General features: G+C 34.5%; 2 protein-coding genes across 2 annotated transcripts; one reads left to right on the plus strand and one right to left on the minus strand.

Moving 5' to 3' along the window:
• The first annotated feature begins 6,816 nt into the window (after positions 1–6,816).
• LOC149956128 (uncharacterized) lies at positions 6,817–41,215 on the plus strand. Its single transcript, XM_090165392.1, has 22 exons — positions 6,817–6,977; positions 7,633–8,003; positions 10,223–10,462; positions 15,199–15,522; positions 16,177–16,528; positions 17,071–17,342; positions 17,573–17,906; positions 19,760–19,985; positions 20,660–20,939; positions 24,419–24,679; positions 25,097–25,574; positions 26,242–26,515; positions 26,577–26,786; positions 27,225–27,637; positions 28,778–28,885; positions 29,327–32,832; positions 33,536–33,749; positions 34,090–34,350; positions 35,524–35,626; positions 37,246–37,319; positions 37,665–37,779; positions 38,327–41,215. The coding sequence occupies exons 2-22, from the start codon at positions 7,686–7,688 to the stop codon at positions 38,397–38,399; spliced, it is 8,436 nt and encodes a 2,811-aa protein (XP_090021518.1). The 5' UTR covers positions 6,817–6,977; positions 7,633–7,685; the 3' UTR covers positions 38,400–41,215.
• Positions 41,216–45,658: 4,443 nt separating this feature from the next.
• Positions 45,659–48,221, minus strand: kud (oligosaccharyltransferase subunit 5 kud). The gene is made up of 3 exons (XM_090164630.1): positions 48,090–48,221; positions 46,371–46,483; positions 45,659–45,811 (listed from the first exon to the last, which is right to left on the minus strand). Exons 1-3 carry the CDS (start codon positions 48,105–48,107, stop codon positions 45,685–45,687), a joined length of 258 nt encoding a protein of 85 aa, XP_090020756.1. The 5' UTR covers positions 48,108–48,221; the 3' UTR covers positions 45,659–45,684.
• Between the last annotated feature and the right edge of the window lie 23,868 nt (positions 48,222–72,089).

A 72,089-nucleotide genomic window follows, 5' to 3' on the forward strand; every position in this document is an offset into this window, starting at 1 on the left:
CTATAGCCATTAACATGATAAAGCTTTGCTGTGGATACCTAAGGTTTCCTCTGTCGGACAATTTTATCAATCCAACTAATTGTGAGTCAGAATTAGACTGTGATACATTTTCAAGGCACAATTCGCAAAAATGTTTTTCCTCTAGGATTTGTACTACATAACCAGCCAAGTATGCGATACTTGCTAGCCGTAAGGTGCATCTCTGTGTATCTGGGTACTCATAACTTCAGATGGTAACGTAACTTAATTGCCGTTAAAAATAGTTGAAAATCCATCGAGTCTAGTATCAATCATGGCTGATAGATCTGTGAAGCTGTCTTGGGGAACGTTAGATGTTTTAGGTTTTGTTAATGATATATAGTGCCTCTCTTAAGGTAGGATTCTAAACTGAATATAGTTTCTCTTGCATCAAGCATGTCATTCCCTCCAGCCATTTTCCTGAGAATGCTGAAAAACATTTCAATAGCATCGCTCGTTAAATTTCTTGTCAAGACAAACTGGAAACCAGATTTAAGGAGGTATGACACGCAAGATATTGTAGACAATGAAGTTATTCTAATAGATATTATAGATTCATATGTTTCCTTTGTCAATATTTTCTTTAATTTGCGGATCTTTAGACCTTGATAGTAATCACTTTCCTTAAAATGTCCCACTACAAACAAATCTTGCGTGATGCGTAAGCTTCATTGACCCCAAAATCTTTTCTAGATATGTTCTTAGTCCATAATTTGCATAAACTTTCATCAACTGGAAACTGATGAAATTATACATTGATATTCTTCTTAGATTCACAAAATGGAACACAACAAATTTTTGTGGTGGGCATTTTTGCAAATTAAAAATAGGCAATATTTTAAAACTTAAGTTTGAGAAATGTGAACTTAATTTAAAGAATAATAAAGGTATTTATTAAATAATATGAATAATATTGTGGTTATTTATTTAAAATTCTGATAAAAAATGCGAATACTGGTGTGAAAATTGTGAAAAACAAAAGAAACTTTGGTTAGGCTTAGCAATTAACTAATAAAACGCAATATAAGCATATTACTTTAATTAAATAAATGTTTTAAATGAAAACTTATTAGATAAAGATCAAATCATAAGATGTATATCCCAAACTTTCCAGAAGTTTTTGAAAAACAATGCCAAAAGGATTAACTAGTTGAATTTACCGCCATAGAAAACTATTAAATATCCCGCTAATTTTTTACATTTAAGGGGGGGCTCAGACAGCGCTCCTAGTGTTAAAAGAAGGTATTCGCGGAAATACATAGGAGAGGAAATCTTTGCCTGGGCCGCTATGAGCGCGAAGCAGATCTCGAGACGGCCGTGACTGACTAAAACGACTTTTTAAAGAGTTGGTTGCACGAAATTTTAGCTATGGCTAATTAATGGTTCATTAGAAAGAGCAAACATTTTATAGCAAGTACAGAAAATTTCATCAAAATCGGTTAAGTGGTCTTTGAATTATTATAAAAAGAAGTCGAAATGGTGGAAGTCGAGTTTTTCGGCGAATTTCCAGACTTCTCGGCACCCATGAAAATGCGAAGCGTATCATTGGCTAATTGTCTGTAATACATTTCTTTACATCTGGGATTAAAAGCAGGTTGATTTAACACCCAGGAAAAAGTCCTACGCAGTAGTAATTGAAATAGGCATACACAAGCCTACGTAGTAGAAAAACGATATGAAACCGAAGGCTCCTTGTAAATTCTTCTTAAAACGTCGGGACGCGCGCGCAGCGTAGCGCGCGCGTAAAGAAATTTATTTCGATAATAAGCCTAATATTATGATTAAAAACCTCTGGTTTGAAAACTTCTACAAGTAAACAGAATCCCTCCACTTCAGTTTCTTCTATTTTAGGAATAAAACTACAGCTTTGATTTGCCCCAAATTGCTCGTGCTACGGAGGAGAAAATTCGCCGAAAATTTCAGGATTTTGGGAAGCGAAGAAGGTCAGTTTCGGACTCAAAGGCTTGGAAATTTGTTTCGACAATGACATTTTTGGAAAGAGAACGTCCTGGGCTTCAAAACAAGCCCGCATTCATTCGTTTTTATTACTATCGATTTTTCGTGCAACCAACACTTTAAATATTACTACCAATAGCCTTTAAAAAGCTGTTTAGTAGGCAACTGAATAATAGACTTTAAGGGTTGTCTAAAAGTTGTTACTACTAAAAGCCTTGAAAAAGGCTTTTTCAAAACAGTAACTACAAATAGCTGATTAGCATTGAAAAGGCTATTTTGGAAGAAAACTCCTAGTAGTGAATTAACATTTTTTTACGTCGCACGGTCGCAGGTGTCCTTCTAACAATGTACACAAATCCACTTTATAAATAAATCTTTGAAGGAAGGTACTTGGGTCCGTGAGGGATCATTTTGATCAAAATAATGTATTTTCTAAAAAATAATTGAAAGATTTATCATCTTTAAAATACCAAAACCAGCGAATAAATTAGTTTGCAAGTAGTTGGTTCAAAAATTAGAAACCCATATAGGCACATTTCAAATTTGGAGGCCCCCGAAGTAGACCATAAATATTTCAACGTAGGCACGTGCCTACTTGTGCCTACCGCGGGCGGGCGCCGGGGCCAACGGGGTCTCGATCGAGAAACGGTTTGAAAGAATTTTTGGATTGCCTCCAAAATTCGTATGCTGCTGACGTCACCCAGATGAGATCCCATTGATTTTCAATAGGATCTCATCTCAGTGGCGTCACGATGTTCGTTAGCAACGAAGTTACCAGCCTTAGCCCTTAGCAACCACAGCGTATCGAGGCAGCTTTTTATAGCCTAAAATTTACTAACCTTGGGGCGGTGCCACTGATCCTAAAATTATACGAAACAGGCGTTCAATAGTATGAAAAGTTACCACTAGCGACATCGCGTATAGAGTGTTGTCGTCTGATACGATTTTGAAAACTTGTAACGTCACAGCTGTAGTGTTAATAGGGTAGTCGGTCATTTTGTACAAAGGTAAAAATGTACAAGTGAACATGTACATCAAAAGGGTAAAAATGTACAAATTTTTATTAAAAACAATTACAAAATCGTTTACAGTAACCGTTTTTATCAATAGGCAAACTACAATGGTGACGTCGCAGGGTTTCAGACGACAACACTCTATAGGGATCCTGAACTTATCTTCAATTCCCATATGGTCCAAAAACCGTGTACGAAATTTTAACATTACGGGAATAAGAAGAGACGTCTCTCTATACTATACACTCTCTGATTTTGTATTTTTATTTTGAGCTGCTGTTTGCAGAAAAACCAATATTCAAAATGCATTTTATATTTTTCATTTTGAGTAATGGATAAAGTATTTTTCATTTTGAATTTGGAAAAAAAAATAATTTTTAACAACCCTGATAATAGGACCTAAGAATTAAGGTCTGAAAAGACGGCCAATTAGATTTGGGCCTAAGGCCTACTGAAGGGTTAAAACGGTTTTAGTTAAATTGTTTTATTTAGAATTTCTAACACTAACCTGTTTAAAGCTGTATTTTTGTTTGATTTATAACTCTTACAAGATATAATAACACAGTTTTGAATCATTGGTCAACTTTAAAAAAAACGCGTTTCAAAATATCATAAAAACCGTGTTCTCGGCAGCCTTGGAAATAAGGATTTTTTTAAACTGGTCCTTATGACCAGTGACCCCCTAGCTTATGAATTATTAAACTGGTCTTATATAAAATGTTCCAATGTCATTTATAAGCCTAAAAAAACCTATACTACATGTTTAGAAGTTAGATTATGTTGGTAACATTAACTTTACACGTATTCAAAATACTTAAACTTTATTTTATGAGTACCACAAGAATAGTACAATATAGTACTATCTCACCTAAGACTACTACCAGAGCCTAGAAGACCCTCGTAATTTACCGTATTATCTCTCATTCTCTAGGCCCCGTAACTCCAAAGTCCCCAGTCCGTTACCGCGTAGCCAGGACTGGTAGCCTACCCAAGGATCCTATATGCTAGAAGGATAGGTAGCCCTCCGACCAGCCCATGTTTTCAAAACGCCGGCAGCGCCGTCGACATTAAGAGAGCCTCTAAGCGTGGGACGTCTTGTTTCTATTCCCTCAAGGACAAATTTTGGCGGTGCTTCCTCCATGTTTTGTCCTTGACGGAGTCTAAAGACGGATTCTCAATCGCGCATGACCCACTGACGGCGCTGCCATTTTTCGTCCCTCGCCTCATATCCTTCTAACATATAGGATCCTTGACTCTACATAAAACCTCGACGTGTGGCCGCGGCGGTAGTAAGCGGAGTCGCTATACATAGAAATCCAGTCAATAGGGAAATCAAAATTGATATAAACCTTGGATTAATAGGTCATCTCCCATTATTTGGAATAATTAAACTGGTCACCTTTTGTTTTTTTGTTTTTATTTCGAATTAATAAACTGGACACGGTGACCAGTGACCCCCCAAATTTTGAATAAATAAACTGGTCTGAGCAATTAATTAATTGGTCTTTGACCACCTGACCACCGTTATTTCCAAGGCTGGTTATCGGGTTTCAATCATGGAGTTGGGAATATTAATCTAGAGATCCAATCAAATCTGCTCCCCACAAAACAAGTTTTTTAAAATTACGAATGTGCCATCTTCCCATCTCCTCTAAAATGCTAAAATGACGACAAAACATTATCATATGACCCATGGCGCCATCCATTATTTTTGAAAAATAAATCTTTTTGCCGGAAAACGCGTCTTATTTGAACGAACCATTGAGAGATAGACGGCGCCACGGGTAGAATGATAAAGTTTATCGTCATTATTTTCGGAGCAGACGGCAGTATTCTTATTTTAAAAAACTTGTTTCGCGAAATACTGAAATCCGACGTTTTGATTGGACCTCTAGATTAATATTCCCAACTCAATGGTTTCAATCAGTCTTGGAAATAAGGAATTTTTTAAAACTAGTCCTTAGGATTAGTGACCTCTATTGTCTACAAAAATAAACTGGTCCTTAGGACCAGTGACCATTACCATGATTTTTTTATATTGGTCCCATTGTAAATTATTTTTATGGAATGTGAAATGTAGATAGGTATAGACTCTAGAAACCATATAAATGTTTATAATTCAAGAAGGCGCGAATCGTGAATCGCGCCGCCTGGTGTTTTACTTCAATATTCATTGTAACTTAATACCACTACTAAAGAATGCTGGTAACTTCGTAAGCCCTTCAACACACGTCCACTGGTCCAAAACCAGTTTATTAATTTCTTGGAACAGTTTTTTAACTAAAATACTGGGGTCCCTGGTCCGTAGGACCAATTTAATAATTCACTTTTTTATATAGAAATCTCATAGGTAACTAGAATGCTGCCGCCTACGGCCGAGCTTGACGCCAGCGCTGTCAGATTTTTAAACGGAAATTATGGTATCGACGATAAAAAATTATTGAATTCTTCGCAAAATTATTGCACCTCCTATTTATGACGTTTTTAGCTAGTTTGGCGGGAATTTAAAATCTAAAAGTAATGCTGTAGTCGTTTTAAGTGTTTTCCTCAAAGATTTACATGTTCTTGAAATACTTGACCTGTCATTCGACCAAAGTAAATAACTTTTATAAATAACTGCCGGCAACAGTGACAGACCACGCGAAACTACGGAAGCTTGAACGCAAGGTTCATATAATATGTAATATATATATATATATAATCTGTGCTGGCTGCCAGATCAATGTTTTATTCTACGACCAAGTCTGAGACTGCCGTAGGTTGAAAGAGAAGACTCAAGAGAGGACTAAGTTGCAAACCTGCCTGGCGCAGTGCTACCGCAGCCGTTACGAGAACGCGGGGCTGAACACGGTGTTCAGAACACCAGAAAGTAAAAGCGTGCAATGACTTTGTTATTGAAATCGAAATGTTTTGAGAATATGATACTATATAAAAAAAATATTGAAATTATAGTACAGTCTATCAAAATTATTGTAAATAAGCGTACCATATGGTACATAGCTAAATTTATGGTACAACCCAAATTTCTACCTAAAATTATTGATTTGTACCATAATTATGGTACGTCTAACAGCGCTTCTTGACGCCAGTTCGCCTTGAACCTTCAGCCAATGAGAGGCCGTAGAGTGGTTCCGCCAAGGAGGATAATAATCCTCTTTGGATCAGCTATTATAGCGGCAGATAGGTGACGTCATTCTCTCTGGTGACATTTAATTCTTGGCAGAACCACTCTTCGAGCTCTGATTGGCTGAGATCTGGCTATCGTCTGCCACGGCATTTGGCCCATTTGCCAGTTACACGGCATCATTCTAGTTACCTATGAGATTTCTATGCTTTTTTATGGGCATTGAGGCGGGACCAGTTTAAAAATTCAAGCTTTCTTCCAATTTCTACTCCCACTTTTTTCTTTCTAACACAATAAACGTCACACTAGAAATGAATGGCTTACGAAGTTACCAGCAACCTTTAGTAGTGGTATTAAGTTACAATGAATAATGAAGTAAAACACCAGGCGGCGCGATTCACGATTCGCGCCTTCTTGAATTATAAACATTTATATGGTTTCTAGAGTCTAGACCTATCCACATTTCACATTCCATAAAAAATAATTTACAATGGGACCAATATAAAAAAAATCATAGTAAGGGTCACTGGTCCTAAGGACCAGTTTATTATTGTAGACAAAAGGGGTCACTAATCCTAAGGACTAGTTTTAAAAAATTCCTTATTTTCCAAGACAGCCATAGACATAATAAATAAATAAATATTATGTCTATGTACAGCACTAGTATGGTTCATGGAATAATTTTCTGGCAAATCTGTTGGAACTTGGTCTGGTGCCTGTCTTCATAAGCCTAGGCTAGGCATTTAAAGTTTTAAAGATTGTTTAATAATATAGTCGGTACTACAACTTCAACAACGGAAATTAAATATGTAAATTATAGTAACAACTCTTACTGACTAATTTATTTCCTGTGGTTTTCTGAATATGTAAGTATTTATCAGAAATCCTATAGTTTCATTAAATTCCTTACTAAATGTTAAGGTGTGAAGTATACAGAATGTTCATAAGACTAGGTCAAAGATATTTGCTATGTTTTGACATAATTGACATTTTTTGTTGGTCTACTTGCAGTGGCTTAGAAGTACTCAAGAGGTAAAATTATTAATTAGCTCTAACAAAGTGAGCAAAATTGAGACCTAGCCATAAGTAGCATTGGCCTTCTCCACTAGTTAGTGTAGTGCTGGTGTTGAAGTAAATCTAGTCTGAAACTGGAAATTTAAACTTAGTCATTATATATATCAACAATAACACATGTTTACAAACTAAGAAATAAGTAGAGAATCAAACACTCTTTATTTTTGTTGACTACCTCTCAAAACACTGCTAACTCTAAAAGTTATCTATATTTGGATGGCGCAAGCTTCCCCTACCCAAAAAATGGCCTTAATCCTCTTGCTATTAACAAGAAATGTCACCTAGCTATGTGAGGTTCATTATGTCTCTGTTAAATTGCTGATTTTGTTATGCAATATGTATCAGTCTTGGGATGAATAATAATTAATTTAATCTAAATATTTCGTAAACCTTATCCCCAGGTACTTGCTCTTATTAATCCATCTTCTAAATATGATATTCTTTCAGGTTATAGAACAATTTTCCCCACAATTGGTGGGGAAATATTTTGATCAAGGACTATGAGTGGTAGACCTCTGAAAAACATGGGAGTTCGAGGAGCAGTGGCTGGACCACCAGCCACTCTTTTGAGCCCGGAAAGTGCTATGGCATCTGAACTTTTTGATCAGTTTGTTTCTGCTGCTACTTTTAAAGCTGTTTTGTCAACGTATCGACAGATATGTGAACTACTTAGAATCAAACCTAGTGCATTCCACATTTTTTATCCAAAGCTAAAGGCTAAATTACGATCATGGAAGGCAGCTTCTCTGTGGGCCAAACTGGACAAAAGAGCCAGTCACAAGTGTTATAATCGAGGAAAGGCATGCCAAAACACTAGGGTAAGTTGATTGCTGATACTAAAAACATAAATGCTTTATAATTAAATATTTTAATATGACACAACATTAATTTCAAGATATTTAAATAGGAATTCATTGGTAATTGTGAAGAATAGCCCCCAATGTCCCTTATTTTTTTTTCATTTGGAATTTATTTGTTCGGAATACTTAGTCAGGATTGTCACAAGTTGTAGGTAAATTAAATCAAGTTAGTTATGCAAAATTAGGAAACTTGATTTTATTTCTTTTTTTTGTACTCTTTGGTATCAAACTCAATTATAATGATTATATTTCTAGGACATTGGTAATTTTTCTTACCTAAATAAAAGATTCTTAATACTTGGAGGCTATGGTGGGCTCTTTTAAGGTTTACAATATACAATAGAAAATGATATGAGTAACTATGGCAGGTTAAATTAAATGTACATAAGAGATTGGCTTTGGTTGGTTGAATCTTATTAAAATAGTGAACTTTTAACCAATCCTACACATTATAATTACTTAATTATTACTTATTAATTTTAAGTTTTTGACTAGGATGGAATCTGATTCAGTTTTAACAGGTTGATTCTAACAAAGAATATGAACCAAAAAAGAATCTACGGTGTTTTCCAATTTGAGAAAAAGGGTGGTTGATGATCGTCTGCTAAGACCGCCGGAAATTAGGTCTAGACAGTCTGAAATTTAAATCTTCACTCTTTTACCAGAGACACTTTTAACCAAAGAACTAACTGCACATAATTCTCTACACCAAGAGTTATCATGAAGTAACCCCTGAATCCGAAGTGAAATACCCGCAACAATACCGTGCACTTCACCTTCATGCTGAACCGGGTCACTGAATGCTAAATTAACACATTCTGATACCTAAAAACTTGAATAACGATTAATGCTCAGAAAGAGTCTTGACTCGGCTTATATACTAACTTAATAAGCAAAAACAAATAAAACCTTATCTTATCAGGTTAAACAAACTACATGGTCGCCAGAATAGACTAGAAAAACAATACCTTGATTTAGCATAGAGAAAAAACTATAATACTTTGATCCGGCCCCTAGATGGCTATACTGAGGTTAGTTAAATGAAAAAATGAAAAAAAATAGATGATCACTCCCCGAAAGTTAATGGGTCGTGATAACGGTGATACTAGGCAATAATAATTTGTTTATTGATCCCATTCTAGCTCAATATGGTTTATTTCATTTATTAATCAAGAAATCGGTCACTTAGCTAGAATAAGCTTATGAGCGGCCATACAGTGTATTATAATGAACGTAGTTACAGGTTATTAAAAAAAAATTTAAAAATAATAATAATAATATTCTGAATTATATCCGAATTAAAGCCTTTTATTATTATTATTATTATTATTATTATTTATTATTATTTATTATTATTATTATTATTTATTATTATTATTTATTATTATTATTATTATTTTAATTATTAAGTTTGTCTCACAATCTCTCAAACAGAGTGACGGATCTATAGCGAGTGGTACAAGAGAGAACTACAATTGCTAGGGAATTCCATAGATCGATTGTTCGTTGGGGAAAATGCCATTTGCAAAGGGGTGACTTGGTCCTAATTTTAAAGATGGGTTAAATGAAATTATAGCTAGAGAAAGTGTTTTCTAAATGAAATTGTACTTGCTGTTATCATGTGAGGAGAAAAAGGAACAAGAATTAATGGAAAATATTTATTGTAATTCAAATTGATAACAAATGAAAATGATCTAAAAATTTGTCTAAATTTTGTGAAGGGACAGGTAGAGGTTGATAACATTCATTTTGTGTATCCGGTATACTGCAAATTACTTTTGCAATTCTCTTAGTAATTATTGCGGTAATTTTTTATGGTAAAATCTTAATCCTAGACCACTAAAGAACAATGAAAAAATTAAAATAATGGATGTTGAAGGCAATATTTTCTTGCATATGTATTCCCCTACTGCCTACAAATGTATTGTTAGCTCTGGGGCCTAGCTGAATATCATCTAAAGCGTAACTTTTTTAAATGTTTGAAAGTAGATTTTAGAACCCCATTGGAATAGGACAATTGTTATGAATTTTTTTTACTTTATGTAATTGTTAAAAACAAATATTAAAATAAATTATATCTACTTTGGCTATAGGAAGATACCAATATGCTTATTTAGATTTTATTACTAAAATAAACTTATTTTGTTTGAGGTTTTTATGTATATCTTTTTTTCTAGGTATTAGTAATTGGTGCTGGTCCTTGTGGTTTGCGAACTGCTATTGAAGCCCAACTTCTCGGTTGCAAAGTTGTCGTAGTAGAAAAAAGAGATCGTTTTTCAAGAAATAATGTTCTTCATTTGTGGCCGTTTGTGATCCATGATCTCAGGAATTTAGGAGGAAAAAAGTTCTTTGGAAAATTTTGTGCAGGTTCCATTGACCATATTAGTATAAGGCAGCTTCAACTTATTCTCCTTAAGGTTTGTACTACATTTATTTGTAATTTGGCTTTGCATTGTAAAAAAAACAGATTTAAGCAAGGAAGAACCTGGGACTGCTTACAGCTGTAATAATGTTGCCCTGCCCCATTCTAGGCTCCATTTGATTTTTAGGTCTAGAGCTCCATCTTTTGAGCAGAATATGAAACAAATATTTTCAAAAGTAAATGAACCGAAGTTATCAGACTGCTATACTCCCCATGCTGGAGGCGTTTTCCTTATGAAGTTGCATTTTGACCTCGAGTTTGAAATTTCGAGCGCTTCTAGGCCGAAAAAAAAAACCTTTTGTTATTATGAAACCATTTTTAATACATAGAAATAGCTATTCCCACATTTCCCAAGTGCAATTTATTACGTAGAAAGACTGGGATGGAAATTAACTTTTATTTGACTTGATTTTCTCATCATTTTCATAAGGAAAAGGCCCTCCGATTCTGAGTGCTATTGCGATTACTTCGGTTCATTTACTTCTGGGACTATTAAGTTAATGAATTAAATATTTTATAATTACATGATATTTTATAAAATCAGTATATTGCATATAAAATACAAATGTTTCATTCACATATTTTGTTAGTTTTTATCTATAATATAATTTTCCTAATTAAAAATATATTTTAATAAAAGTACTTATTTTAGATTTAACATTAGTGTTATAGTTTTTGCCAAAGATATATTTAGAAGTAATTAGAATTTTAAAATAATTTGGTATTTGAGAAAGTTGCCTTAATTTATTAGTACTTTCGATTTCTTTTAATAGAGATTCTTTAATAAATACACAAAAATCTTGGCAGAACTATGTATCAATTACAACAAGGCTGCTTTAAAGTTCGCCCTTGTGTAAATTGGTTCTTGACATGGTATTAAACTAGTACATTCCTGTTGCCCTTCAAAATTTTCAAATAAATGTTTCATCCTTATCAAACAATTATTTGAGAAAATGGGCGTGCAACACTAATTCTGGTAAAGCGAAAGTACTTAAAAATATATTTTCAAATATGGTAGACCCATCCACATAACCAACAGTAAATCTAAGACCTTCATATTCAATAGTTTGTCTTATGTGGCAACGGTTCGGGCGACCTCCACCAGATGTCGCCCATCCCGTTGCAAACTCGCCGCCGCTGGAGTTTAATTTTTGAGAAGTCATGTGACGTTCTCCCCTTTTTGTTTGTTTTGTTTAAAACGTATAAAAGACACGCTTTCAGATATAGTTTGGTTGTTAGACTAAACTATCTCTCCACTGATACTTCGGACGATCGGGGTATTTTTCTGAACAATTTAAAAAGTTGATATTCTTTATGTCCGGGTTGTCTCAACTACAAGTCGACGGCCTCGACTATATTGTAAGTTTCCATCTGTTATTAAAGTTATTTTTTGATCTTCTAAGCCTGAGTCCTCGTTAATTACGATTAAGCCTAGTCCAATATCTTCAAGCCCGACTTAAGTAATTAATTGTAAACCGAAGGCTTCGTAAATCCCGTTAAATATTTGTAATAGGGATTGAAGCCGGTTACAATGTAATTTTAATGGATGTTTTTCCGGCTTAAATTTTCTAGTTTTACGTATTTTAAACAAATGTGACAGAATAACAAATTGGTATTTATTTTTCCTTCTTACGTAGCAATAATTTTTATTTCTAAAATACTTAACTTACTTGATAAAATCAACAAGGTAACTGGCTTGATAAAATCAACGAGGTAACTGGCTTGATAAAATCAACGAGGTAACTGGCTTGATAAAATCAACGAGGTAACTGGCTTGACAAAATCAACGAGGTAACTGGCTTGACAAAATCAACAAGGTAACTGGCTTGACAAAATCAACAAGGTAACTGGCTTGACAAAATCAACAAGGTAACTGGCTTGACAAAATCCACAAGGTAACTTGCTTGACAAAATCCACAAGGTAACTTGCTTGACAAAATCCACAAGGTAACTTGCTTGACAAAATCCACAAGGTAACTTGCTTGACAAAATCCACAAGGTAACTGCAACTATTTTATCTCCAAATGGTTTATCTCGGTCTTCAGTACAGCTTAATTACCATGCGGCATAAATAGAACGGAGAATCTATACTATGATTGTGTATGAAATTTTTAATTAAGTTCTACATTATCAAATTAATGTTGTATGTTTTTTGCTCTTCCATGGGGGACCTAAATTGTGATCTTTTAAAAGAGAAGTTAGAAACTAAAACAAAAAAACTGAAAAACACCCGAATTAAATTTAAACAAATGATTACTGAAGCAACAAGAACCACAAATAAAACCAAGACATTAATAGATCACGTATATACAAACACCCTGGAAAGGATAATGACACTCATTACCAGGAAAAGAAAAGTGATAAAACCAGTAAAGGAATTTAGACAAGTTAGACAATATACAAAATGGACCCAATTGCTTTCATCAATGAAATGGCAAGTGATTTGACGCAAGTACAGGAAGAAAAGGATCCTGACAAAATGGTAGAAAACCTACAATTAATCATAAAGAAGGTAATGGACAAACATGCTCCGATAAAACAAAAGGTCACTACAATTGAAAGTGTACCATGGATAGACAGTGAAACCAAAAGAATGATACACAGCAGAAATATTTATAAAAGAATATCTAAAGACCATATAAGTCGACATATGTACAAAGAACATTATATTAAACAAAGGAACGTAATCAACAAGGCCATTTGAGAAAAGAAAAAGAAGTATTTTCACACAAAAATAAATAATAAACAACATAAGAACAAAACCAAGGCTATTTGGAAAACAATAAAGCCATATTTTCTTTTCTTTTATATATATATATATATATATATATATATATATATATATATATATATATATATATATATATAAAGAAAATAAAAAAAATAAGATTGGTACCATAATATGTAAAGGGAATGAGCACACAGAACCTGATGAGATTGCTGAAACAATGAATAACTATTATATTAATATAGTAGAAGACTTAATTTACCACAACTTTTAAACCTTAGGGGACTAGTAAAAACTGGCAAGAATGATATCCACACCACTTCACAACCAGGTACAGATATAGGAATCACATTCAGTAATTTTGTAGGAGAAGTCTTCAATATTCTTAGAAAAATGAAAAATAGAGCTGAAGGAAATGAAGAAATACCATCAGTCATAATAAGCGGAACATATCAAGCAAATATTAAATAAGTTTCAGAAGAGGACACTTCCCAAAACAATGGAAGGTGGCAAAAGTGGTCCCTGCTTATAAATCTGGAGACTCCCAGAATCCAAAGAATCACGTACCGCCCATTGTTGGTACTCCCTGCAGTGAGCACAGTGAGCAAAAAAACCGAGAATAAACAAACGTATGAATTCTTGAGTGCAAATAACTGTCTTTATAAGTATCAATCAGGATTTCGCCCTGGTTATTCGACTATAACCGCTTTAATAAATCTGTATGAGGATATAATAAAACGAATACAGAAAGGAGCAAACGTAATAGTGGTATTCATTGACCTGTCAAAGGCATTTGATACAGTAAGACAAGATGTGGTAATAAGAGAACTAGAAAGCTGTGGCATACAAGAGACCGCATTGGACTGGTTTAGGTCGTACCTAGGAAACCGCCAACAATTTGTAAAATATAAAGAAATAAAATCAACAACAAAGAAGATAAATTACGGAGTACCCCAAGGAAGTGTACTACGCCCTCTACTGTTTAACTTCTATACGAGAAATATACATGAAGGTTGTGAAAAAGCAAACAATTATGCAGATGATGGAGCCATCACAATCTCAAACAAAGAGATATTACCATTAATAGAAGACGCAAATGAAGAAATATACTAGGGAAAAATCTCCAAAAAAAGGGTTAATATTAAATAAAGACAAAACAAAATTTATGATCTTCACACCGAGTAAAAAAATGAAGGAATAATGTAACAATATACAAACTATGAGTAATGGGGAAATAGGTATAGAGTCGAGGGTTTTAAATACTTAGGAAATTGGATCGAGGAAGACTTGAAATGGAAAATACATATTGATTATATGGCAAAGTAAGACAAAGAATATGGATAATGAGACCACTTCAAAACGCGATGAATACTGAAGCATTAAAAATGATATATAACGGACTAATTAAACCACTGTTTGATTATTGAAACATTTTCTATAACCAGAGGCAAATATGTAAAAAAAAAGAAGCTACAAGTACTACAGAACTATGCGGCAAAACAAATTATAAAAGCCTAAAAAAGGTCATCAGCAACAGAGGCCAGAGAAAAAGCAGACATCAGAACACTTGACGAAAGCTACAAACTGGATATATGCTTCTCATGCCTAAAGTCCAAAACAATAAAACCCCACAGTATGTCAAAGAATGGTTCATACAAGAAACAGTGCAACCTCAATACATCACAATAGGCAGTATTATAGATTTTAAAACACGCAAGATGGAAGGAATACATGCCAAAAGGAGTACAAATATGGAATAGTCTACCAACTCAAATTAAAAACAAAGAAAACTATAACTCTTTTAAAACTAGTTCAAATATTTTATTATAAACAATAACAGATAAAAACAAGAATGTTTTAAATTATATAGATTACACTTATTTTATTAATAACTTAAAGTAGAGGACCCAATTGTAAATCAGTGAGAAACTGAGGTGGTGATCCTAATAAAGCTATTATTTATTTTATTTTATTTATTTATTTATTTATTTATTTATTTATAGGTGGCATTATTATTGGGTGTAGAAGTTCATGAGAATGTTAGTTTTGAAAAAGTCGTAGAACCTCCGGATGATCAGACTAAAGAAAGAGTAGGCTGGAAGGCTGCTGTTATCCCACTGGACCATCCTGTGGCTCAGTATGAGTTTGATGTACTAATTGGATCAGATGGGAAACGAAACACACTCTTAGGATTCAATAGGAAAGAATTTAGAGGGAAATTGGCAATTGCAATTACTGCAAACTTCATCAATCGTCAAACATTGGAGGAAGCTCAAATTTCTGAAATAAGTGGAGTGGCTTTCATATTTAACCAAAAGTTCTTTCAGGTGAGATTTAAAATATTAAGAAATGTCTTAAATTTAAAATTAATATATTATGTAATGTAATATATTGGTGTGAAATTAGTTCGTATTTTATTTAATTGAAAATAGCTAGAGCATAAAAAAAATTTAAGTGCATAGAAATCCCTATTGTTGTAACATATGCTCTATTTGAACATAAATCAGTTAAAGCTTCCCTCCACATTGGCGCTCCCTTTTTTAAATGGTCTATATTCTTTGCTAGAAAGTTTTAGCAATAAAGATTTATTTCTAACATAGCATTTGGATCATTTTCTGTGGGACCAAGCAATCAGGATGTAAAGCCATAAGCGTATACTCTCAATTTAAACATTAAATTTAATACCAATAAAATGCTTTATTTCCAACGGGGCTCATTTGTCATATTGAACCCGTCATCCAGTTTGTTTTAACACAAAATGTCTAGTTGTTTGTTCCCCCTCTATTCTCTTAGAAGTTTACTGAGTCTTGCGGGGAACGTCCTTTCCTTTTATCTCGTGTCTCGGTGGTTTGCGATGTTAAGAGCATATTTAACACACTCCAAATGCTTTCCCCACAAAATCTGGAGACTGATATGTGTTCATATGAGCCAACTTTATAGTTATAAGAATTTTTACGAACTTTGGTTTGGTTTCATTCTAGGATATGAAAGAGCAAACTGGAATTGACTTGGAAAACATTGTGTATTATAAAGATGATACTCACTATTTCGTCATGACTGCAAAAAAACAAAGCTTACTTGATAAAGGTGTAATTATTAATGATTTTAGTGATACCGCACGACTACTATCACCAGATAATGTAAATAGAGAAGCTTTAATGGATTATGCTAGAGATGCAGCAGACTTCGCAACATGCTACCAAATGCCTCACCAAGACTTTGCAGTAAATCACTATGGCCAAGCTGATGTAGCAATGTTTGATTTCACATCGATGTACGCAGCTGAAAATGCGTGTCGAATGGCTGAAAGAAGGGGCCACAGACTACTTCAGGGTAATTTTGTTTTTAATAGCTACTGTTAGTGATGTAGAAAAAACATTAACCCGAAGCAACCACTATTTATGGAAACACCAATTTTTTTTATTTCATATATAATATACATAGAATGTGTAGCCGTATCTTTAGCCAATTGTAGAGACTCTTAATATTTTTTTCCTAATCTTGATCAATAGGCACCCACTAGTTGTAAATGTGGCTTATCAGTCAGCTATCTCAGTGTTTGTTGCCTTGCCTGCAAAACAAATAAAAAAAATTATTAGTTTACCCAGCAAAATTCAGATTCCCAAATTCTATGTACATTTATGCACCTTTTGTGCATAAATGTGTACCTACTGCCAAATAGTAAAGTTCAACGAAAAGGAACTTTAAACCTCTAAGAGTTGTGAGAGATTTTGATAAGTTAAAAGGTGGAATAATTTAATATTGAGTGTCAGATTGCCACTACACAAATTTACTTCTGGTGTAGTGTTTCTTTTACTTTTTTATAAACTAATATATTCAACCAATTTTGAAATGACTTTTGAATATTCTGTTAGGGTTGGTAGGAGATTGCCTCTTGGAGCCCTTTTGGCCAACTGGTTCTGGTTGTGCCAGAGGTTTTCTAAGTGCCTTTGATGCAGCGTGGATGATTCGAAGCTGGGCATCTGGCAAAATGTCACCTTTGCAAGTTTTGGCTGAAAGGGAAGCAATCTATAGGCTACTAGCCCAAACTACTCCAGAGAATCTTAGTAAAGATTTAAACCAATACATGCTCAATCCATCTTCACGTTACCCTAATTTGAATCTAAATTCAGTACTACCGTCCCAGGTAAATATTCTGTACTGTTCTCATACTAACTAGCTACTAGCATTGAATCTATAACTTTAAAACTCAATCTATTCAAAATATACGAAAAGTATTGTATGTTATTACTAGAATTTTAGCAGCAAAATTGATACCTGACATTATAGAAATTTTACTTCTGTTAAATATGTCATAATTTCTTCATGTGTACAACTTTTTAAAATTTTTCAAGACATTTTTTAAACAATCTTTAGGTTAGGTGTTTGTGTGACACTGATGCTGAAATTCAAGATCAACTGCCAGATGTTGTTCCTGATATTCAGAGAAAAAAGAGAAGAAGGATGTCTCTTATTCATCCTGATGCTTTGTTAGCTTGGTGTCAACGCCAAATCTCTCATATTGAGGGGCTAACAATTGAAAATCTTTCAACTTCGTGGAAAAATGGCTTGGCGCTTTGTGGGATTATTCATCGATACAGACCAGATCTCATTGATATGAAAGCTCTGAAGGAAGAATGTTCTGCCAAAAATAATCAACTTGCTTTTGATATCTGTGAAAAAGAGTTTGGAATTCCACCAGTCATGACAGGTGAAAATTTAAAAATTTTCTATTAATTTTTTATTTTCAAATTATTTTCCGGTTATGTTCCGTAGTTCATATTTTGTTTGTGCATACTTTTTTGGAAAATGCTACGTGCAAGGATCGAACAAGGGTCGAAAAACTGCCTCGGGCTGAGGGTTCAAAATAGGCCGAGGCAACGGTTAAGTGAATAAACGTATAGAAGTGCATGTTTAGTTTTTGAATGGTTAAGAAGCGTCGAACTGGTATAATTCTTGGGGTTTGAGCCACGAACCTGGCTGTATATTGACCCGCATTTCAAACACTTAGCTTTGGCCGAATCATAGGAACAAACCTCGAAAAAATCCCGCACTAGAGACATTGAAAGTTTTGAAACAAATTGCAACCGACTCTTTAAAACCTTTCGCATTTCTACTGTTCCCACGAAAAGATCCTAAAACAAAACTAAAACTAAAAAACTACCGAATTTTAGCGCATGGCTACGTCGAGACTCGAAAGTTCTAGATGTTTCGTCCCTCCAAGCAGCCCTGCCCCCTCACGTTTCGCTTTTCGACGGTTCCCACGAAAAGAACCTAAAACAAAAGTTACAAAACGAAAACTAAAACTTTCGAGTATTGACTCCTCCTCCGCGCAAGACCGGGGAAAAAGTTAAAGGTGCCGGTACAGCGGCGGCCCTAGGGCGGTGCGAACGGTCTGACCGCACCGGGCGCCGTCATAGGTGGGGGCGCCGAAACTGGATCAGGACAACGGGACCAATCACTTTTGGCCGCAAGACCGAAACGCCTGACCTCACAATGAGATCTCGCACCACCAGAAAAATTTGCAGGGGCCGCTACTGGGTAGCCGGACGATCGTCTCCACATATTCATTCTCCTTCGATATAAATTTTACGGTAGAAAATGGGCCAAAATTTCAGTTATTCATGTTTTTAATAAGCGCAAAAAAAATCCTCTGTTCCTCGGCTATATTTAGACGACCCTCGGACCGAGGCTGAGGGTTTTCCAAATGGCTAAGGCTCGGCCAAGCCCGAGGCTGAGGACGAGGCTCGGCTCGATCCTTGGCTACGTGGTAGTTGCTCTTTCATACTACTTCTTTTAAAGAGTAAAATAAATCTTTATAAAATTTAAAACTTTTCCGTTATACATGATTTTTTAAATAATAAATGAAATTAAAAAGAGTGGGAAAGCCAGTATACATTGCGTATTTCTAGTAGCAATGGCTCACTTTGGCCTGAAGTATAGCTTTTATGAATCCCCATTTTGCCCTCAGTGTGCACTCCCCAACACTTAACTTAAATAATGGGCCATCATATTACAACCACATCAAATACCCAAAGCCTAATGGCCTAACCGAATGTACCACCAAAACAATTTAGAAATCCATAATCAAACCCAACCTCTTTTGGCACAACATTTTCAATGGAATTTTCATAGAAACTAACTTTTAATCCGATTTAAAACCAAAATCCTTACAACTAAAAAACAAGTTTTTTACGTAATATTGGCATAGAGTTATTCAATAAGCACTGTAAAATGTATAACTATTTCAGTTTTACCATTTGCCCTCGGAGTAGGGGTAATTTTGGCGTTGGGCCATCTCTAAGCAATCTAGACAAGTAAAGAATAAATAAAAGTAGGGTTGCCTTAGTCTAGGCACATTGACATGGCCCCAAATTAAAATTACCCTGATTCCGAGGGCAGGTCTTGTGAGAATAATAAATCTGAATTCCCCACCTGATCACTGCTCCGGTAGGCTTTGTTCCTCGAAGATAAAAGTATTCAGGCTCATACTGGCCAACACCCTGCCCTCTATTTTTTATCAAGACCATGAACTTCAAATCAAATGTCAAATAATTTTTTTAGGTGAAGAAATGAGTCAGTGTGATGTTCCAGACAAGTTAGCTATGGTGGCCTATGTGACTCAGATATATGATACATTTAGAGGAGAAATTCCTTATCTAGTCCGTCCAGCATTAAGTCCAACATCAGATGACCAAAGAGCCAGTGGAACTACCACACCAGTTGATCCTGATGTGGATATGTCAAAAGAGCGAAAAGGAAAAGCCATGGTTAAGAAAATAAGCTCTAGGTTTGTCCAATTTAAATAAATAAAGAAGTAAGAACAATGGGTTATTAATCAACTAAGATAAGCTAATACCCAAGGCACCACCTTAAGCACAAATCAGCCAGTGACTTTTAATGCCTTTATATCAATTAGCTAGGTTACAATGTGTAGGATCCTAGAGGGTGGTTAACCAGCCTTAATGGGACGTGAGCCAACAGCTCCCTACACTAACTAACTATTACCGTTAACTTTGAAAAAAATTTATGGAAAGTGGAAATAGAAGGACTTTGGTGGAAAACCTTTTTTGACTTGTGAGAAGATAACTTAAAACCTAGAATAAGTTGTTCCGTGTGTTTACCTAGTGACACAAGCTGGGATGGAACCTTGCTGCAAGGCAAAAATGCTATCCACTCTGCCGCTATAATAATTTAATGCAGTCAGAAGTATGCAACATAAAATATGCTGGAAACATTATTATTCCCAGATTCCAACTGACTCTTCAAAAAGTTTTTTGAAGTAAATATAGTGTGGTGAAAAATACATTTAGGAATTTTCTAAAACTATTACACAAGCAAGCTTAATTTATAAATTGTGATTTTAATGTCTTTCATCATTTAAAACTTGCCAATTTTTCTGAACATTTCAAAATTTATTAGTTTTAGTTGATCTTTTAAGTTCATTGGTCATTTGTTTATTAGGTTACCTCATCGGAAGAGGTATTCTGTGGAAGGTGAAGGCAATTTAGAAGGGACAAAGCGTATCAAAACACCAACGGGTGTAAATAATGGTGGTCACAGGAGGAGACTAAGAGACCGGAACCTTGCACTGAATTTAGAAACAAAAGACGTTACTCTTACTAACTTCAAAAAAGTATCATCTCCAAATGATCGTGAACACTTCAGAGCAAAAATGAGGTCACTTCAAAAGCAGTTAAGGAAAGATGAAGGTCAACGTCTATCTGATGAAAGTGGAAATGAGGTACAATTGGTTTTTAGTAAATAGTCATGCAATTTTTTAATTAGATGATTCCTAAGTGAAATTGTAAATTTCATACACCATGTTTTACAGTAGGAGGTGCATATGTAATTCCATAGCAGGAAGAGCCTGAGCTATATTTTTCAAACCGCTATGAACGTACCAGTTTAGAAGAAATGTTAAACTGATTGAAAGCCTTGAGGGCCACTTGACTATCCAAATAGATTTGGATAACCTTGACATGAAGCTTCTTTTTAAGACACAGAAGGAAATGGCGGAAATTTCTGTCTGAAAAACGCTAGCATAAACACCACGGCTCTCATAAAAGCCGAGATTCGTGTACTAGCACCAGAATGAGTCTTAGACTGGAGTCTTCATGGTAAATCTTGCTGTGGCTATTATCCCAAATACTAGTTGAGCCTATAGGCTCCTATAGCAGCAGCTCCCCCTGTAAAAAGATGAAGATGAAGAGGAAGAATGGGCAAAATTAAACTACAGTGGCCTCATGTTTTTTTTTTTCTTGGCGGAGAATGTAGCATTTGAAGTGTAGATAACAAAGTGATTTTTTTTGGCCGCAAATGATAATTTTTTTCATTAACTTAATTTTATAAAAGGAGTAATTTTTGTGGATTGGTAACGTTTTTCTTAAAAATAGTTGCGTCGTGTATACGCCGACAACACATTTTTAAAAGAGTTATAAAAACATTTACGAATTATTGCGTAAGTTAAAATATTTTCCTTTATTACATATTTAAATACATTTAATGGAGGTCAACTAGTTTCGGCGGTATTAATGCCATTGTCTTGACAATATTTTTATAACTCTTAACTATTAGCGTAAGGATAGAACGAATCAATATCAATTTTAACACATTTTTGGCAGCCCCCTGCCCCATTCTGATAATTCACGGAGGCCATTTGGAATTGTACCTAGTGGCATTGTATCAACTGAAATAGTAACAAAAATTAAAACAGTGTTGAAACATTTAATATACAGGAAAATGTACAAATCGCTTTCACTAACAAGGAGACATCCCGAAGTGTAACCCACCGATTTTGTTCAAACTCGGGGGATTGGTAGACCTTCATGTAACTTGAAAAATCCAAAAGGGAATTTATTCAATGGGCAACCGTTTTGCCATGGCAACCAAAAATGTTTTTGACAACACAAATTATTAAATTTTCCCATTGAAAATAACATGGGATTTTGACCTCAAATTGATCAAAAGTTGATCAGTTTTGATGTTTTTTTTGTCAATTTTTATCTATTTTTTCTATTTTAGGCATTTTTTTAAATTTTGAAATTGGTTGAAATAGGAATCGTTCAGAAGCCCATGTTAATTTCAATGGGAAAATTTAAATTTGTTGTTGTCAAAAACATTTTTCGTTGCCATGGCAAAACGGTTGCCCATTGAATAAATTCCCGGCAAAATTGCACTATAGCGGATTCATGTAATTTCGTTTTTTTTTGGTGGAGAATGTAGCACTTGACGCGTAGATTACGAAACTATTTTTTTGGGCCGCAAATGATAATTAAATTAATTAACTTAATTTTAATAATTTAGTAATTTTAGGGAATTACCGTGTTTTTGTATTTTTTTGTGGCGGAGAATGTAGCACTTGACGCGTAGATTACTTATCCAATTTTTTTGCGGCCGCAAATGATAATTTCTTAATCAACTTAACTTTTGAAAAAGGCGTCATTTTAGGAGTTTAGTAACGTTTTTTTAATACTAAACTCCCCGTATTGGCGCCTGACGCACTTTAAGATTCCCCGTATTGGCGCCTGACGGCGCCGCGCACTCACTTCGCTCAAGCGCTGGGGGCGCGCAGCGCCTCCCCAACCCCATACTAAAAAAAGCGATGAGCCATCTATAATGCGACCTAGAGGACAGTACCAAGCCTCACGCATCAAGTATATACTTTTAATCTCAACCAGAAAAAAAGTGGCCCAAAAATAGCAAACACCTAGAAAATAAACAAAAACTGTAATAGATTTGATAAAGTACGGGAATATCACTGTGGCCCAAAAGTACAAAACACCGAGAAAATTAACAAAAACTGTAATTGATTTTGTAAAAAAAGGGAATATCACGTGGAATTCATTAGGACACCGAAACTGTGGTTTCGGCGAACACACAACGGAAATAAGTACAACGAAACACGTGAAAATGCCCAAAAATTAGAAATTTAAAATTACATTAAAAAATTAAATAATCATTTGCGGCCAAAATAAAAAGTACCCTCGGCATCTACGTGACAAGGTCTATCAGGCGCAACCAAAATTAATATAAAATTCAATGAAAATGAGAAATTTTTAAAATTAAAAAATTAAGTTAAACAATTTAATAATCATTTGCGGCCAAAATAAAAAATACCCTTGTCATCTACGTGACAAGGTCTATCAGGCGCAACCAAAATTAATATAAAAATCAATGAGGCCGCTGTAGTGAACTTCAACCGAGGAATGTTCCAGAGGATTTCTAGAGAAACATAAGGGGCTGTTCTCATGGCTCCTGTGAACTACGGCTGGTGGTTACCATAAGGGGTTCACCAAGCACACTATTCGTCAGCATAACTTTCTTCACAAGACAGTGTCGACATTAATACCAAAGCGCTTAGCAGCCTTTCATTATGAGTGCATTAGAAAATTTATTTTATTTTAAGCGCTCTCAATATCAAGGAAAACAACTAAAGCAATTTTCTTAAAATTACTAGCCCTCTCTATGCAATTACTTATGTCATGGAGTGCAGTCTCAGTAGATTTGCGGTTTTGATAGGGATATTGAGAAATAACCACCCCCTAACAAAGCTGTCCGCCAATTTTTCCAAAGCCTTAAGGAAAAAGGTCTGAATAATTCCTTTACCTCGAGGTAACTAGATTTTCCAGGCTTCAGAATAAAGGTCACCCTAGAAAGCTTCAATGAGGTTCGTAAATACCCAAGGGCAACAGCCCTTTAGATTCTACACAGCATGGGGCAGAGAATATCAATGCCCTCCTGCAAAGAATGGGAATAATCCCATCTGGACCGGGAGCCTTATAGGGCTTAGAGGTTTTAGCAAGAATTAAATATATTGGTCTTATTGTCCAAATAAGTTAATATAAGAATGAGACATTTGATTATTATTAACATATCAGTTTCAAATTTTTCGTTAAAGTTGTTAATTATTAAATTTGGTAAAAATAAATGTAGCATTGATTTATTTGACACAAACTAGGAATCAAATATCACTTATGCTGAAATCTATGTTCGAATCACCCATCTTTGGGTCTGTGCCTGAAGCCTTTTCCTCCTCTGTTAATCAGATCTCCCAGATTTTCCTGTATTTGTTAGAACTAGATTTATGTCTTTGATTTATGGTATTTATAAACTGCATCACTACATTCCAGGTTCTCTTTAACTGTCAAATTGATTTTAAATTTGCTTAACAATAACCACTTGGTTAAACGTTTTCATATTTTCATTATAAAATATTTCTAGCATCAAGAGCAAGTGAAGGTACAAGTACCAAGACCTCAACTCATCGGTAAAATCAGTCCAGATGACTGGAATATCAAGATGCTTGAAGAGAAGCTAAAAAATCGTGGCAAAGTAACCGATTTAAAGAAAACTCCATCACCAAAACCAAGCAGGTTTAAAAAGGATGAGTGGAATATCAAACTTCTAGAAGAAAAGTTAAAACAACAACAGTTGCCACCACCAGCTAAAGATGTTAGTGAACCAAGGCCAAAGGTCTTAAAGGTAACTTCATAAATTTCATATTTATGCTGGTTAAGTATAGGCTTTCATATTTATGCTGGTTAAGTATAGGCTTTCATATTTATGCTGGTTAAGTATCGGCTTTCATATTTATGCTGGTAAAGTGTAGGCCTTTCGTATTTATGCTGGTTAAGTATAGGCTATGTTGTTACCTGCCATTGGAGATTTAAATTGAATGTGAAAAATAAAAATAAAGTTTACAACAGCTGAACGTTTCAGAGTGAAAACATTCAAATTCAAAAATAGTCTGCTATTTTCTCCTTATTGATAATTATTCAAGCAAATGTGGTTAGTTTTTATACTGTTGAAGCCTGTACCATTACTAAATTGGCAATATTTTTATTTTGAAATTCGCATGTCATGTGTAAAATTTCAATTAATATCCTTTACTTTGTTTAGGAAATATTTGACAGTAGGTTGAATAATATGGCATCAAAACTTCAAGCTGAAGGTGCTCTTACTGATGAAGAAGCGGCTAAATTTATACAATTTGATTCGAACCTTAAAAAGCTAGACCAGAGACTGAAGGAAGGAACATTAGAAGCAGGGAAAAAAGGCTATAATAGAGTAGCAGCTATGACCCAGTACATGGCAACTAAACTTGATCCAAATCTTCCTCCAACGGAGAAAGTGCCATCACCGCCTCCTCCAGTTCTACTTGAGAGTGATACTTACTATGAGCAACCAGCAAGTGTTGCCAAAGGTGGAAGTGAATCTTGCTGTTTCTGTCATAAGAGAGTCTACTTAATGGAGAGATTAAGTGCAGAAGGATTGTTTTTTCATAGAAGTTGCTTCCGGTGTGATTATTGCAGTGCAAATCTTCGCCTTGGCAACTATTCGTGTGACAGAGTTTCTCAAAGCACAAAGGGGCAGATTGGTAAGCTTATTTCTAATAGTATTTTTCTGGCAAATAATTGTAACGTTTTATGGGTTCCAATATGCTATGAAAAGGGTAATGATAGAGATCATTACACTGTAATCATGCTATAATATTAAAAAATCCCATTCTGTGCAGATAGATTCTTTTTTTCACTTGGGACTTTTTTAAGCTTGGATTATGTGAATTGGGAGGAATTTATATAACTTATAATTTTTATAACCCGTCAGGTATAATTGATTGTACACATTTCTTTCGCAGCATCATTTTCATCTTTGTTTGAAATTTTTGTTCAATTCACAAATTCTATTCCCAAAATTTTCTTTGGAATTATATATTTTCACTTTATTATATCACCATAAACTTTCTACTAGAAATTATGTATTAGCATTAAAAAATGTTTGGCAGCCCATTACACAAATTGGTATTCTCTTTTAGGTTCCTTACTGTTAGTTGGCATATTTCTTTATGAATAAATGCTTGTTTTTACTCAAAACACATTTAATTACTTAGAAAAAAGTGTAGCTAAGTAAATGATTAGATTGAGTTGTGCTCTATTGGGAAATTCAAATATGTTTAATGTAGTTGTTTGAACACTTAAACATGAATGGACAAATGTTGATATCTTTACTTATTTAAATATTAATATACTTAACTTTAATTACAGCAAAATTTTACTGCCCACCTCACTTTCGAATGAAGCAATCGGCTCAAGAAATACAATTAAAAGATAAGCGTTTTACCGAAATGATGAAAAGAAAACACGAATTTCTAACTGGTCCCCTTGAAGGAGTAACTTTACCTAAAAAACCACTTCCTGCTACACCAGCTAGTCCTTCCATTCCTGAGTCAGATGTATTACAGTCTACAATAAAGAAAGAGCCAGATATCACTTGCCAAACACCCAAAACGCCTGTCACCGTTGGGGGTAGTGATCAATGGTAAGGGTGTAAATAACAATAATTTCTGCTGATTTGGAGTAATACTTACTTTTCTTTTCAGGGATGCAAATGTCCTTAATTCTTCATTAGCAATTGAAAATCTCTTTTTCGAAAATAGGACACCTGAAAGAGTTGAGTTTGAAAATAGCAATGTTGCTTTCTCTGAAGAAGAATTGTTATTTAGTGAATTGGAAGAAGAAGAATTAACCCAAAAGAATCTGGGTATATCTCATGAAATAGACACCAGTGATGACTCATTCTCAGATCTAAGGTTTCATTGATTTCTTATTTTGCATCCTACTTAAAGCAAGCTATTTGCTCCCCTCCGCATAATATCTCAACACCAATTTTTATACTGATATAGTAATTTTATAATAGTAGATTAATCATTTATTTAAAGGGAATATGAACTAATAAAAAATTTTCTGCTAACACGTGCTACGAATTTTAAAGAAACTAAAATGTTAAACATCCCAACAAACCTAGTGGGAGGAATGCGAATTTCGTTGTTCCATCTTAAACATGGAATTTCATACTCCCTTAAACTAAAGACAAAAATCTGTTCTGCCACCCTTATCAAGTTAGCACTTTAGTTGGGTTAATGGTAGCACCACCCTTAATAAATATTATTTTTAAATTTTTTTTATAACACTAGTTTTTATTTCTCTATAATCCTTTCCATTTTGTAAGGACATTTAATTAATTTCAGTACTGATTCGGAGTCTGATGGCGAGGCGGCATATGTCGAAGAACTTTTGTCATTTACAGCTGATGGAACAAGAAAACTAGCTGAGACTTGGCAACAACGACAATATCAGGGTACAAAAAAAGAGCACAGTTTAAAATCAGAAAAAAATTTAGGGAAAGCCAGCCATGTCAAATTTGAGAGAACTGAAGACGGAACAGCAGATGCACGCAAAGAATTTTTGGTATTAGATGATGATGGTCAAAGTTTGGGATCTTCAACTCCAGCTGCTTCAGAAGAAGATTCTGAGGATTTAGAGGATGAATATGATGATGAAGAAGATGAAACAGAAACAGGTGGAGATGATACCAGTGATGATGTTTTATCAGATGAAGAATACAACTATGTGGAATCAGATAATATTGTTATACCTGAAGGTATTTATTTTGTTACCATTAATTTCTACAAATTTAAGAACAAAAGAAATTTGGCCTTTCATAATAGCAATTTTATAATTCAAATGTTACATTGTTTTCCCATGCGCGATAAATGTAAACATTTTTTGATAAATTTTGTCTGTACTCCCTATCTAGTGGTTTCCCACTGTCCCTATCTAGTGGTGTGATGGGGTCACTGGAGCCTGTGGGGGGCTCCATACCCGGCTCTCAAGGTCATGTGATCGGGGCGCTGGGTCACTGGAACCTCATGGGTGTTCCACACTCGTCATTCTGTGACCTACTAAGGAGGGTAGTTTGCAGTGGAAGAGGAAGCCACTCTAGTCCTCAGCTGTGCGAGGGTGGGTCTCGGGCAGCCCATGGTGTCGCCTTTTGTTGGGCCGTGATGAGGGCATTTGTTTGCTATATGTGAGGCGGTCAAAATGGCTGTCTCACTGGCCGAACGTTGTTTCGCAAAGCGCACTTTTGTCCGGGGCTGGTTGTTTTGGTGGCCGCTGTAGTGCTTAAGGCGGAGCAGCGGGGTACAAATACATATACTTATGTACTCTTAAATCCTGATTGCAAAGCCTCCTCGTGGTGAGAGCCGGGCAACGTATGGCTAATAACCTGCGGCTGATTTTCACAGGTACACTGTTCCTATCCAGTGGTTTGATGGGGTCACTGGAGCTCTTGAGGGGCTCCACACCCGGCGTTCGGAGTCGCAGGGCTCTTGGGGGCGGTCCACACCCGGTTTACTGGGTCACTGGAGTCCTTGGGGTGTCACGTGCTCGGGGCGCTGGGTCACTGGGACCTCGGGGGTGTTCCATACTCGGCATTCAATATCCTACTGGGGAGGATAGTTGTGGTGGAAGAGGAAGTCACTCTAGTCCTCAGGGTGGGAATTAGGGCAGCCCATGTTGTCGCCTTTTGTTGGGCCATGATGAGGACGTTTGTTTGCCATATGTGAGCCTGTCTATATGACTGTCTCACTGGCCGAACGTTTGTTTCGCAAAGTGCATTTTTGTCCGGCATGACTCTTTGTCTTGTGTGCCGCCGTAGTGCCCAGCGGAACGGCGGGGTACAAATACATAACCTTATGTATTCTATAGCCTTGGGCTAACTTTTTATAAATTTATTTTTCAGTTATAGTTACTGATGTGCCAAAAGATTTAGCTGAGTTACAAGGAAAAGCAGATGTGGTTATGGAAGTTCCTATTTTAAAACCAAAAGAAATTACATCAGACAGTGAGGGTAAGTAAATATGGCTTAAAGCTAACTTAAAATGAGATTCAACCATTTCCCTGTTCTGAAGCTATTGCTGAATGTATTTTCCTAGAGTACAGGTTGTACTGCAATTAATGAACCTATAGTGTATGTTCTGTACTTAGATTTCATTGAATTTTTTTTAAATTATTCAATTAAGGCGTGGACCAAATATTTTTTTAACAGGATCATTTTAATTTTTCATGATTGGACCATTGAGCAGTGTATCTAGTTGACCGATTGTCAAGAACCAGCCAGATTGGTTTTAATCATAAATCAAAATTATTTATTTTTAGCAAAACTAGTTAAATGAAACTTGTAATATCACAGGTGCCTTAAACCTGTTAAAAAAAATTGTGCTTCGTCATTTATTGAAATAGCCCTGAACTTAGAATATCTTAATTTCTAATATATAGTTTTATTACACAGAATTCACTGTGAGTGAAAGCGAAGAGTGTGAAGAGCTAGCTGGTCAATCTGATGAAACTTTAGATGAATCCACAGAATCTGAACAAGAGCTTCAACAAATTCCACATTCTATTCCAACAATAATAATTGATGAATCTCCTCCTCAACCAGTTACAGAACAAGATTGGGCAGAAGAAATGGCTGCTAAATCTGATTCTCAGATAGTTGATGCTGGTGAAATGTTGAATGAAATAGAAAGTAAACAGAGTTATAAAGATTTGGAAAATAGAGAATTTGAATTAGGAAAAAGTATCGATGTCCTTGGTTCATCTGTATCTAAGGAACTTAAAAAAGAACAAGATTGTAATATTATTCAAAATAGTGGTGAACATACTATGATCAAGGAAAATGACAATGAACTTGAGTCTGCTAGAGCTGCTGCATGGTCAGTTGTTGATGATGTAGTTTCTTCAGCTAAGCAGTCAATTAGTCATTTGGAAAATGAGCTAGGCATGTCTGATAAATCTAATTCAAAACTGATTGGTGAAATTCATATAGCCAAGAATTTTGAGGATAATATGACAAGTGAAGTAGCGTATCCTCTGATGATAAGCAAATCTAACGATTTCAAAGTCAATCCTGTTACTGTTGATAATACCAAGATTGACGTTTTCAAAACTTCAAAAATTAAATCTCTGCCTAAATTAACAATAGATAAAAAAATAGGAGTAGAGGACAAAATGGTTTTAAATGACCAACAAAACGTGAAACAAAATGTTACCGACTGTTTGCCTAGTTATTTGGCAAATTCTGCAACTAGCAACTCTTCTTTAAGATCTGATATTAGCAACACATCGGTTACTTCTCCATTAGTAACCGAATCACCCTTCACATTCAACAAAGATATAATCTATCCAACGCCATCAACACCACCAAACTCAGCAGCTATACCGCAAGCGTCGAGACTGAGCCTAGATAAGTTTCGTTTTATCGCTGGATCTGGTAGTCAGAGTCCAAGTTCTCCAGTATTTAACTCTCCACAAAAGACTAGTGCTACTCCTAAAGAGCTAGCTTCAAAGTTAAATGAGTTCAGACGTAAAATTGAGGAACTACAGAAACAGCTTCCGTCGCCAGATCAATCTCTGTCATCAGCTAAACTCGATTCTTCCAAAGCAAGGGGAGATTCTACTGTAACTCAGCTTGAATCTCAGTGTGGGGATTATTATTCTTCAATGCAAGAGAAGAGTCAAGACAGCTTAAAAGCATTATCTAAGGATGTGATGACATCTGATGTTATTTGTTTAAAAGATGTAGAACCAAATGTGAGCCAAACTGAACATGTGGTTGACAAAAATATTCCATCACCAATGGTGCCTGAAAAAACTGAGTTATCGAGTGTACCAAATCCATGTGATAAAACAGATAGGTCTGTGCCAAATGTAGTGGAATTAAATCTTCCTATTCCACCTTTACCACTTATAAGTAGTTCTCCTGAGAGCTCTCCAACTACAACGGAAAACACTATTAGTTCCCCAGATAAATTTAATGACCATATAGTGCCCTTAATTAGTCCGGACATTGAGAATGTTAAACTTCCTACAAATGATTTACCATGTTTAAATTTAAGTGAACATGATTTAGAAGACACTGAACTGAAACAACTAGCAGCTAAATATAATTTTAACCCTGCATTTATAACCTTAAGGAAGAAGAAAGTTGAAAAAATAGAACTACCGTACTCTGCGCTCTATAATGACACAACTAAAGAAGAGAGAGAACCCAAAAAATCAATTTTCTCATCTCCTGTCTCTGATAGAAAGCCCTTCTCACTCCAAAAAAGCAAATCAGTTTCAACATCAACAGGCATATCTAAGAGTACTCCTTTAAAATCAAAAACCGAGTGTATATTACCTCATTCTGATATGTTAAAGAGAGTTTCTTTCTCACCCCAAAAGATAAATTTTGATTCCCCATCAAGTACATCTTCTACTAGTGATTCTCGATTTCAGGGTTATAAAGGAAGTTTTGCTGATAAAGTTAGGCCAAGGAGTTTAGTTGGTGATACAATATATCTTAAGTCCATAGATATTAATTTACAAAAGCAGGCTTTTCCATCACTTAGCAAACAACAAAACTTTGGTGGGAGTTGTGGCATATTAAAAGATAGTGGGAGAAGCCTTGGTGTGGAACCCAAGGGTGATAGCAAGAACTTAAGTTTAATATCAGCCATCGGTTCTAGGAGCACCGATAATATTTTAATGGGTCGAAGAGATGAAGACGAAGATAGAAATGATGTGATAGTTAAGAGAGAAACTAAAAGCGTTAGCCCAGATATGTTGCTAGGCAAAACTAAGTGTTTGAGAACAATTAAAACTTCTGACAGGGTTAATAAATCTGACACAGTTGTTCAAAATAGTTCAAAATCGAATAATACCATTCAAGACAAAATTCGAAAAGTTCCTTTTGCAGATGATGAAATTAAAAGTTTGGCTTCTGAGTCTGCTTTTGGCTCAACGGAAGATGTTTTTGTCACTCCTTGTGAAAAAGCATCAAAAAATCAAACTATATATGAAACACCACCTGATACTATTGTTAATATAAACTATAATTCAGCTATTAGTAAATTAGAAAAAGATGAACCTCTCACTCAAGAAGAAGAGACTGCTCTTAGGCTTCAGAGAACAGTTGATCAAGAAAAGGCAAGACAAGAAGCAAGGGAAAGGGCAAGAATGAAAAGTGATGAGGAATTAGGGTTAAGTCCTTGTAATTACCGTAAAAGATATCAAGCTTCATCCTTAAGTCTAGGAAATTATGATGAGTTAAGTTCTGAGGATTTCCTAGATGATGATACTGAAGATATGTTTGATGATCAAATGGAATATAATGATGTTATTGCAAGGAAATTGACCTTCGAAGATGACTCAAAAAATTTAAATACAACTGTTGCAAGTGGAACTGAAAGTGGTGTATTTCTTGCCAATCTTCAATTGGGAAATGAAGTTAATCTAAGTACACAGAGTATGTCACTAGACACAGTTGATGCTAAAAACTATGTAGATATATCTCTTTCTCCAGATGATATTGAAGTTGCCATTGAAGGGACTGGGATTAAGAATTCTTTTATGAGGAAAAGTATTCCCATTTTATCAAAGCCAAAAATTCCACCGTCATCATCTACAGAAAGTAGTCCTGATGCAATTGATGCCCCAGGACCTTCTTTTGTAAAAAGTAAGGGTAAAATTAAATTTCGATTGGATAAAAAGCCTGAGTCAGAAACTCCCCCTGAACCTGAGGAAAAAAAAGCTAGTGGAAAAAAATCATTGTTTTCACTTTTGACCTTTGGTCGAAATGGTAATCCCAAGGATAAGAAAGGTGCAAAAAATCGTTCTTCTTCTCTTCCCCCTGATGCTTCCAGAAGTAAAGCCAAAGAAAGAGCTTTTCCTTTGCTCAAATTTTCTAAAGGGAAAGAAAGGAATTCTAGAGAAAAGCAAAATAAAAATATTTTAATTCCTGAAGATGAAATTGATGTAAGTTATGCAGCCAGTTTTTACTATGTCAAATTTTTTCTTCTATTTTGATACTTACACCTTAATTGGCTTCAAAAAAATTTAATGAATATTTGGAGTGATAAAGATTTTTTTAACCAAAATTACTAAGCTTATGATGACTTCATAACATTGCTAAGTGTTTTGGTAGAGGGATATAAACTCTAATTGTTATAAACTTATACATATTATCAAGAATGTATTCAAGTTAACATATAATATGTGGCCAGCACCCTATATGCCTCTTGATTCTGGAAGAAAACGACACCCCTCTGCCTTTCCTTGTGTGATCTTCTCCCATTTCTCTTGGTAAGGGATGGAAGGCACTCTGGTACCATTGCCGGCTCTCTTTCCATGTAAGCAGATATTATCTTCAGGGAATCATGAAAACAGAAGCTATAGTTGCAGCCACATATTCTCTGTTTATTTAACTACTTAAAACAAATATTTGCATATTAGTATTTACTAAAGAAGGCTTGTGCATATACATACGTTAGATGAAACAAAGAAAACACTGTTGCACAGTTATAAACATAATTTACTGTGTTAAGATTTATTCATCCAACATATTAATATTAATTTCGGTCTTTTATTAGTAATTTATCATTTTTTTATGTAAAATTTTTGAGAATATTAACAAATTAAGATAATTAATTTAAAACATTCTGAAATTAATTTTTTTCAGGTTAATACTTCAAAGACAACACCATCTCCTAGTCTTGGTGAAATCAAACCAAAAAGTGCCTCTGAACCTCCAGAAATTAAACCTTTGTTTACACCAAGCCCAGCGCCATCAAGCTCACAAACCGCTTCTTTGACTCCTGTTACTCCTTTAACACCGATAACGCCCATTACCAGTAGTACTCATATTGAAAATGGACTTGCACCAAAAGCTTCTGGTATGCATCTTCCATTATTTAATTTTGAGAGAGGACTGCAAATAATTACCAAGGTCAATTATAGCTTTTTTAAATATTGGCATAAATATTTCAGATATATTTGTCATATTTTTAAGTCTTAGGATAAGAAAAACTTCTGAATTTTACCTTAGTAGAGTCATTTATTAATGAGCACTGGTTACTCATTATATGAAAAAATATGAAGCAGTAAAGAGTTAAAACAAGTTATCCCTAGCGTGATTATGTAGTTAATTTTGTTAAAGCGTATTGGCAGGCATAACATGGTGCATATCGTTCTTATTTTATATAAATGATTGATATCATATCTTTATAAACTTAGTTGATAGTTACACTGACACTGAGGATGATTCGAGTCGTGCCATTGGTTTATCCTTTGCATTAACATTGGATGCTAAGAAAGAAAAATTTGAGAAAGACAAAAGAGTTCTTAAAATGGCACAACGTCTTCATCATCAACAAGAGTTGAAACGATTCAGAACTGCTCAAGAAATTCATAGACGGTTGCAAGAAATTGAAGTATCTCGGAAAGACCTGGAAAGTAAAGGTGTAACTTTAGAAAAGACATTACGAAGGGAAAGCGGTAAGTGAAATACTAAGTACATTTGGTTTGTTTATAACTGCTTTTTTTGTAAGAAATTGTTTAAAAAGTATAAATCAGTTTACTGAAGTTATACTCATTAATTAGAAATGTATATACTTACTAGGCTGTTTAGAAAGTTCATTAATAGAACTTCTAGTAGTTAATTATTCAAAGCTCTGACAATTAAAACTTACTTGCGTTCTTTTCACTCATATTATATAAACTTATTCACCAATTAAATTTATAAATTTGAAATTTTTAGGATGTGTATTTAAACAGCACTCATTAAGGTGACTTTACATTGTAACCCAGAATACCACGAAATATTTATTTCTACCTTGAGCATCAAATTTCATTGGGTAGTCTTCCTTAAATTTCTTATGACATTTGTTACGCGTTGCTTCTGATCAGTTTTGTCAGGCAACATTTTTGAAATTTGACTATATTCATGGCCAAAGCCTTAGTGCCAAACTTTACTTAGTAAAGTTTTAAAATATTTTATTAATTAAAAAATATTGTTAATAAACCTTTGTTATGATTACTAACAATGAGCGTTGGCAGCTTTCATCTCCATAATGGGCACAACCAAAGTCTTTTAACAAACTAATCTGAAGAAAATTTAATGAAAATTTATAACTTTGACGTTATGGTTGTAGCATTTCCATGTGCATTTTGAAAATGATGACGCTAATACTTCTTACTATATCTTCATAAAACTGTGCGAAAAAGTAAGAAAAGATAAACTTTGGAGGGGGAAAAAACTAAAATTGTTTTGGATAAACGCCATTCTTCAGCTGGTAGGCCTTCTGCTGAAAATGTGATGAATTAAATAATAAATAATGTGAAAGCTGACATTTGGGTTTGTTACATTAGGTATTTTTAACATTTACATTTATTAACCTCAATAAATGGTAAGTGTGGGCTCTGGTATCATGAAGAGCTTTCTACCACCCTAGTAGCTACTACACAATATAACCCAACTACATGGAAGAAGGGCATTAAAAGATGGTTGGGTATTAGCCTAGCTTATTATTCTTATTTAATAAAATTATTTAACTCTAGCTTTAAATTATTAAAGAGCTAACCATTAACAATATTTACATGATATTACAGTTGATCATCAGTGAAATTTCTTAATAGAGTATGTGCTATAATGTATACTTTTTGATTTAGGTCCATCTGAAAATAAAGAAGACTTTGATCTGATGCAAGAGTGGTTCAGTTTAGTCAGAAACAGAAATAAATTAGAGAGGGAGGAACAAGAACTATCTATTAGGTGTGTATCTGAATCTTGGCCTCATTACAAATTTAAATTCTACCATCGTTTATATTTGGAACCTAAAATATAATTTTCACCAACACTTATGTCACAGAACATTTTAATATTTTGGACAATATGGAATTTTACTATTGTATCTTCCCAGTAGCTTTGGTTATTATTTTGGTTCAGTGACGGAGGGGCATATAATTAACGAGGTAAATTTATGAAATTCTTTTATAAAACCATGCACTTTTCTCTACACTTTTTGTTGAGCTCTACTGTATTAATTTTGTGGACTACAGTTCTTAGATATATATTAAATTTAATAACAATCTACATGGTTTTCTGATAAAAATATTGATTAATAATTTGAACTCCCCTGCTAGTCTAAAATCTCAGAGGTTGGCCAACCTCAACTCTGTCAGGTAAGGTGCAGGGTCGAGGCACAAAATTTATGCTTTGAGCAAACACATGAACTTTTAGATGATAATAATTTTGGCCAGTGGTTGTTCATCACGAAATGCTGTACAGGGTAGTCAGCTCCTTCATGGTCTTATGTATAACTCTTTTTATACTACTATTTGGCCCAGATAAAAACTAAAAATATCTTGGTTTCAATATTGATGAAAAATTGACTTGGAAACCACATATTGAAAACATCTTAAGTAAAATCAAGTCCTGTGTCTTTATATTGCGCCATGTTCGGTCGTATGTACCGATGCCTATTTAAAATCTATGGTATAGCTCCGATATTTGATTACAGGGCTGTTCTGTACTCAACTGCAACAAATTCACTTTTAAAACAACTCTCAATACTTCAAAACCACTATTAAGTGTAAATAGTAGAACCTCAACAGACGTGGTCCACATAAAACTCTCTTGGCTTTCATTGGAGTCTCAAAGAAAAATCCATTTAGCTTTGCTGGTACTCAAATCTTAAAAACGACTTCTTCCATTATATATCTCGGAACTATTTCAACAACCGTCTGAAATTCATTCTTATAATACTAGAGGGGCAACTACAAACTGCTTTATTATTCAGAATTCGATTACTTCTGTAATGAACACTCTTTACGATAGAGATATTACACTATTATTTTTATCAATATTAAGGAGGGACGCTTCAGTTTAGGTTAATAAAGGTATTTATTTCCAACTCACGGGTTTTTCTTTAAAGCAATCCTTTCACTCTACCTCCGACGGGACATCTAGCTCTCTCTCTCTCTTACAGGGGCTCTCTTTATATATGGGTGTGACTACAATTTAGCCACCAGGGGATTTACTCTCTCCAACGGGCGCCCTCTATCGAGTCCCTTACACTTCAAAGAAACAAATCTCGATCGAGGCGCTCACCTATGGAACAATTTGCCAAGTGATATATATATCTCAAATGATTTAAACATGTTTAAGGCTAAGCTAAGCGTTTTGTATATGATAAAAATGAAACCAATTAGAAGTTTGATTTATTCAAATTTATTTATATTTATTGTATTGTATGTAATTTAAATTTAGACTGAGGGCCATGAGAAAAATAGCTGCAGCTAAAAATGATACTCTCAATAAAGATGGTGTTATTATTATTATTACTATTATTATACTTTTGAATTAAATTGTTGAATATCTTTTTCTTTCAGAATGAAAGACTTGGAGCTTGAAGAACGACATAGCCATCTGCAACAAGAAATGAGGGAAAGAATGGCTATTGATGGTAAGTTTTATAAGAAATAAATTGAAGATGACGTGAACATAAAGCTCAAACCATGATATCTTTGACTCAAATCTCCCAGAAGGCATGTATTAATACAGTTAGTAAAAAGTTTTAATTATGAATATATTTTGTGAATATAAAACCTATTTAGTAAAATTCTGCTTGTAAGTAAGCTACCCTAATTAGTAGGCAAAAAACTAAGCTTTTAAGCAAAAGAAACTCAAATCAGCATTCAACATCTGTGGGAGATTGAGTTGAGCTGATTTTGCTATTTCTTTAAATTTTCAGTGTTGATGAAGTTTTTGGTAATGAGTGAAACTGAATTTTCTTACATTATTTCTTCAGATAACCTCAAATCGAAAGCTGACATAGAAAAAGAGAGAGATATATTAAGTGAAATGCTAAGAATTGTTGAGAAACGAGATGAGTTGGTTTTATCTTTGGATCAACTAAGAATTGGGTAAGTAAATATATTACTGTAAAATTGTTCAACTTTACCCAAATTTATTGATGCAGTGTTTTCAGTTCGTGAAGTAAAAATTCAGTTACGATAAAATCGAACAGTGGGACCAAAAATGTGAAAATTATCTGATAACTACTCTAATGTAAACAGAAACTCTGGAAAACGTTTTGTTTTTAATATTTTACTAAATAATGCAAAGACAATAATCATAATTATGTATATTCTTTGGTAAAATTAACCTCATTTTCACCCTTGGTTATACTAGCATTCACGAAGGCAGGGATTATTGAAATATTCGTCTTTCAGTTAATTATTAAAATAAGTTTTCACGCTATTGTAGAAATTAAAAAAATACTATTAAAACTTAAAATTTTAATGGGATAACTTTGTGGAAAAAATTTAATATTGAAAATGGTGAATATTTAAATCTAAATAAAAAACTTGCTCTTAATTGCAGGTTTTGTAGGACATAATAAGATCTTTGCAATGCAAAAAAATTCCAAATGTAACTTAACCTTTCACTTTTTATTTTTATCCTTCATAGGGAGGAAGTAGAAGATAAAAATTTAGAAAGCGAAATGGCTGCTCAAGGGCTGTCACCAAGTGTTAGAAGTTGAAGTGCTGTTATTGTATTGTTGGGAGTATTGAACAAAGTGTTAAGTTAGGAAAAGAAATAAGAATTGTTAATTATAAAGTCACGGGTAGTTTATTCATAATTTTAAAGCTTGAACGTTTTAATTTTAAACCCTAAAATGCTTTAATTATTAATGTAAATTAAAAGGTTACTGTCCTAGTCATAATTTTAGAGGGCTTTGCTGTAATAAGTTTTAACAAATTGTTATTTTAGCTCTTAACATTTTAAAAGTTACCTAGATGGATATTTTGTATACTGGGCATTTAAATAGCTTGCCTGAGAAAGTTTTTATATACATAAGGCAGCTTTTTTGCAATGCTCATTTGAAACATAAAGTTCAGTCCCCCCTCCCCACCGAAACGTTTTCAGATTGGAATAACATTTTCGGTAGGCTAGCTTTTCCATATAAATTTGTGACAAATGTTGTTTAAAACAACAGCTACTTTTATACGTGTTTTGGTTTTTTATTTTACTGTCTTTAGCCAGACAGTTAAAAATCTTAAAATAGAATGTAGCTTAATTATTAAGATGCCATTTAAGCCATTGTTTCTTTACAGCTTATTAATAGGTAATTTATGCTAGGCATTTTAACTTAATACATTTTATATGCTAATATTTTATTTCATTCATTTTTGAATTATCAAGAGCCATTTTTTTTTGTAAATTTTAGTGATTCCCAGAGAATTGATACCACATTACAATTTTATTGATTATTAAAATGCAGTAAATGTTTCCATAAGATTTAATTTAATAGATTTAAAACTGTTCTACACATGTCATGATACAGCTTTATTAGAATATTCTTTCACAAAATACTATATTCCTCGTGACTCTAGCTTAATACTTAAATTTAAAGCTAGTGACGTTGAAATAACACAACCATGTGACCTTTAATATTTTATGAAACATCTATTGCATTATTAAATTATATAAATCTTTTATTTAGGATAATTAATTGTTTTAGGCTTAACACTAATCCTGCTGAAACTCTGGGTTTAGGATAAAGTGATTTTTCTTCAATTTATATTCCCATGGTGATAATTTGTTTTCCATACTGAATTAAAAATTAATAGTACAATTTTAAATTGAGATGTACTGTTGGTATGAAAATGTCTAGAGGCAACCTCGTTTACTTTGAAAGTTAACTGTGAAAATATAACGTGTCACTAGTACAGATGATTTTGAAAGAAAAGTTCAATTTGGTGCCTCTTAATTTTTTGGTAAATGTGCAATGTTTTCCCATAATAATTAAAACATTTTCCAGAGATTTTACTCAGTTACTGAATAGATCAAGTTATAAAATTTCAAAGCTGTGGTAAATGTGTTTGACTTATGTCAGCTGCCCCTTAGTGATTGACAAATTTAAAATGTGTGCTGATATTGCTTTGCTCTTACCAATGGCTAATTTCTCCCTTCAATTTCATATTTCAAAAGGCTTAGGTGTTTTTTAATAGCTTAATATCAGTGCTTTCAAGAATTTTTTCCCTAAATTATAATGCCTCATTATCTCATCAACTAATCATCTATTAAATTCAAGTAAACATATATGCTTGCTGTGTAGAAAGGATCCAAATTTCATAGTTTTATGAACTACCATTATAACTAATGACATAATGCTTACCCTAAATGAAAGTAGTAAATACCTTTAACAGATCTAAAACTCAAATTACTTATTAGCATGTCAGCAACTGGTTGCAAGGGGCACGTGTGGAACCTTGTTCCAAACTCAAGAGGAGTGTTTGAGAGCTTTGCAGAGTTCAAAATTCAAGTCCAGGGGGTTTGCCGAATGTTTACAAACTACAATAACGTCATGAGCCGCAGACAGTGGCCCATCAATGTTATTGCTGCAAGTCTTAAAGTATACACTGTACTAAATTTTAACCTTCACTTCAATTCCCTATGTAATATACGAGGGATGAACTATATACATTTGTTTAACTCTTGGGGGTGCAGTTTTTCGCTGCGAACTGAAAATTGAATATTGGCCAAATCTCTGGAAATGTTTTAAATTTTAATATGCTCAAAAAGAAGTTTTATTCCACTAACTGAAGTTTATATAAATATAAAATGTGGTACTGGTAAGTAATCTTGTGCTTTAAAAATATCTTTGAGTATAAAGTGGGTATTTTGTGGTGGTCTACCAGTTTCGTGTTTCAGACACTATCAGCGTTGCCATAGACTTTGGATGAGTAATATTGTGACCATATTTTCCTTCCCATTACAAAAATTGAAAAGAGTGCATCATTTTCATGGGCATTCTTAAATTAGTTAATGAGTCACCAAAAGTTTCTGATAAAACCACTCACTGTACGAATTTAGGGAAGATTCCTATAGTTGTTAAAATACCTATCTGAAAATCTTGAAGAATGTGAAAGTGAGCGAGTAATCTAGCTACTTATCCCCAATTTTGAAAGATAAACTTTATACTCCCTTTAAACCATGAGACCTACAATATCACTAAACCTACAACTACTGGAATCTTAAATCAATAATTTCAGAAAACCATATAATTTAATACTTTAAAACAATGGCAGTTTAATTTTTGTCTATTTTCAAAATAAATTATGCCTTAAAATTGTTTCTAAAAAGTCTTCTTTACTTAACAGTGTGATATGTACAGGAAAAAAATTAACATTCTTTTTAAAATTCATAACTGATCAAGAGATTGTAAAATACAATTCTGAAAATTGGCCTTATTTTTCCATGAGGGATTAACGGCTCTTAGTGAGGTATTGTTTTTTACCATGAAGCTGGTCATCTGTATTGCAATTGGGATAATAAACTGTATATTAGAAAATTTGTTCCATTTCCTTAGTTTCCTCACTGCCTTAATGTTTATGGGAAACGATGATGGTACTAGCTAATGGTGATTCACTGAAGATTTTGATTTATTCAAGGGTGACTCAATTGGAACAGGACAGGGCTGGCTTGGTGTTTTGCGGGGCCGGGTTCGAAATTTACTTGCGGGGCTCTCGACTTTCGGATTTCAAAACCCCTATAGCTTTACCATCCCTTTTACACTGTTTACACACCCCCGTTTTACCCCCGTCGTTTTATTGATCAAATATTGCACTATTTTAAGTTTCTAACATTGGAAGACATTAATTTTATTTTTCATAGTTCATTTACAGTTGTAACAGTAACTTGTTACCTTTACCCTTTAAAATTGACATCTAGATCTTTTGGCAGAAAAATCTTTTATTACGCCATCAAACTCTAATGATTTCGCCACTTTATTTTCGATTGACAATAAGGCTAGTGATGACAGTCTCTCTTGGCTTATAGTTGTTCTAAGATAGTTTTTAATTAATTTCAATTTTGAAAAAGATCTTTCTGCTGAGGCTACTGAAACTGGAGTGGTCAACAAAATTTTCAAAGCTATTACAATATTAGGGTACAAATCAACCATGTTATTTTTAGTTATATAATTTAAAGTATCAATAGCTGTCAAGACTGTTACAGGAATAACATCTTTAAACAACTGAAACTTCAAATAATTCTTCTCCGTCTACATCGTCAATTAACGTAGATTCAATTTTGTTTTTGTACCCCCACCATATAAGAAGCCAAATACATCTTTGTGCTCTCTGTACAGTTTAATCTACTTTCCATGGCGGATAACGCTTTATCAACTATTTTTAAAAAATAATTCGTTTTAAATTGAACCTCACTATTGTAAACTGTTTCATCGGGACCTTCATAACTAAACATTTTCTTTTTTTCGTGTCCTAACTTCCCTAAAAATTGTTGGAAATCCAATTCAACGATAATTTTGAAAAAAAATTAGTTTCTGCTAAAATGTTAAGTCACTACGTCCATTGCCACTTTTTGGTTTTGCGGACTATATTAACTTTGGTCAACATTTCGTACCAAATAATCAAAGTAACGGTGAAATCAAAAGACGTAAGTTCTTGAAATAAACCCTGAGCCTCTCTCCTAATTTTCACATCTGGAGCTCTTTCTGAAATCTCGCTTAGGGCTTTTAAAAAGGCCGGAATTTGAAATCTAACAGCTCTAACCTGGCCACCACCCTCCTACGCATTGTAACCCGGCCACCTGGATTAACGGCTTTAAATGTCGCTTGATAACTTAGGCCTAAAGTGGTGCCTGGGTATTAGCCTAGCTGATTATTATTATTATTATTGATTGGTGACAAAGTTACGCGTTCAAACGATGATTCAATCGCGCACACAATTTTATCTTCTCCGACACGCGATGACTGAACGAAGTTCTCTCTTAATTCTTCGTAAACCCTACAGTTTTCGTTGCTTATAAGTGTTTTTTCGAAAAATTTTGAAGGCGCATCCGTCTCTGTATCGGCAATTTCTTAATGCTTTCTTTTCAGTTTTTCTTTTCTTCGCCACTCATATACTTTCTTCCCAAGTTCCCATATATTGGATATTGGAAATGGACATTTTTGTTACCTTATCTTTAACTGGATTTTCCAGGAATTTCCCGTTAAATGCTTGAAAGTGTGAAATACCGAGAAATTAGCGGGGGCCCCGCTGGCCCACTACGCTGCGGGACCGGTTTATTACAAAAATAGTCACCCGCTTCGTTTAATGGTTTCTTAGAAATTTTAGATGCATAATAAAATAGGTGAAATGATCCCACAATTTATTTGAATATGAAAAAAAATGGTTGTCAAAATCATTTATTTTCTGATTTAAAAGGAAATTTGCGGGGCCCCTTAAACTCTAGCTAGCGCGGGGCCGGGTGCGACCGCACCCTTTGCACCCGCATCACGCCGGCCCTGGAACAGGAGACACTACCAACTTCTGTTCATCAAGAGGATGGAGGTGTGAATATTGACAACCGTTTAGCATATGTGAACTGCTCCCCGTGACATAGTTATTTTACGAATAGTAGGAAAGTAGATTCCAGACTGTTCAGACTCAACTGCGTTTTTGTCATACCCAAAGAGGTTTTCTGAAAAAAGACCCACTGCCGAACCTTAAGAACACATCTAAGAGTTTTCACTTATGGTTCTGATGTGCCCTTGATATTAGATGGCAAGTTCGAAGCTACCCTTCAGTTTAATACGACACGTCTTAAAGCAGATGTTTATATCATGAATTACAGACACTGAAACCTTTACCAGTATTAAGCTATACAACTAGCTCAGATCTTCACCTTTTGCAAACGATTAACACAATTAGCGCTGATTATTTTATCTTTGAGGAATACAAAGACCTTTTCATTGGTATTGGTAAAATGAAAAATTTTCAAGTTAAATTGCACATCAATCCAGCGGTTAAGCCAGTGGCTCAGCGTCATCGACGTATACCTTTACACAAGCGGAAACCGCTCGAAGAGGAGTAACAGTTTCTCGTGGATCAAGATGTCATTGAAACAGCTACTGGACCAACACCTTGGGTATCTCCACCGGTTCTTGTCCCTCACCCTAAAGCTGACTAACCGGGTGCATTTCGATTATGCAGCGACATGCGCTGTTCGAATAAAGCAATTGCTCGAGAAAGACACGTCACGCCGACATTCGAAAATATCTTTATCAAACTATACGGCGTTAAATATTTTCCCAAAATTGATCTTAAAAATGGCTATCACCAACTCTAGCTTCATCCTGATAGCCGAGGCATTACTACATTTTCGACTCACAAAGGGCTATACCAGTATAAGCGTTTGAACTTTGGAGTTTGTTCAGCTGCCAAAATTTACCAAAATGTAATCGAACTAACATAATTTCGACATCTCAAGAGACATTTCTTCGTAATTCAAAAAACAAGGCGTCTCTTATCACCAATTTAGCTAAAAGACTGCAATCTTCTGGATTTACTGTCAAACAGGCCTCCGGTGACGCTGACACTTTAATAGTCTCAGCCTCAATTAACTAAGCTATGGACGACAAAGAAAATATCGTTGCTGTGGTTGGAGAAGACACAGATCTGTTTGTGTTATTGGTAGCACTTTGGAACCCCAATAACCATTGTGGCCGTATCTATTTCCACAAACAAGGACATGGAAACGTTTAGACAAAATATATGACATTATTGACATCCAAAAAAATCATGGGACCTACAAGAAATGTTTTGCTTTTCCTTCACGCAGTCACCGGTTGTGACACAACTTCTGCATTGTACCGCAAAGGTAAAAAAAGTGTTTAATTTACGATGCTAATCACAATAAAGTAGAAGCGGCGGGAGAAACGTTTTTACTAGCACTGTATGGAGCTGAAGGTACTAGCACTCTTAACTCCGAAAGATACCAAAGTTACATTAAAGCTACCGCGCGTAATCCAATTACGTCAAATTTCGAGTTAGCTCTTCTTCCACACACAAACGCTGCGGCTAATCAGTGTTGGAATAGTAGAGTGTAATTCAGGTACAAAAATTGACTTGGGAATCATTTGGATCCTACATACTGAGGATGGAAATTGGTACGAAATGAACTGAAGCCAGTCGTCACGACACAACAGCCTGCCCCAGTTGAAGTCCTCAACATGATAGCTTGTAAATGCAAAGAAATATCTGATAACAAATGCGAATGTAGAAAAACTGGTTTGGTGTGTTCTTCCTTGGGCAAAAGATGCAAAGGTTTATCTTGCACCAATGAAAACACGGATGTCTTGTGTTAAATCGATTCTGACTTAGTCTTATTGAAATATCCGGGACTACAGTATTATTCCTACTAAATATTGTAAATCTCAATTTTAAATATATTATAAGTATAAAACATTGCTTAAACGTAACTAATAGTCATTATCAACCACAGTTAACAAATAATATCTTAAATAACAAAATAAAGGTAAATTATAGCTTTTTTTTACATTTTTTAATTTTTTTTCTACTGGGGGTGTGAACTCTAAGTGACCCTAATAGTTAAATGTTTTTCAAAACTCGGGGAAGTGTATTAAATGTAAATTGCCCTTATACATCGATTGAAGCCAGTCCCGAGTTTGTATCGTTAATAGGAAAAACGTTATAATTCATTTTATGATTTTGAGCCACCATTTTCTAGCGTACGTCGAACAACGCGGGGCAATTCACCACGTGAAAGAGTGCTCTAAAATCTATTAGATCACCAATTTTTAAAACTATTGTAATTTGTTCTAGGTTGTATGCTATATTGACTGGCCTAGAAATACTGAGCCAATGAATTTTTTTCAGGGAAAGGAGCTTACTTTTTGACCATGAAGGGATTAGGTGCAATGATAAAAACACTCCCAACAAAGTAACCCTAAAGTATTAAATACTTTCTTGAACACACAAAAAAGAGCCTACATTAATTACAGTAAACAATCCTTTATTTTATACATATATTCCAACCCATAGTAATAAGAATAAAACTCCAAATCCAAGGAAAAATGCTGACACCAAGGATATCAGAAGTTCTTTGAATAAATCTCTGGTAAATTTTGTTGACGTTACTTCATATCTGTATGCAAGATGCTAAGGATAATTTGAACAAAAAATATAATTATTAGTAGTATAATATATCATAATACTGGATTTAGTAGATAGAAAATTGTATAATTGTGGCATTCATTTAAATACCATAGATTGCTGGTATGTGATTGTCTTGAAACATGTACCTTCAAAAATGTTTATGATGAACAAATAGTGGTGGGGAGTGGTGGTACATGAAATTTAGACCATGGAAATTTGATGATGGCAACATTAAAGCACCAGGCATTTAGACCCAAAGGATATTTGGACACAATGAATTTAGGTTAATTTTAAAAGTTGATTTCTCTGATTGGGGTTTCCCACAAAACTCTTCATAAACCCTGGTGAGCTAAATTAACTCGTATGTAAAGAATGCTAATGGTTAAAATTCCCTAAACCTTATGATCCCAGCCAGGGTCTTAAAACATGACACCCTAGTAGCTGGGCCTAATGTCTTGTTTAATTTAGGGAAATTATGTTGCTAAATATTGTGAGAGATTGTTATGCTAACTTAGCAATAAATATGAACTATACTCTGAAAAGGATACACAAAAAACCAGGCCATAAAGAATATTCCAATTCCAAGAAGAACTAATGTGAGATGTGGATATACAGCTGGATTCACTGGACTGACATACCTGCTCATCTGCTCAACTGCCAACTGCGGATGAAAATTATTTTAAAAGTATTTATACCATCTAAATTCTAATCAAAGAAAAGTTTAAACAAAATATAAGAAGGGAATTTTTATTTCACCAGAGAACAAAATATTCTAACAAACAGGGTAATGCCAATATCAATGTCAATTAAACTAAATTTTAATCTAATATTTTATTTTTGTCCTATGTTAATTTTCTTAGCAGCAGATGAATTCAAATTTTATCACAGTTTCTAATGAAAATTTCATTTTTATCATTTATTACTCTCCAGTAATATAAATTATGATATGATCTTTATAATAAATTCTTACGCCAAAATTTACTTCGATTTTGTTCAATAGATTTACTGTTAAAATATTGAAAGGAATGAGGCCATTGCTATTTCATGAGTGGCTAAATTTCTAACAAGTCGCAAGTGCAATTAATTGCCCCTTAAGTTACATTCTAGATCTTTCAAAGATTTATTTTTACAAGTGAAGGAAACACAATAGCGTTGACAGTACTTTCTATACTGAGAAATAAAATAGGTGAAATAGGCAAGTACATGAAGCATTACAGATAATATTAAAAGGAAGAAGGAATTGTTTCCAAATTTCATAAATATGTTGAATAAACTAAATTAAAGTTAATAAAAACCACTTTTTGACTAAAATGCAGTTAAATTACGTGAAACAGGGGGCAAAAAAGCTAAACCCTAACAAATTTAAAATAATGATGAATCTAACTGAATACTCGGACCAATAAGTCTTCCAGAATTTCCAGCTGTCTACCGGTAGAAATTCTGGCTATTTTAATTCCATTTTAATTTGTTTTTGACTCTTAAGATCTATTTGGTTTAAGTTTCGAGTTTTAATTTTAACCTCGAAGGCCTATAGAGTAGTATCGCTCTTTAGCTTTGGGCTATGGCCGCCATTTTAGGGGCAGTTTTTTATCTATAGGAAAAAGCATGGGTGACGTCGACAAACGTCACGTCGATATTACTCTATCGGTTCGAGTATTTCGTAAGATTTATTATTTTAAATTTGTTAGGGTTTAGCTTTTTTGGCCCCTTTGTATAATGGACTTCTCTACTTTTTTGCGTAATTTCACTAATTGAAACTTAAATCTATAGCAAATCTTTGATGTCAAATTTGTTGCGTTAAGGTAGGTTTAGTAAGGCGCTTGGAGATTGATGTCACATGGGACATGTTAACTAATAAGATTGGGTTACAAGAGCATAAAATAAAATTGATTTAAATACTATAGGGCTCAAGAGAAAATGCATCTGCTGATTAGAAAGAAAACTAAATGCAAAGAAATATAAATAAACCCACATGACTCGATTTTAACACTTGAAAGTTTAAATTAAAAGGTCATGTCAATTAAAAAAAATTATTATGACGGTTGCCATTTCAAAGTATTTCAATAATTTTACAATTCACAAGTCCTAAAAGCTCTGCTTTTTCATATTTCAAGCATCTTCGCAAACCTAGCTTTACATTCATGGCGTATAATGTATAATGACGTGTACCAGACACTACGGGTTTGCTACTTTGAAGATTTAGATTAAACAATTAATAGATCAAATTTACAATACTTTAGAGGGTTTTATTTTCATTCGTAACTTACAAATCCATCCATGCCCATTTTTAATTTGCTAATTGGAAAAACACTGGTTTAAAATCAGTTACACAGTACTGGCCGGCAGCAAAATTGAGTTAACTATTTAATAGCAGCGTGAGTGTCGTCGTAAATGGTCGTACAAGCCTACCAATTACCATAGTCAGAAAACTATCGATTTCAAAAACAATTATCGTACGCTTGAAAAATAGCGGTAAATTTTAATTTTGTCGAAAAATTGGCTTTAAAATTGGTCGAAACTATTTATGAGAAATCAAAAACTGTAAAAAAGTTTAAATCAAGTTAGATGTATTGAAAAAATCTTCAAAATAATATCAAAAATAACAATATTAATCGGTTTTCTGTTAAATTGTAAAATTTTCGTACATTTAACTTTATTATGGAACGCTCAGGCTGGCTTATTTTATAGTACATCGAATATTATCGAAGTATAGGAAAATTATCGCACGTCTGGCAACTCTAGGTTAAGCCTAGTTTACTTAATCCGAAACTAAATCTCATACACTTTTCCTTTTATACCCGTCACACTCGTTCTTCGTAGCATAATATTGTAGATGAACTTGTTTTACCACCTCCTCTCAACGTAATCAGCTTTTATCCCAAAGGGTTTAGCAGCTTAAAAAATTAAGATAATTATTTATCCGTAAGAAAATGAAACTCAAAATAGTTTATCCCCCGGGAAAAATACTTAAATAAGTTTATCCCCAGTGTAAAATAAACTATAATTGAATAGACAAGTCTGCATCATAGACAAATGAAGTAAAATAGACCCCCGGCGAATAGGCTAAGCCTAACAATAAACATGCCAGCAAGAACTAGCAGTCATGAGGTGGGGTGGCTGAGTGGTTAGCACTTTCGCCTAGCAGCAAAAGGAGCCGGGTTCGATCCCAACTTGTGGCACTGGGTGGAAACTCGGAACCACTCCTTCTGCGTTGAGTCTACAAGTTATCCCCCCGCTGGGTTAAGGGGTTTCACTCGAGCTCTTCGGTTTTCCCTTCCACAAAAACCTGTGGAGTTTAACCTCGAGGTTAACGGTTAGTGTAGGGAGCTGTGTTGGCTCGCGTGGCCTGAAGGGTTTGCCACTACCCTCCTACGCATTGTAATCTGGCCACCGGGATTAAAGGCTTTAGCCGCATTAAAAGTCGCTTGATGACCAAAGATAATATAACTACGTACCCTAGATTCGAAATCTCGGCGTTTCTCGATAGCCCGTTTTCTCGTGAGGGTTTTACTGAGTTCGCGCCGGAAGTCGGAAAAATCGGGCTCCATAGCAGGGTGAGAAATAAGGAATTTCCATGGATAACCCAAAATTATATAGAGACTAATTCTCTGAGAGACTGAAACGTCACTCAAAAAAAATTGCTCGCCAGGTAGTGCCATCTGTGTGCGTCTTTGGCAAATTTAAATAAAAATTCGATTGGCGCCATATTGGAAGTTTTTACCTTTTGATTGCTACTTTTTATTACGTTTCGCGGTTTTTAGAACGATAAATTTTTTATAGCGACTATGGTTCGATATTGCTGTGTAAAAAGATGCAGAAATAAGCTATCATTGAGGGAAAAAACTTCAAATATACGTTTTTTTAGAATTCCGCGAATTAAGGACGAGGCTTACTTTAGTAAACAAACCGTGACTTTATCAAAGGAGCGAATGCTCAGATGGCTAAAGTGTTTAGGAATGAAAAAAGAATCACTTCGAGATTCTATGAGGGTTTGTTCTGCACATTTTTTCTCTGGAGGTAATTAAAAATTAATGTTTTTAAGACAGTAAACCTTAAGTTGTTATTATAAAAGATAAATGGAACATTGTTTTAGAGCCTGCTACGCTGTTTGATAATACTAATCCAGATTGGATTCCTAACAAGAACTTAGATGGAGAAGAAAACCCTTCCTCTTCAAAACCTGATAAACTTATGAAAGATGTTCAGCGCTTTGAAAGGAAAAAGCGTCGAAAAAACAAAAGCTGCACAATAACCATAGATCAAAACAATGAGTCTGTATTAATTTTTTTTTCTTCAAAACACTGGGGTTTTTCTCTTATTAAAAATAATATTTCTCTTTAAAGAAGTGAACAAATGGAAACTTCAGTTGTAAGCGAGACAAGTACACTAACTACAGGCATTGAATTAAACGAAAGTAACAAAGGGATTGAAACTACAGACTTCTCTGAAAAAACAAAAGAAATTGAAGTAATGGAACTCTCGCAAGAAATAACCTGTAGAGTGGACAAGACTAAAAAAGAATTAGGAAGTCAAACTTTATCAGTCAAAAACCGTGATTTTGCAATGCAAACTTCTGAGTATGAAAATTTAGTTTCAAGTTTAAAATTAAATATATCGACCCAAACAGACTTAAACTTATGTACTAGTGTTTGTGACAATAGTACACAAACGTTGTTCCGAGTTACAGAAATGTTTGAACTAGAAGGTTTCAAATTAGATTATTTAAAATTAGAACGTGGAATGAAAGAGTTAAAATCTAAATTAGAAGACCAAACTAATCAACTTAAAGCCATGATGGATGAAATTAGTTCTCTAAAACTTGAGAAAGAACGGCTTGAAAAGGAACTTGATAAGAAAAGTTACGTAGAATCCTCGTTCTTAAATGATGAAGCTAGGGTGAAGTACTTCAGTGGTTTAGAAAATTATGAACTTTTGTTGGAAATTTTCAAAGGCATCGAAACTTTCTTAATTGAAAAATCCAAATTATCTAAATTTCAACAGTTTATTATGACGATTATGAAATTAAGGCTAGCATTGACAAACAGAGATTTAGCATATAGATTTAACGTATCTGAGACAACTGTTGGGCGTTTATTTTACAACTGTCTTAATGCTCTCTATAAACGACTCGTTAAATTCATTAAATGGCCAGACCGAGATTGTTTACAAAAAACTATGCCTGCCTGTTTCAGGCAAAACTTCGGAAGAGCTGTAGCCGTTATTATTGACTGCTTTGAGGTTTTCATGGAGAAACCATCAAATGCCTTAGCTAGAGCCGAAACATGGTCTAGCTACAAACACCACAACACTGTTAAATTCTTGATTGGAATCACGCCCCAAGGAACCATTAATTACATTTCGAAAGGTTGGGCAGGACGCGTTAGCGACAAACGTATAACTGAAAATTGTGGTTTTTTGGAACATCTTATGCCGGGTGACGTGGTTTTGGCTGATAGAGGCTTCAAAATTGAAGACTCTGTGGGTCTTTACTATGCAAAAGTGAAATTGCCTGCGTTTCGAGATGGAAAAAAGCAGCTAGATCCCAAAAAAGTTGAGTCTACCCGTAAAATAGCTAATGTTCGTATTCATATTGAAAGGGTAATCGGTGAGCTTCGTCAGAAATACGCTATTTTACATTTCCAAGTGCCTTTAGAACTTTTACACGTAGTAGAGGAAGAGCAAGTGGCGACTATTGATAAAATAGCCACTGTAACTTGTGCTCTCACCAATCTTTGTCCCTCCGTTATTCCCATGGAAAGTTGAAAATTTTATTTTTATTTTAATGTATGTTTTCATTAGCCACTACAACCAAATAGTAAGTTCACTTCCAGAAGTAATAAAAATATTTTGATTTCTTTTGTCTAGTTTATTGTAAACCAAAAATATCACAAAATTAATATCATTAATTTCAAATACTTGAAACTTGTTAAAAATGTAAATTTTAAATAAACAAAATATGAAATATAAACAACAAACAAAACATGAAATAAGAGTAATTTCTAATAAAAATAAAAAATGGCTTAAATAACTTGAACAACGGGGCATAATGTAAGTTAAATTACAATTGTTTCTGTACTTTTTTTAAACAGTTTTCATAGACTTAGAACATTCGGGACAATACCACTTACCACAGGATATTTTCTTTATTTTTAAACATTTCGTGTGAAACCATTCAATAGGACAATTGTCTTCGTCACAGCCTATCATGCCTCCTGCTACGGCATCCTCTGAACGCTGACAGTAACACCAAGTTTTTACCACTTCTTTTCTGGGGAAATTAGTTATAGTATCTAAGGCTTTAGAAAGAGAATTGGTTATTTGTTTCTTAGTTTTGCTTCGGGTTTGTGTCTGGGAAGATATAATTTGAGATCTTTTCACCACAGCTGATTGCAGAGAAACAGTTTCATTTTTTATTTGTGGGGAAATCACAGTAGTTAGTTTTTGAGGTGGAATCGTTGGATCTTTTGGTAGTATTTGCTGTGAAATTGCAGTGGTAGATTCCTGATGTACAATAGTTGCAGTTTTCAGAATCACAGTACTTGATGCCGCTTCATGGAGAATCGCAGAGCTTGACTCTAGAGGCGGAATCGTAGAGATGTATGGTTGAGGCTGAACTGTTAGTTCTTTAACTTCATGACACACGTTAATTGTGGCTGAATTAGCAATCGACGAAGTCCCAGTAGTTTTAGTGTTAGAAAAATGCTTTGCAACCAACTCTGGTAGTATTGCACGGTGGAAGAATTTATCAAGTTTTTCTATTGAGGCACTCCAGAAGGATTCTTCGGGGAAAATTCTTTCAATGTGCAGGTTCACTTTCGTCCACACACAGAAATCACCGTAGGAACGTTTTGTTAAAAATATTTGAGCTTGAACTTGGCTGTAATAAGCGTGTTTTTTATCCAAAGTGAGCGCTCCATTTTCATCAATGATCAAACATGAATTTCGGTTCTTTTCAAATACCGAAATGTCTTTCATAGAAAATGGGCATTTAACCTCTAACGTACCCTTCCCACAACATAAACATTCAACAAATCCATCAGGCGAGGCTCCAAGAAAAGGATAGCCAGGGTTTAGGCAAAATCCACAGTTTGTTACTTTGAAATTGGTGTGATCTTTACACATAGCGTCAGTGTAGGCTTTAACTGCTACTGCTTCATTAGATTTTCCCCATTTTGTTGCTGATGTTTCAAAAATGCAAGATCCTGGGTAACAAATGTTAGTTATAAGAGAAATGGAAGGATTGTCGGGGTTAGTGTTGCATGCACTTTTGAAGTTAGAGGCTGTAATACGGCCTGCTCGGTATTGGTGCCAGAGTTTGTTTTCAGCTTGTCCTCTGGTTTTTATTTCTAGGTATTCAGCCTGTTCTACTGTAAATTCTATATCAGTGACGCAGCAGTAGTCAATAAGAGCGGGTAAATGAAGTCCAACAATGTCTTTTTCAAAAAGTTGAGTCAATATCGGTGGTAATGATTTAGGAATGAAACTATCTTGATATTTAGGCAAAATAGAGAAAATTGCTGAATTTGGGCTTACTTTGTAAATTCTATCACACCAATCTGAAAATTCAGCATCGCTTATCTCTGGTATTACAGATCTTGGTTTTCTAATATCAATTTTAGGTTTTCTTGGAGTAAAACTAAGTTCATTGGGTTCAACTGTGTGATTGAGCCGACTCTGTTTTGATTTGGGGGTTGTAAAATCTAGTTCACATACCGGGGAATATTTTACTGCTTTAGTTACAGGAACCATCCATTTTGCCTTTACTCCTGTTACGGATGCTGTTTCTCTGTATCGAACAGCATACTCAATATAAAACAGAAGTGCAGCGACGTGCGAACAACTTTCGTCCAAGCCCGCTATGCACGTACAGTGAGCTGACCAAACTGACCCTGATTCTTGCGCTATTATCCAACAATCAAGAGGCTTCTCATTAAGTGACTGCGAATGCATCACCTAAAATATAAAAGAAGATTAATATAAAATATTTAGGGTAGAATTATAGATAGAACTACTTACAAGACTTTTGACTAGAACATTTTGGCAATTTTCGAAACGTTTGACTAAGACATCTCGAACGAATCCACAAACAAATTGGTTGTATGCCAATAAGCTTTTGTAATTGTTCAGATTTTCACTCGTAAAAGGTGAAATCCCAGATATTAAATACACGTACAAATCACCAAACGTCACTGCTGGTAAAAGGTTAAATCCGCTTCCAAAGCTTTGATTCTCGGTTGCTTGATTTCCCGAGACATTTTCTAAACTTAATACTTTATCGCATGATTGTTTGTCAATTATATAAGGATCGTGGCCGTTTATGAAGGCAAGTTTTTCTTTATAACGTTGTTGAACAAAAGAATCTAGAGTATCCACGTAAGGACCTTCATTTTTATCGTCCTTCCCCATTATAAATCATCAGCTGTGGCCGCACCGCGCTACTTTTCAAAACTTCCAATATGGCGTCCAAATTTACGCATTTTAAAAACTTAACCTACCGAAAGATGGCGCAACTGCTTTCTAATAGCGTTACGTCACCGTTTTTGAAAAATGTCACAAACGATAAGACTCTATTACTCACCTTTAGTTTTCTTTCGTTTAGAATTTTTTTTAGAGCTACAGGCATGATCCATTATTGTTTTAAAACAATATAACGCAAAAATATCTGGTATCTTGAAAACCGCAAGTCAAAAACCACGGCGCAATTTTCACTAAAACTTTTTAACTAGATGTCGGTAGCCCTGCCAGCAGCGGCTCTATGGAGGGAGTTTTTTCCGACTTCCGCCGGGAACTCAGTAAGAGCCTGCATTACGTGCAAGGAGCTTGATTTCCAATCTAGGGTACGTAGTTATATTATCTTTGGCCTACCTTATTATTATTATTATTATTATCCAGTAAAAAGCGCCATCTGAAATAACAATTCGAAATTATCAAAACTTATTTCGCGACATCTACTGCATAGAAATCGAATAACAAACTAGAACGATTTTTGAAATTTTGTCGTGGGTTCCGATTAGAACTTTTAAAAAACCCTGCCTTTGGCCCATGCTTTTCGTTTGGCTGGCAACGAAAGTTACGCCATCGGTGCCAAACTGGTGAACTAACACTCTATTTCACTAAATTAAATGGCCGACTTTAGCTCGACGCTAACGCGGTTTTTTTTACATCTTTAAAGTAACTTATGTTTAATTAAAGTAATCAAATCGTGTAAGAGTACATACTCAAAAGAAAACATATCTTTTCACAGGTTAGTGTTAGAAATAGTTTTCTTTTTACCATAATTTCCAATCGCTAAGAACGCACTAGAAAACGCGTTTCTTTCAAATCATAGAAAGATAGTTTTTTAAATAAAAAATGAAGAATGGTTCAAAATTCCGTAATTAAATATTTAAGGAGTAATTACTCAAACAAAAACATATTTTTTCACAGGTTACTGTTAGAAATAGTTGTTTTACGAGCAGTGGTTATGGGGAAAACCGGTGCACAGTAATTACTTATCGCGAATATCTACGTTAGTATTGTATGTACGACTATAAACCCAAGTATGAACATTAGGGTCCGGCTATTTCCTACAAAAAATGTTCTATGAACATTTTACATACGAGCAATCGTTGTGTCGTAATCGCGGTTTTAACGTTGTACCTGAAACGCGTCTTACAATTTTGCGCCTTCGTTGACTTAAAACGCATCCGCCGCTCTTCATGTAACCGCGTCTAAAATTTAACACCCAGCTAACTCTTGTTATTTTTGCAATAAATCGCTTGAAAATGAAGCTATTGTGAAGGTTGTGTGAGACAAAATGATGGGAAAGTCGGAATAATGGGTCACTTCAATTTAAGTTCATATTGACTGCCGTAAGGAATAAATCCAAAAGACCAGTATCAATGCTTTGAAAAGAAAACACGACACCGATGAGACTGTTCGAACGCGAGCGAATCAACCTACCAAATGATATAAGAAATATTCAACATACAAATTTTCCCGTTTATATGAACTTAAATGTAATATAAAATCGTCTTGAAAAACCGTTTATTGCTTTATAACATTCAAAAATAATATTAAAATTATTAACATTAATAATATAATAAGTTTGCGTTGTCAACGCTCGTATTTTGAAACGAAAAAACCCGATTACTATAATTGTTAAATCTTGGATTAATAATATGATATTTTTAATACGAAACAAATAACGAAATACGTGGAATTTTTGGCGTTAAATAAGCTTAGAACGTATTTAGTTATTTGTTTCTTATTACAAGGAGCGTTCGCCATCATTTAACCAAGATTTAACGATAGTAATCGGGTTTTTCCGTTTCAAAATACGCAGTAGATTAAACCGAGGCTTAAGACTGGGCAAGATGCCGCGCCTTAAAATTTTCGTCTACTTTAAAGATACATTCTGAACGAACCAATGGATGAAAAGTTATGAAACTAGCTTTTAAATAAACCTTGAAACTTATTTCAAGTCATATTTATAATACACCGATGACAAAATTCGTGAAAACTATTAATATCGTTCCGAATTACAACCTACTTTCTAAAATCTCATTTTTCTTTCTAATACGCGCCTTGACAACACAAACTTTACCTAGACGAGCAGATACTCGGTTATCTACATGGTGCGGGAAAAATATTATTTTTGAATGTTATAAAGTGATAAACGATTTTTCAAGACGATTTTATATTACATTTAAGTTCATATAAACGGGAAAAATTGTCAGTGGAATATTTTTTATATCATTTGGTAGGTTAATTAACGTTTAATTATCGCCAACTTTACATTAATTTCAATGGGGTGGGGGAACACTTTTAACCAAGTTACGCGCGAGCGCGCCTCTTTAGGCAGCGCAGATGGCGTTACTGTCGTTTTAGCCAAGAATCTAATCGGTACCTTGTAAGCCATTCGATAAAGCGTTCTAGTTTGTTATCCGATTTCTATGATCTACTGATGGCTAAAAATCACATACAAAAAAGAAAAAGCGTGAAATTAGACGTAGGCTTTAAAGAGACGCAAAAAGGTTTGATATTTACAAGTGCGACAATGGTCAAAAGTTGCGCGTTTTCGCATTGCCGAAATTATAAATTAGGCACAAACAAAAGTAAATATTGAGATAAAGTCTAATACTATCGCCTCGACCTGCGACATCTTATTTGAGGGGTAAAAAATTCTTGGCTTTGGTGATGCCTTCCCCCTCGCCACGTTTCAGGAACATTAAGTGTATCGATGTACTCCGCCGCGGTAAAAATAGTTCGCTTTAAAATACGCGGATATTAAACTTCCGCTTGCGATAAATTGATAATTTATTTTCCAAATTAAAGTATATAAAGTAGATATATGATTGAAACTAAAATACGTCATCTTAAAAACAATAATACGACTTTTTAAAATAGATACACATGTAACTTAAATCAGTGCTTTTAGTAAGCCTAATATGACGTGATATCGCTCTAGCCACAAATTTATGTCAAGTGGAGTATATTACAAGAAAACGAATATTTAAACGGATTTAAAACTTAAAAAGGTAAGAATTTTAAATAACATTAAAATTAGACTTTTTTCGTAGTTTTTAATTAGTTGATATTCAATTCTATAGCCAGAAAGGAACATATTAATTGGTTTCATAAAAAGTGACTAGCCAAAGGTTAAGTAAGCGTCGTTGAAGAATTAAGAAGATGATTTTTTCGAACTGGATGTAACCTATAAAGCTATTTGCGAGTAGTTGTTGTGGGATGGTAGTCTTTAGAGAATGCTAGATAAACTATGCTTAAAATACAACAGAGGATGGAAAATTAACACCTAAAATTTCGGTTTGGGTTTGTTTACTGCTCTCATTTCAAATTCATCCCTCAAATAAAAATTACACTGTGTAGATTGAACTTTCGGGGCCTTTAAATCTGCAATCGGCGACAAAGGTTGCTTACGTGGCATTTTTATTCATTGTATTAAACTAATCATTTAATTAAAATCTTTAAACGAGGTCCAAACAAAACCGAGCGCGAAGTAAAATACTAGGCTAGAGTTTCTGTAACAGAAGCGGACGATTCGAGACGTCAAAAGTGAGAACCGAAACAACGCATCCCAAAATTCCCCGGAATGCACTACTTTTCGCGGGAAAATATGTCGAATAAAGTGCTATTCTATTGGTCGAAAAAAACACGTGATTGATAGCTCTTTAAAAAGGATGTCAAGCATGGTGGAAGGTAAAATCTGAAGGCATTATTAGACTTAATCTCAATATTTACTTTTGGCCACAAACGTATCTTTTCATAGGTATAGGAGTATTAAATATTTTACATAATTATTTATAGGCCTATAATTGTTTTAAACTATAGGTTTCCCTTCTCTAAACGTGAAAAACTCTCAAAATGGATTAGTTCCGTCAACCGTGATAACTGGCATCCATCAGAGAACGATTTTGTTTGTAGTGACCATTTTTTAGAATTTAGACGCGAATATAGAAATATTCAATGGAAAACTGAGACTGGTACCCAACGCAATTCCAACTGAGAATGTATTTCATGTTGAAGTAGAATCTTTAATGTTACATTCATCAAGAACATTCCGAGAAAACACAGTTTTTTACATCGCAGGTTTTGGGGTTTCACGTCTCAGCAAAACCATCAAGTTTGAAATTTGTTTAGAAGTTCTCGAAGAACAGCCAAATGAACACAGCTATACGTACACTCAGCATTCAAGATTTACTCAATTGAAGGATAATGGTTGTTTGCACAGACCTTAAAAAATTGTACATGAAATTTGTGGCTTGACTAAGTCTGGTATTCGACAAAATGTAACCGTTTCAATGCATTGGCCATTGAACTATCCGTTATGCGAAAAGTTGTCGACATGAATATTTTCCCAGACCTCCAGGAACATATATGTTTGACTCACAAGTGGGAATTGAAAACCATCGGATTACTTTGATAAAGAAAGTAAAACAGTTGTACAGCAAAGTCAGACTTCACAAATTAGCCAAAGAGAAGAATTTGGAATTGAAAGGCAAAGCAATAAGACAAATTATCCCGCAATTTTAAAATTTCGTTACCAGTTTTTGACGCACGCGCGAATAGAAGAAATTACAAATGAAGTTCAGGATCCCACTACAGGGTGTCGTTAGTTAAATATTTTTAGAAGATTTTTGTTACATCCGGAATATGGCACCGATTATTCTGATACTAAAAAATTTAAATAAAATGTGAAATGGTTGTTTCATGTGAATTTATGACGCAAGTAAGTACAACTAATTTTTTTAAAATATTATTATACTTGAATATTGAAGTGTCAATTCTTTTTAACAGCCTAAAATAATGGGAGACATAAATAGCCAAGGCCTAACAACAATAACAATAGAAATTAATATATTTGAAATGAAATAAGATCAAATAACTTAATGAAAATAAATAAGAAAAAAATATACAAGATAAAACTTCGAAGTAGTTCAAAAAAGACGAATATGAGGTATGTGTTTAGTGCTCTATCTTCATCAATTTCCTGTCCAGTACTCTTTTCTGTGTCTTTTTGTTATCATGATCGAGATCTTGTTTTTTCAGGGCACTGTGTAATGTGAGCCAGTTATTATAACTGTCTCACTGGCCGAACGTTTCTTTCGCAACGTGCACTTTTGTCCCGGCCTGACTGGTTAGTCTTGTAACCGTAGTGCCTAGCGGAACGGCGGGGTACAAATACATAATCATATGTATATGGTTTGCATCGGTAGACTAAAGGCCTTTTCACACGAGCCAACTTTTTGATACAACTAGATGAGTCAACTTTGAGTCAACTAGTTGGTTCGTGTGAATAAAAGTTCCATGAGTTGATCCACCAAAAAGTACGCGAGAAAAAAATGGATCACTGATCCATTTTTGCTGACTCAGCATTTTGATTTGAAAAGTTGGCTCGTGTGAAAAGGTCTTAAGACTTATTTTCGATAGATGTTTCTGCATTCGATAGAGACATCTAGCGTACGTGTTTCGAGTAACTGAAATCCATGGATTATTTTTATCTTGAACAGACAGACGGTGTAGTCCATTGAGTTGGGAATATATAACTAGAGATATATATACGGCTTCAGGAATCGGGGTTTCGCGGGGCAAATTCTTCACTGACTGTAATCTTTATAATTCGGCGGTGACACCTATCTTTTCCAAAAAACTATATTTTTGCAAATGTCGTCTGCTAATATACTTTTATTTGCACGGGCTCAGGTCACGTGTATCTTAGTGGTAATTTGTATTTAGATATTTAAATTACTGGGAAGAAACTCAAAATTCAGTTTAATATTCTGATTATAATAAAAAGTAAATATTGTATTATTCTAACTTAAAGGGGTGCATCACAGGGAACAGGGGTTGGAATGAAAATAACTTTTGGCCTTTGAACAATATCAATTTAGTATTTTCTCTCAAGTTGTTAATTAGTCCATGGGCTTTGGGTCTAAATCCATAATTGCCTCTGGTAATTTTCGCCAATATTTAAAATTTCAAACAGGGCCAGAATGTTTAAGGTACTAAATAATAATTAAAGAATTTATCACCAAACTATACTAAAATTACCTTAATAAAATTTCAGTATAGATTTTTAGTTCGTTTACTTTTAACAAATTCTTAAAATTCTTCCTCTATTTGACTACGGTTCCCGATCTGGAGCCTGCGCTTAGAATCTGATGAACTTCAACTCCAAAAAGCCCAAAATCGGTTCACAAAACTTACCACTAAACTTAATAAACTTCCAGCCCCAGCCCGCTTAAATTTTCTTAATATTCAGTCTACTGAGACGCGTACTTGTTAATCCCCCGGTTTTGTAATTTGGTTTATATTTTAATTCTATTTGTTAACTCCTTTGCCCCGTGTTTTACTATTTTTCTAAATCTACTTTGCATTTTATGTTGCAATTTTCATGTATCAACATTATTTTTCGTTCAGTTTGATCTCATTTATGAATGTATTATTATGTTGTATCATTTTAGTATGTCTGTACCCAAGCCGGGAACGTCTTAACATGGTTAATTAAATAAATAAAATTGCAAAGTTTGCACTGCCTTATAGCCACAAGCCATTTCTTTACTAAAGTCGGTCTTTTAACTGGGAATCTAAATATTAAATCATTGCTTCAGATAAATATCTTATATTCTTTATGCATTGAAAATTTTGGTTTCTACCGGTATTAACACAACCTTTAACTAAAACTTTTTCGACCGATTATGATGTTTATTAAACAATTACAATAGCTTCTTAAACAAATACAATAGCTTATTAAACAATTACAATGGCTTATTAAACAATTACTATAGCGTATTAAAAATAATCTTTTTACATTAATTTACTTTGTCTAATTAATCACTGTAACTTCGAGACGCGTTTAGTATGCTAAGCTTAATTCTCCGTTTCAAATTTTGCGAATCAATGTCGCCTGAAAGTAAAATCCAAGTAACTAAATACACACATCAGAAGGATATACGTGGATTTTGCTTTCAGGCTTTAAAAATTACCACCGCTAGAGAAAGATGGCAACATCGTCGAGTGATAACGTTTCAGATTTGAAGGTAAACTTTTGTCCCGCGACTATCAGATTCAATTTTACCTCTATATTTATTGCCAACTCAATGGTGTAGTCCAGCGGTTCCCAAATTTATTTTGCTATGGAACCCTAAATTATCCACCTAATTCTGGTGGAACCCCAACTAATTTTTTTACTTATCTTAAAAGACTCTTGACACAAACAAAGATGGCCGAGCTGCGAATTCTCGGAACCCCTGTGATCCTGCCACGGAACCCTAGGGTTCCGCGGAACACTTTTGGGAACCGCTGGTGTAGTCGACCCTCGTCACCTCTTAACCAATGGACCAAGAACTAAGACCAAGTTCCTGGCATAGATATATGAATACAATACTCTCAGAAATCATCTAGATATCCGGCGATGGGATGAGCCAATCGGAAAAGCGGCCCAACAAGAACTAGCAGTCAACCCATTTTTTGCCTGCGTGCCATCTATCTGTAGTCCAGAGCACGGCAACGTGGCGCTATCTATATGTAGTCTAGATCATGGTAATTAGTTTTAGGACTGTATTGCCATCTGTCGGTTGCCTTGAGCGCGGCAAATTTGAACTAGACCTAATACGTTGAAAATCTATAGTGACTTTTTTTTGCGTTTCTCGTTTAAAGAGATAAAATGGTTATACATTGTGTAGTAGTACGTTATTGCAAGAACACATCTTTAAATTGTAAAAACACTTCATTTCATAAGTAGAAAAAATTATTTGTAATTAGATATAAACTTATTATTGATTTAATATAGCCACGTTTGTTGAACGCTTTTTTACGATTAATGAACATTTTATAAAATATCGTCTGTCGTGTCGTCTGCAACTAGCCTTCCCGCGTGCTGTGACGTCACGATTGCGTTTATAAACAAAATAAGCGGCTCTTACAGCCGCTTATTTCGTTGACTCTCCGTTTGCAAACGTGACGTCAATCCCGGAAGTGAAAAAAGTCGTACAGTATAGCGAATGCGCATTCAACGGTCCAACCGTTTGCTGTTACTGAACGCGGCCAGGGACAAGATTGAAAATGATACTACAAAATTGCTTGAAAATACATTAAATGAAGAAGTTAGCGTTGTCAGTGAAATTCACTGGATAGACCAAAACTAGGGCTCGTGGTTTCGTTAACTTTTATTCGTAGTTAAGGGTGTTTTAAATTATTCGAAAAATAATTATTTCAATTCATTTGCTCTTCTATTCTGAAGTTTTTTAGTTTGACTGTACTTTTTTAACCGTAGAAATAAAATCGGTAAAAACATCCGATGGTCTGTTAACTGATATCGAGGTCAAACAAACCTGAAACTCGCGTAATCGACTTGTCAATTATTAATTTAATTCGGTTGGGCTAAATATTTTGCGATTACTACAGCGCGCTTTTCAAAAAGTTATTATGGCTGACGCCGCACAGTGGGGCCAACTGAGCCCAAACCTGGTCAAAATTAATATCTCAAAAACCGTTTCCTGTAATAATTTAAAATTTTTGTGACATTTAACACGTGTTGGGGGACAATTAAAAATGATAACATCGATGACCATGAACCATGTCTTCAAGGTCATTAAAAATCATCTCGAGAATCGTTAGATTTAGAAACCTCGTTCGCAATCGTTCCAATTAGAAAGTTGTTCCTCATCATATTTAATGTCTGAATAACTTTAGCCCGAATTCATTTGATCAATTGAAAGCCGAAAAACAAGTTGGTCATCATGTAAACAATGCTAAACTGTTTACAATAAAAATTTAATAAATCCAAAAATTACGTAAAAGAAATTCTCCCATTGACTTAGCAGTTTTAAGTTGAATGGACGAACTGTAAATAAAATAAATTTTCGATTACTTGGCTTTCTTTTTTACAAATTGAATCATATCAAAGCCCATTTAGCATAAAATGTGGCAAGAACACTTAATTTCTTTTCTAATTGTATTTTTTTTAATATCCATTATGGTTCTCAACATAAATTTGAATAAATAGAATATTCTTGAACAGAACATATGATATGTCCGATTCATAATAACTTTCCTGTAGCCAATTTAGCATTATTTACTTGATGACCAATTAGTTTTAAGTGTGAAATTTTTCGGCTTTCAATTGATCAAATTAATTCGGGCTAAAGTTATTCAGACATTAAATATGATGAGGAACACCTTTCTAATTGGAACGAAGTTTCTAAATCTAACGGTTCTCGAGATAACTTTCAACTTAAAACTGCTAAGTCAATGGGATAATTTCTTTTACGTAATTTTTTGATTTATTAAATTTTTATTGTAAACAGTTTAGCATTGTTTACATGATGACCAACTTGTTTTTCGGCTTTAAATTGATCAAATGAATTCGGGCTAAAGTTATTCAGACATTAAATATAATGAGGAACAACTTTCTAATTGGAACGAAGTTTCTAAATCTAACGATTATCGAGATGATTTTTCAATGACCTTGAAGAAACGGTTCAAGGTCATCAATGTTATTATTTTTAATTGTTCCCCAACACGTGTTAGGTGCCAAGAAAAATTGAAATTAGTACTGGAAACGGTTTTGATGTTATCGCCATGGATCGTTTTTAAATTGGACACCCTTTTTAATTTCATATATCTATTGAAAATCTGTACAAAAAATAGAAAATAGGCGATTATCGACAAATTTTTTAATTGATATTGTGATAAATAATGAACATTCATGAACTTAAATCAAAAATTGTAACTTAATTTACCTAAATTCATAACTAAAAGTCACATTAATTCTAAAAGGAATATATTAGTTAAAGACCTCTAACGCCGTTTTCCAGAATTCCCACTATTTCAACTACGTGGCTTTGTATAATAGTTCCATAACTCTAAAATATCGATATCTACTTGGTATTGATATTTCCAAAATCAAAGACTGCAAAAAAAATCTTTACCTTTTAAATCAAGCCTGAATTTATACCCAAAACTATGCAAAAACTCCTACTTAAAATTTCTAAAAAAATCTTCTACTTCTAATGAGCCTGGTGGAGAATAAAATTTTGCAGTCAAAAATCAAACACCGGTAAATTGTGCGGTGGTTTATAAACAAATATTATAAATTAAAATAAAATTCATACGCGTGATTTATTTTTTTGACTTTTGGCCAGGTTTGGGCTCAGTTTGCCCACAGACCAGGAAACTCTGTGGTTTGCCCCACTTTGCGCCGGTTTGAACGCCGAGCCGAGTAAACGCGATGATACTTCGCGAAAGTTAAGAAGTCCGATCTGGGAAAACTTCACTGTGGATAAAGACTCAGCCAAGTGCAAATATCGTGAAAAGTAAGTTCCAAGTGTTCCCAGGTTAAGGATTTCGTTAAAAATGTCCAAGTCTTGAAAATGTTTTAATAATGACACTTATATGGTGTGATTGTAGAATATACACAATGCCGTCGGCCATGAAAAGCGCTGGAACTAGTCGTTTGCGCTATCATCTGGATAACTAACATCCAGAAGTGGCTTCTGGGAGTAAATTTCATTTAATGGTAATTAATTTAAAAACACCATTAGTAGCATTATAAGTTAATAATATTGTATTCGGCGCCTTCTTTTAGCAAAAAACGAAATATTTCAACGTATACCACTAAGGTTAAGTTCATCCTCGTACTTAAGGCATTTTCCCACTTAATGGGGATTTTCCCTCACTGAATGCAAAGCTGCCAAAATACTCCAGATGAAACACTTATTATACCGTCATTTTGGATATTGATAATAGCCTTCTTGATTTGCAACTCCTTGGCAAATTAATGTAACTGAAATCTACAAAGTGCAGATTGCAAATTATTATATGATGAATGCATTAAATTTAAATAAAGTACTAACCATTTAAGGGTAAGTAGGGAACCAAAGTTAATTCTCCAAACAAAGCTTCTCCGAGGGTCCACCCACTGCCTTCTTTTTCATACTCTTCCATTGATTTATGAATTTTCAAACGCCCCTCGCATCTGCGCTTCCAGTATATCTTCCCCAAGAGCTGTGGAAATACGGTGAAGTCTCTACGAGAAACGCTTCCTCACTATCCTTGGAGTATCGCCCTTAGAGACTTATGTACCATTTAAGGCCTCGTCACTTTTCCAGTTGTAAAGTAATGTCTATAAATCGTGATGAAACCTGAGAGAAGAAACTAGCAATCATCTTCAGCGCGTAATCCTCATTTTGGAAAAATTCGATATTTTGTAACAGTTCCACCCAACGCATGAGCTAAAGCAACATTTTCGTACGGATCATATTCACCGTCTGGGTGGAATGAGAATGTGATTTTCTCCTAGGTTCTGTGACCTGTGAATCTCCTCTCTGCATTTATAAAAATCAACTTTGGTATTGAATATTTTAAATAGTTTGCTCAAATTTATATGTCTAAAATACTCTTTCTTTCTCTATAAAAAACTTAAGTCTTAAAATATACAGTTTAAAGAATATTAAAAACACATAACAATAACCCACACAACTATTTATATAACTTCAAATTAGTGTATATAAAATGGATCTTCATTTACTATATTTATTTCCATTAAACCCAAAATAGTGTATGTGCGGAACGTACGCCTAGAAATTGTAGTTGAAATGAATTTATTAAAATTAATGATTGGTTTCCTTTTAATGAATAGATCTAAGAGAAATATTTTTCTTGAAAGTCGAACAAGCTGTCGGAAAACCATTGACAATAAAAAATAACCGCTGAACACACGAAAAACATCGCTTTATGCATACAAAGTAATCACTTAATGTATGCGAAATAATCTCTTAATGCACGAAAAATAACCGTTTAATTTATTGCAAAATAACCAAGATGAAATGTTTTATAAATTGTAAGAGTAAAATGATAAAAATTACGATAGACAAAAATAGGCTTATCTGCAAGTTTATTCTCGTGAGAGGCGGAGGGATAAACGAAACTGAAAAATAATATACCCAGATTTCTGGGAACGCCTCTAGTAAAAAGGGGTTATGGACAGAAATACTAAATAACTTTTTATTGTGAAACTTATTGAAACACTTTGAGAAAGCACAGATATATTTCTGGAAGTTTTGAAACATTTCGACTGGACTTGGCCAATTACTGCCGTCATTGGTTTTTTTACATACTTAGCTGTTCGTTTGTGGATTAGGAAACGTATTGCGTATGATATTCATACTTTTTGACACCTGAGATATTTGTTTGTTTATTGTCTAAAATTCATATAATTTGTGGAACGAGCGAAACGAGCGACGAAAACGTTTAGTAAAGATAGATTTCTCCAATAGGTTGAACTTATACGTAGCATCGCCTCAATTATATAACTTTCTTTGATGTATAGTGTTTGGTATAATTTTTTAACATACCTTTTGAAGCGTAAAATAGAACATCAATGTATAGCCAGTCAAATCCAAACATTTAGTTTTATAAAAAATAGAGGACATCGAATAAAACAAAGATCATCCATCGTTTGACTACCTACTCGATCGGTCTAGTCTTGTATCGTAGATTCCAATTCATTAATTTTATTTCTTTAGAACTTATTATTTTTTACAAAGAACTTATTCAAAGTCTTCTAACCGGGCCCCAAAGTAGCATTTTTTTTTGTTCTAAAGTAAATGTAAGGTAACCTATCTTTAGAATCCGAGCCCGTCGAAAGCGCAGGCCCTAGACAATAGGCCTTGCTATTAAATAAGCTAGGCTTGTTGAAATGGTTTTTATGTAGCTCATTCGTCACGAAATACGTAGAAGTTCAGTTCTGTTTATGCTTAAAAACAGGATGCCTCGACGAAATTAATCTCATGCCCAGGGCTTTTCGTAATAAAACTTCATCGATAAGTCACCCGTGACACAGCTGCAACTTCCAAACAAGAGGTTCAATGTTACGTTATACAGGGTCTTTTTTTTTGCTCGGAAAAGTGTATTTTTTCAAAAACTATTTATAGTACCGATTTCAAATTTGGAAGGTCAATTCTCTATACCGGGGGACATCAGTTTGAGAAATTTGAGCGTTTTCGGTAATTTTTTTCACCAATTTTGAAAAATTATTTTTCGACCACTAGGTGCGAGATAAAAAATTTCTATTATAAAGTTGTAGGCCGTCATCGAAAACCCTTAAAAATTGTTCACTCGACGAAAAACAATTTATTTATCAGTGAAAATTCGAGCTTGAAAAATTTACAAGTTGGTGAAGCCAAATTACGATTGTTTGAAACGATAATTGAAAAGGGAACAAGTCTAATACAAACGTAGTAGAGTTTTCACACTTGAAAAAATGTACACGTTTGGTTTTTAAATGCAGATATTTTATTCACATAAATTTTTACAAAACATTTTCAATAATATCACCATTGGCTGCAACACAGGTTTGTGCGCGGACAATTAAGTTCTCAAACGCTTTCTTTACCATTTCTGGTGTGACGTCTCGGCAAGCACTGATTATTCGTCTAATGAGTTCCTCCCTAGTTTCAATGGGCGTGGCGTATACCTTTGCTTTAACGAATCCTCAGAGAAAATAATCCAGCGGTGTTAGGTCAGGTGACCTTGCTGGCCAATGCACTGGACCATTTCTCCCTATCCACCTTTCAGGAAACTCGTTGTTGAGGTGCTCAGTTACTTGCCGGGAAAAATGCGGAGGGGCGCCATCTTGCTGAAACCCCAACTGACGTCTTTCAGCCAATGGAAGGTCGTCGATTGCGTCACTCAGTTCGTTCTGTAGAAAATGTAAATACCTTTGGCCGTTGAGGTTCGTCGGCAGGAAAAAGGGACCAATCAAACGGTTTCCAACAAGTCCAACCCAAACATGGACCCGTTCAAATTGAACCTGGTGATGATATTCAAAACCCCAATGTGGGTTGATGTCAGACCAAAGATGGCTGTTTTGATGATTAAACGGCCCATCTCTAGAAAATGACGCTTCGTCGGAGAACAAAACATGGCGCAAAAATTGTCTATCTTCTTGGACAGCATTTAGTAACCAGTTGCTAAATTCATAACGTCTTTGATGGTCTCCGTCAATTAGTCCTTGGTGGAGCGTAGCTCTGTATGGGTGATAGCGATTCTTACGAAGAATTTTCCACACACGATTTGCAGAACAACTCAAATCAGCAGCGGCGTTAGCGCAACTGTGACGAGGATATGCCACAAAGTACGCGAGTACATTGTTCTCGAAGTCTAAATCCGGTTGACCCAATCCGCGAAACCTAGGTTGCAAGTGACCAAATTGATTGAAATCGTGAATTGCTCGTCTTACTGTATTTACAGATGGTGCTCCATTTGGATGTCTTTCTGCGAAGATTTCAGTCACTCTTCTAAGGTTTTGCGCTGCTTCTCCATAGTAAATGGCAACTATCTCGGTACGCTCAGCTACTGAATAACGAGGCATTGTTCGAAATATTATCAAACACTGATAATAATCTCCCAAAGTTTTCCTTTAAATACCCAATGCATGTTTAGGATTGACCTATAGCCTCGTGTTTTTTAAATCCGGTCGTTTTTTTAACCAAAGTTTCAACTGGATTAGGTAATTCGGTTTCAATTATCGTTTCAAACAATCGTAATTTGGCTTCACCAACTTGTAAATTTTTCAAGCTCGAATTTTCACTGATAAATAAATTGTTTTTCGTCGAGTGAACAATTTTTAAGGGTTTTCGATGACGGCCTACAACTTTATAATAGAAATTTTTTATCTCGCACCTAGTGGTCGAAAAATAATTTTTCAAAATTGGTGAAAAACATTACCGAAAACGCTCAAATTTCTCAAACTGATGTCCCCCGGTATAGAGAATTGACCTTCCAAATTTGAAATCGGTACTATAAATAGTTTTTGAAAAAAAACACTTTTCCGAGCAAAAAAAAAGACCCTGTAGAAAGGCCTAATGCCTATATTCAGTCATGAAATAAATAAGTAGCTTCGCTAAACTGCTAAGATCCCAGTGCAAAGCTCGCGTTGGATCGATGTAATTTATTTTAATTCCCCCACTTCTTCTAGCCAGGTGCCACCGGATACGAGTTTGTAGCGTTGGCGTATTCGTCTGCTATTTTTGGGAATATGACAAGCACGCCGGTTTGATTGCCCTAGGATAGAACTATAAAACAAATTAACTTCCGTTTTGCAATCAGGCGCCGCCAAGTGGCTACGTAACAGGATATTTTTTCGTTTTTTCGCTCGTGAAACATCCTCTTCTATTTAATCCATGTTTCAGTATTACATTATTTTTTGATGTGGACAAATGTTTTTTTTTTTAATTTAGTTATTCTTATGGAGACTGTTGAAATTATTTTATAGTTTCTCTCAATCCACCTCAATGCCTTCCAGTATGCTCCTTCCCTCAATAATAAGTTTATTGACAAATTGAGGAAGTGGTGACTTTGTCGTTACAACGGAAACAAAACATACTACTAAATAAGATATACGACAGAGTACGCGCCAATTAGAGTACGTGGTAATTAAGATGAGATCATAAACATAAAAATAATTAATCGAAGCGGTCGGATTTCTCATTAGTTTCCTAAACTTTCAGTCTTTCGACGCATTATATTAATTGTCCATAAGTACAAATAAATTATAAATACATCCATGATTATACTTTTAGGCACGAATAACAACTGATTATACCGAGATAAATTTTTTGAATTTGTTGGAAAATAAATTCTCAACTCAAAAGTGAAAAAAAATGGAAAGGAAAATACGGGAATATTTTTACAATTTGGATGGGTCCAGATCCGTTGGTGGTCGTCTGCGGCTGTGATCTTATAAAAGAAGGCCTAATCACCATCAAAAATGCTTTCAGTGGATGCAAAGTCCGATTTTCATGTACGAAAAGAACGAACATCACCAATTTAGTGTATTAACAAATATCGTATTAAATCCGTATTAATAATACAGCTAAGATCTTCTTGGAGGGCCACCAAGACGTTATCGTCACTGATTATAGTCCGTGGTGGTCTGAATTACGAAAAATAATTACTTTGGCTATTAGGTATCACCTAGATTATTCATAGCTGAATGTTTTATTTCTAGAAAATATTCAGTGAGCGAGAATCTGCCGGTGTTAGTGGACGACGTCCTGAAGCAAGTTGTTCCAATGATGATAGCCAAAAAGGAGGCCTTCGATCCCCAAGATTACCTCTACTTGACCGTTTACAACATTCTGGCTAGCACCGCTTTTGGCAAGAGGTAATAATAAAAAGCGTAAAATAATTCTACATAAAGTATTCCATAAATTTCGGAATACTCATGATGTTAAAAAATATTTATTTAAAAATAATATAAAGCCGTGATGCTACAAACGAGCACCCAGACGGCGTCGACACAACGTTTCGAATACTACGGAATTTTCATCAAACTTTCGCAAATATGTATATGCAAAACTTTGAAACTATTGTGTTGAATGATCAGCCCACTAAATTTAGATTTTGGTATCGATTCGTTGATGATGTCCTCTCCTCGTCATTAGATATTGCCCCGAGGGGCCGGACATTCCCAAAAAAAAGCGTACGGGATTTCGAAATCTCTGTGATTTCGCGATTTCGTCAAAGATTTCGAGATTTCGTCAAAGATTTCGCGATTTCATAAGACTTCGCGACTTCGTCAGAGATTTTGCGATTTCGTCAAAGATTTCGCGATTTCGTCAAAGATTTCGCGATTTCATAAGATTTCGCGATTTCATAAGATTTCGCGATTTCATAAGACTTCGCGACTTCGTCAGAGATTTTGCGATTTCGTTTAAGATTTCGCGATTTCGTCGGAGATTTCTTGAGAAGTGTACGGGATTTTGTACAAATGTCCGACCCCTCGTATTGCCCCCATTGATATTTTAAACTTACTTAACTCATATGACCCACATATCCAATTTACTCTAGAAGAACAACTAGAAAATTCAATAAATTTCTTAGACATTTAAATTTCGAATTCCAACAATATTATAAAAACGCGCCTATTTCAAAAATCTACCCATGCTTGTAAATTTCTCCACTTCAGATCGTTCCAACCCTTTAAAATTAAACGTAACATAGCTAACAACATGCACAAACGCATAAATAGATATGATTCTCATTACGCTGAGGACAAGGACATAATCAAGAATCAAATTAAAAATAGTGGTTACCCAAACCGGGTCATTAAACAATCTAGATTAAATTCCAACTAACATACTTGCAAACCACAAGCTAAAAACCCTAACCCCATATACCTTAAACTCCCCTATCTTGGCAATTCAAATCTAGCGCTGGAACGTAAATTAAAACTGAACAATGTTAAACCCGTTTATAAAAAAGGTAGAACCTTAAAGAATTTATTTAAAAATACCACTAAAATGTAATAAACAATCGTAACAATAAATTAAATCCAGATGGCGTAATCTATCAGATCCCGTGCCCCAAATCATATGTCGGAGAAACAATACGCCCGGTAGAATCTCGAATTAATGAACATAAACGTGCAATCAAAAACCAAGACCAAAATTGAAGCTTATCAATACATACTTTAAACTCAGTAGCGGCGCCAGCAATAGGCCGGGGTAGGCCTGGGCCTACTTTAAATTTTGGTAGGGGCCTCCAAAAATCGTCTTAAGGGGTCTCCAAAATGTAATATATGGGCCTCCAAATTATTTAATATAAAAAAATTCTGAAATTTGTTTGCGAAATAATTTATTTATTTATTAATTTTCCAATATTCAATGCGAGTGATTCGCTTTAACGACACTGCTGTTTTTATTCCTTTCAAAGGTACGAGTAACTTTTCTTTGACAGTAGTTTATTTTTTAGTTTTAATTTTT

Source organism: Leiobunum rupestre, chromosome 2, assembly GCF_980474605.1.
Source record: "Leiobunum rupestre chromosome 2, qqLeiRupe1.1.hap1, whole genome shotgun sequence".
NCBI lineage: Eukaryota > Metazoa > Arthropoda > Arachnida > Opiliones > Sclerosomatidae > Leiobunum > Leiobunum rupestre.

Excerpts from the sequence above, each read along its gene's own strand:
- LOC149956128 (XM_090165392.1), top strand. The coding sequence starts at position 7,686 with ATGAGTGGTAGACCTCTGAAAAACATGGGAGTTCGAGGAGCAGTGGCT. Across the intron at positions 19,986-20,659 it reads GTTAAGAAAATAAGCTCTAG|GTTACCTCATCGGAAGAGGT; the intron begins GTTTGTCCAATT and ends TTTGTTTATTAG. Across the intron at positions 24,680-25,096 it reads CAAGGCCAAAGGTCTTAAAG|GAAATATTTGACAGTAGGTT; the intron begins GTAACTTCATAA and ends TACTTTGTTTAG.
- kud (XM_090164630.1), bottom strand. Across the intron at positions 45,812-46,370 it reads TTTATGGCCTGGTTTTTTGT|ATATGAAGTAACGTCAACAA; the intron begins GTATCCTTTTCA and ends TCTTGCATACAG.